The 72,089-nt window shown below is 40.7% G+C and overlaps 1 protein-coding gene across 2 annotated transcripts; it reads right to left on the bottom strand.

Moving 5' to 3' along the window:
* Positions 1–53,440: 53,440 nt before the first annotated feature.
* On the bottom strand, positions 53,441–69,215 carry MLEC (malectin). Of its 2 annotated transcripts, XR_013622785.1 has the most exons (6): positions 68,691–69,215; positions 68,093–68,271; positions 62,300–62,476; positions 59,934–59,991; positions 54,033–54,882; positions 53,441–53,985 (listed from the first exon to the last, which is right to left on the bottom strand). XR_013622785.1 is itself a non-coding variant. In XM_068111292.2 (5 exons), the coding sequence occupies exons 1-5, from the start codon at positions 68,857–68,859 to the stop codon at positions 54,635–54,637; spliced, it is 831 nt and encodes a 276-aa protein (XP_067967393.2). In that variant the 5' UTR covers positions 68,860–68,893; the 3' UTR covers positions 53,441–54,634. The 2 variants fall into 2 exon arrangements, 1 of the variants encoding a protein (XP_067967393.2); XM_068111292.2 differs by having other exon boundaries at positions 53,441–54,882; positions 68,691–68,893.
* Between the last annotated feature and the right edge of the window lie 2,874 nt (positions 69,216–72,089).

The raw sequence follows: 72,089 nt of genomic DNA, 5'->3' as shown, positions 1-72,089 counted from the left end.
TAACACAAGTGCGAAAAGTGGTTTTTCAACACTATCACAAGTGCAAAAAGCGTTTTTCCACACTAATACAAGTGCAAAAGTGGTTTCCTGCACCAACACAAGTGCGAAAAGTGGTTTCCTTCACTAACACATGTGCGAAAAGTGGTTTTTCAACACTAACACAAGTGCGAAAAGTGGTTTTTCAACACTAACACAAGTGCGAAAAGTGGTTTTTCAACACTAACACAAGTGGAAAAAGTGGTTTTTCAACACTAACACAAGTGCAAAAAGTGGTTTTCAATGCCAGCACAAGTGTGAAAAGTGGTTTTGCAACACTAACACAAGTGCAAAAAGTGGTTTTGCAACACAAACACAAGTGCGAAAAGTGGTTTTCAATGCCAGCACAAGTGTGGAAAGTGGTTTTGCAACACTAACACAAGTGCGAAAAGTGGTTTTGCAACATAAACACAAGTGTAAAAGTGGTTTTGCAAAACTAACACAAGTGCAAAAAATGGTTTTGCAACACTTACACAAGTGCAAAAAGTGGTTTTCAATGCCAGCACTAGTGAGAAAAGTGGTTTTGCAACACTAACACAAGTGCAAAAAGTGGTTTTGCAACACTAACACAAGTGCAAAAAGTGGTTTTGCAACACAAACACAAGTGTAAAAGTGGTTTTGCAACACAAACACAAGTGTAAAAGTGGTTTTGCAACACTAACACAGGTGCAAAAAGTGGTTTTGCAACACAAACACAAGTGTGAAAAATGGTTTTGCAACACAAATGCAAGTGTAAAAGTGGTATTGCAACACCAACACAAGTGAGACAAATGGTTTTGCAACAATAACACAAGTGTGAAAAGTGGTTTTGCAACACAAATGCAAGTGTAAGAGTGGTTTTGCAACACCAACACAAGTGAGACAAATGGTTTTGCAACAATAACACAAGTGCAAAAAGTGGTTTTCAATGCCAGCTCAAGTGTGGAAAATGGTTTTAAACACCAGCACAAGTGCGGAAAGTGGGTTTTCAACACTAACACAAGTGCGAAAAGTGGTTTTTCAACACTAACCCAAGTGCGAAAAGTGGTTTTTCAACACCAACACAAGTGCAAAAAGTGTTTTTTCCTCACTAATACAAGTGCAAAAGTGGTTTCCTGCACCAACAGATGTGCGAAAAGTGGTTTTTCAACACTAACACAAGTGCGAAAAGTGGTTTTTCAACACTATCACAAGTGCGAAAAGTGTTTTTTCCACATTAATACAAGTGCAAAAGTGGTTTCCTGCACCAACACAAGTGTGAAAAGTGGTTTTTCAACACTAACACAAGTGCGAAAAGTGGTTTTTCAACACTAACACAAGTGCGAAAAGTGGTTTTTCCACACTAATACAAGTGCAAAAGTGGTTTCCTGCACCAACACAAGTGCGAAAAGTGGTTTTTCAACACTAACACAAGTGCGAAAAGTGGTTTTTCAACACTAACACAAGTGCTAAAAGTGGTTTTTCAACACTAACACAAGTGCGAAAAGTGGTTTCCTGCACCAACACAGGTGCGAAAAGTGGTTTTTCAACACTAACACAATTGCGAAAAGTGGTTTTTCAACACTAACACAAGGGCGAAAAGTGGTTTTTCAACACTAACACAAGTGCAAAAAGTGTTTTTTCCACACTAATACAAGTGCAAAAGTGGTTTCCTGCACCAACACAAGTGTGAAAAGTGGTTTTGCAACACAAATGCAAGTGTAAAAGTGGTTTTGCAACACCAACACAAGTGAGACAAATGGTTTTGCAACAATAACACAAGTGTGAAAAGTGGTTTTGCAACACAAATGCAAGTGTAAGAGTGGTTTTGCAACACCAACACAAGTGAGACAAATGGTTTTGCAACAATGACACAAGTGCAAAAAGTGGTTTTCAATGCCAGCTCAAGTGTGGAAAGAGGTTTTTCAACACTAAAACAAGTGCGAAAAGTGGTTTTTCAACACTAACACAAGTGCGAAAAGTGGTTTTTTCCACACTAATACAAGTGCAAAAGTGGTTTCCTTCACTAACACATGTGCGAAAAGTGGATTTTCAACACTAACACAAGTGCGAAAAGTGGTTTCCTTCACCAACACCAGTGCAAAAAATGGGTTTTCAACACTAACACAAGTGCGAAAAGTGGTTTCCTTCACTAACACGTGCGAAAAGTGGGTTTTCAACACTAACACAAGTGCGAAAAGTGGTTTTTTCAACACTAACACAAGTGCGAAAAGTGGTTTTTCAACACGATCACAAGTGCAAAAAGTGATTTTTCCACACTAATACAAGTGCAAAAGTGGTTTCCTGCACCAACACAAGTGCGAAAAGTGGTTTTTCAACACTAACACAAGTGCGAAAAGTGGTTTTCAACACTAACACAAGTGCGAAAAGTGGTTTTTCCACACTAATACAAGTGCAAAAGTGGTTTCCTGCACCAACACAAGTGCGAAGTGCAAAAAGTGGTTTTGCAACACTAACACAAGTGCGAAAAGTGGTTTTGCAACACAAACACAAGTGCGAAAAGTGATTTTGCAACACTAACACAAGTGGAAAAAGTGGTTTTTCAACACTAACACAAGTGCAAAAAGTGGTTTTCAATGCCAGCACAAGTGTGGAAAGTGGTTTTGCAACACTAACACAAGTGCAAAAAGTGGTTTTCAATGCCAGCACAAGTGTGAAAAGTGGTTTTGCAACACCAACACAAGTGCAAAAAGTGGTTTTGCAACACAAACACAAGTGCGAAAAGTGGTTTTCAATGCCAGCACAAGTGTGGAAAGTGGTTTTGCAACACTAACACAAGTGCAAAAAGTGGTTTTCAATGCCAGCAGAAGTGTGGAAAGTGGTTTTGCAACACTAACACAAGTGCAAAAAGTGGTTTTCAATGCCAGCACAAGTGAGAAAAGTGGTTTTGCAACACTAACACAAGTGTGAAAAGTGGTTTCCTGCACTATCACAAGTGCGAAAAGTGTTTTTTCCACACTAATACAAGTACAAAAGTGGTTTCCTGCACCAACACAAGTGCGAAAAGTGGTTTTTCAACAGTAACACAAGTGCGAAAAGTGGTTTTTCAACACTAACACAAGTGCGAAAAGTGTTTTTCAACACTAACACAAGTGCGAAAAGTGGTTTTTCAACACTAACACAAGTGCAAAAAGTGGTTTTTCAACACTATCACAAGTGCAAAAAGTGTTTTTTCCACACTAATAGAAGTGCAAAAGTGGTTTCCTGCACCAACACAAGTGCGAAAAGTGGTTTTTCAACACTAACACAAGTGTGAAAAGTGGTTTTTCAACACTAACACAAGTGCGAAAAGTGTTTTTTCCACACTAATACAAGTGCAAAAGTGGTTTCCTGCACCAACACAAGTGCGAAAAGTGGTTTTTCAACACTAACACAAGTGCGAAATGTGTTTTTTCAACACTAACACAAGTGTGAAAAGTGGTTTTTCAACACGAACACAAGTGCGAAAAGTGTTTTTTCCACACTAATACAAGTGCAAAAGTGGTTTCCTGCACCAACACAAGTGCGAAAAGTGGTTTTCAACACTAACACAAGTGCGAAAAGTGGTTTTTCAACACTAACACAAGTGCGAAAAGTGGTTTTTCAACACTATCACAAGTGCGAAAAGTGGTTTCCTGCACCAACACAAGTGCAAAAAGTGGTTTCCTGCACCAACACAAGTGCGAAAAGTGGTTTTTCAACACTAACACAAGTGCGAAAAGTGGTTTTTCAACACTAACACAAGTGCAAAAAGTGTTTTTCCACACTAATACAAGTGCAAAAGTGGTTTCCTGCACCAACAGAAGTGCGAAAAATGGTTTTTCAACACTAACACAAGTGCGAAAAGTGGTTTTTCAACACTATCACAAGTGCGAAAAGTGTTTTTTCCACATTAATACAAGTGCAAAAGTGGTTTCCTGCACCAACAGAAGTGCGAAAAATGGTTTTTCAACACTAACACAAGTGCGAAAAGTGGTTTTTCCACACTAAAACAAGTGCAAAAGTGGTTTCCTGCACCAACACAAGTGCGAAAAGTGGTTTTTCAACACTAACACAAGTGTGAAAAGTGGTTTTTCAACACTATCACAAGTGCGAAAACTAGTTTTTCAACACCAACAAGTGCGAAAAGTGGTTTCCTTCACTAACACATGTGCGAAAAGTGGGTTTTCAACACTAACACAAGTGCGAAAAGTGGTTTTTTCAACACTAACACAAGTGCGAAAAATGGTTTTTCAACACTATCACAAGTGCAAAAAGTGTTTTTCCACACTAATACAAGTGCAAAAGTGGTTTCCTGCACCAACACAAGTGCGAAAAGTGGTTTCCTTCACTAACACATGTGCGAAAAGTGGGTTTTCAACACTATCACAAGTGCGAAAAGTGGTTTTTCCACACTAATACAAGTGCAAAAGTGGTTTCCTGCACCAACACAAGTGTGAAAAGTGGTTTTGCAACACCAACACAAGTGAGACAAATGGTTTTGCAACAATAACACAAGTGCAAAAAGTGGTTTTCAATGCCAGCTCAAGTGTGGAAAGTGGTTTTAAACACCAGCACAAGTGCGGAAAGTGGTTTTTCAACACTAACACAAGTGCGAAAAGTGCTTTTTCAACACTAACACAAGTGCGAAAAGTGGTTTTTTCCACACTAATGCAAGTGCAAAAGTGGTTTCCTTCACTAACACATGTGCGAAAAGTGGATTTTCAACACTAACACAAGTGCGAAAAGTGGTTTCCTTCACCAACACCAGTGCAAAAAATGGGTTTTCAACACTAACATAAGTGCGAAAAGTAGTTTCCTTCACTAACACATGTGCGAAAAGTGGGTTTTCAACACTAACACAAGTGCGAAAAGTGGTTTTTTCAACACTAACACAAGTGCGAAAAGTGGTTTTTCAACACTATCACAAGTGCAAAAAGTGTTTTTTCCACACTAATACAAGTGCAAAAGTGGTTTCCTGCACCAACACAAGTGCGAAAAGTGGTTTTTCAACACTAACACAAGTGCAAAAAGTGGTTTTCAACACTAACACAATTGCGAAAAGTGATTTTTCCACACTAATACAAGTGCAAAAGTGGTTTCCTGCACCAACACAAGTGCGAAGTGCGAAAAGTGGTTTTGCAACACTAACACAAGTGCAAAAAGTGGTTTTCAATGCCAGCACAAGTGTGAAAAGTGGTTTTGCAACACCAACACAATTGCAAAAAGTGGTTTTGCAACACAAACACAAGTGCAAAAAGTGGTTTTCAATGCCAGCACAAGTGTGGAAAGTGGTTTTGCATCACTAACACAATTGCAAAAAGTGGTTTTCAATGCCAGCAGAAGTGTGAAAAGTAGTTTTGCAACACTAACACAAGTGCAAAAAGTGGTTTTCAATGCCAGCACAAGTGAGAAAAGTGGTTCTGCAACACAAGCTCAAGTGGAAAAAGTGGTTTTGCAACACTAACACAAGTGCAAAAAGTGGTTTTCAATGCCAGCACAAGTGAGAAAAGTGGTTTTGCAACACTAACACAAGTGCAAAAAGTGGTTTTGCAACACGAACACAAGTGCAAAAAGTGGTTTTGCAACACAAACACAAGTGTAAAAGTGGTTTTGCAACACTAACACAAGTGCAAAAAGTGGTTTTCAATGCCAGCACAAGTGAGAAAAGTGGTTTTGCAACACTAACACAAGTGCGAAAAGTGGTTTTTCAACACTAACACAAGTGCGAAAAGTGGTTTTTCAACACTAACACAAGTGCGAAAAGTGTTTTTTCCACACTAATACAAGTGCAAAAGTGGTTTCCTGCACCAACACAAGTGCGAAAAGTGGTTTTTCAACACTAACACAAGTGCGAAAAGTGTTTTTTCCACACTAATACAAGTGCAAAAGTGGTTTCCTGCACCAACACAAGTGCAAACGTGGTTTCCTGCACCAACACAAGTGCGAAAAGTGGTTTATCAACACTAACACAAGTGCGAAAAGTGGTTTTTCCACACAAAAACAAGTGCAAAAGTGGTTTCCTGCACCAACACAAGTGCGAAAAGTGGTTTTTCAACACTAACACTAGTGCGAAAAGTGGTTTTTCAACACTATCACAAGTGCGAAAACTAGTTTTTCAACACTAACACAAGTGCGAAAAGTGGTTTCCTTCACTAACACATGTGCGAAAAGTGGGTTTTCAACACTAACACAAGTGCGAAAAGTGGTTTTTTCAACACTAACACAAGTGCGAAAAGTGGTTTTTCAACACTATCACAAGTGCAAAAAGTGTTTTTCCACTTTAATACAAGTGCAAAAGTGGTTTCCTGCACCAACACAAGTGCGAAAAGTGGTTTCCTTCACTAACACATGTGCGAAAAGTGGGTTTTCAACACTATCACAAGTGCGAAAAGTGGTTTTTCAACACTAACACAAGTGCGAAAAGTGGTTTTTCCACACTAATACAAGTGCAAAAGTGGTTTCCTGCACCAACACGAGTGCGAAAAGTGGTTTTTCAACACTAACACAAGTGGAAAAAGTGGTTTTTCAACACTAACACAAGTGCAAAAAGTGGTTTTCAATGCCAGCACAAGTGTGAAAAGTGGTTTTGCAACACCAACACAAGTGCAAAAAGTGGTTTTGCAACACAAACACAAGTGCAAAAAGTGGTTTTCAATGCCAGCACAAGTGTGGAAAGTGGTTTTGCAACACTAACACAAGTGCAAAAAGTGGTTTTCAATGCCAGCAGAAGTGTGGAAAGTGGTTTTGCAACACTAACACAAGTGCAAAAAGTGGTTTTCAATGCCAGCACAAGTGAGAAAAGTGGTTCTGCAACACAAGCTCAAGTGTGAAAAGTGGTTTTACAACACTAACACAAGTGGAAAAAGTAGTTTTGCAACACTAACACAAGTGCAAAAAGTGGTTTTCAATGCCAGCACAAGTGAGAAAAGTGGTTTTGCAACACTAACACAAGTGCAAAAAGTGGTTTTGCAACACGAACACAAGTGCAAAAAGTGGTTTTGCAACACAAACACAAGTGCAAAAAGTGGTTTTGCAACACAAACACAAGTGCGAAAAGTTGTTTTGCAACACTAACACGAGTGCAAAAAGTGGTTTTGCAACACTAACACAAGTGCAAAAAGTGGTTTTGCAACACAAACACAAGTGTAAAAGTGGTTTTGCAACACTAACACAAGTGCAAAAAGTGGTTTTCAATGCCAGCACAAGTGAGAAAAGTGGTTTTGCAACACTAACACAAGTGCGAAAAGTGGTTTTTCAACACTAACACAAGTGCGAAAAGTGTTTTTTCAACACTAACACAAGTGTGAAAAGTGGTTTCCTGCACTATCACAAGTGCGAAAAGTGTTTTTTCAACACTAACACAAGTGCGAAAAGTGGTTTTTCAACACTATCACAAGTGCAAAAAGTGTTTTTTCCACACTAATACAAGTGCAAAAGTGGTTTCCTGCACCAACACAAGTGCAAAAGTGGTTTCCTGCACCAATACAAGTGCGAAAAGTGGTTTTTCAACACTAACACAAGTGCAAAAAGTGGTTTTTCCACACTAAAACAAGTGCAAAAGTGGTTTCCTGCACCAACACAAGTGCGAAAAGTGGTTTTTCAACACTAACACAAGTGCGAAAAGTGGTTTTTCAACACTATCACAAGTGCGAAAACTAGTTTTTCAACACTAACACAAGTGCGAAAAGTGGTTTCCTTCACTAACACATGTGCGAAAAGTGGGTTTTCAACACTAACACAAGTGCGAAAAGTGGTTTTTCCACACTAATACAAGTGCAAAAGTGGTTTCCTGCACCAACACGAGTGCGAAAAGTGGGTTTTCAACACTAACACAAGTGCGAAAAGTGGTTTTTTCAACACTAACACAAGTGCGAAAAGTGTTTTTCAACACTATCACAAGTGCAAAAAGTGTTTTTCCACACTAATACAAGTGCAAAAGTGGTTTCATGCACCAACACAAGTGCGAAAAGTGGTTTCCTTCACTAACACATGTGCGAAAAGTGGTTTTTCAACACCAACACAAGTGCGAAAAGTGGTTTCCTTCACTAACACATGTGCGAAAAGTGGTTTTTCAACACTAACACAAGTGCGAAAAGTGGTTTTTCAACACTAACACAAGTGGAAAAAGTGGTTTTTCAACACTAACACAAGTGCAAAAAGTGGTTTTCAATGCCAGCACAAGTGTGAAAAGTGGTTTTGCAACACTAACACAAGTGCAAAAAGTGGTTTTGCAACACAAACACAAGTGCGAAAAGTGGTTTTCAATGCCAGCACAAGTGTGGAAAGTGGTTTTGCAACACTAACACAAGTGCGAAAAGTGGTTTTGCAACACAAACACAAGTGTAAAAGTGGTTTTGCAAAACTAACACAAGTGCAAAAAATGGTTTTGCAACACTTACACAAGTGCAAAAAGTGGTTTTCAATGCCAGCACTAGTGAGAAAAGTGGTTTTGCAACACAAACACAAGTGTAAAAGTGGTTTTGCAACACAAACACAAGTGTAAAAGTGGTTTTGCAACACTAACACAGGTGCAAAAAGTGGTTTTGCAACACAAACACAAGTGTGAAAAGTGGTTTTGCAACACAAATGCAAGTGTAAAAGTGGTTTTGCAACACCAACACAAGTGAGACAAATGGTTTTGCAACAATAACACAAGTGTGAAAAGTGGTTTTGCAACACAAATGCAAGTGTAAGAGTGGTTTTGCAACACCAACACAAGTGAGACAAATGGTTTTGCAACAATAACACAAGTGCAAAAAGTGGTTTTCAATGCCAGCACAAGTGCGGAAAGTGGGTTTTCAACACTAACACAAGTGCGAAAAGTGGTTTTTCAACACTAACCCAAGTGCGAAAAGTGGTTTTTCAACACCAACACAAGTGCAAAAAGTGTTTTTTCCACACTAATACAAGTGCAAAAGTGGTTTCCTGCACCAACAGATGTGCGAAAAGTGGTTTTTCAACACTAACACAAGTGCGAAAAGTGGTTTTTCAACACTATCACAAGTGCGAAAAGTGTTTTTTCCACATTAATACAAGTGCAAAAGTGGTTTCCTGCACCAACACAAGTGCGAAAAGTGGTTTTTCAACACTAACACAAGTGCGAAAAGTGGTTTTTCAACACTAACACAAGTGCGAAAAGTGGTTTTTCCACACTAATACAAGTGCAAAAGTGGTTTCCTGCACCAACACAAGTGCGAAAAGTGGTTTTTCAACACTAACACAAGTGCGAAAAGTGGTTTTTCCACACTAAAACAAGTGCAAAAGTGGTTTCCTGCACCAACACAAGTGCGAAAAGTGGTTTTTCAACACTAACACAAGTGTGAAAAGTGGTTTTTCAACACTATCACAAGTGCGAAAACTAGTTTTTCAACACCAACAAGTGCGAAAAGTGGTTTCCTTCACTAACACATGTGCGAAAAGTGGGTTTTCAACACTAACACAAGTGCGAAAAGTGGTTTTTTCAACACTAACACAAGTGCGAAAAATGGTTTTTCAACACTATCACAAGTGCAAAAAGTGTTTTTCCACACTAATACAAGTGCAAAAGTGGTTTCCTGCACCAACACAAGTGCGAAAAGTGGTTTCCTTCACTAACACATGTGCGAAAAGTGGGTTTTCAACACTATCACAAGTGCGAAAAGTGGTTTTTCAACACTAACAGAAGTGCAAAAAGTGGTTTTTCCACACTAATACAAGTGCAAAAGTGGTTTCCTGCACCAACACGAGTGCGAAAAGTGGGTTTTCAACACTAACACAAGTGCGAAAAGTGGTTTTTTCAACACTAACACAAGTGCGAAAAGTGGTTTTTCAACACTATCACAAGTGCAAAAAGTGTTTTTCCACACTAATACAAGTGCAAAAGTGGTTTCCTGCACCAACACAAGTGCGAAAAGTGGTTTCCTTCACTAACACATGTGCGAAAAGTGGTTTTTCAACACTAACACAAGTGCGAAAAGTGGTTTTTCAACACTAACACAAGTGCGAAAAGTGGTTTTTCAACACTAACACAAGTGGAAAAAGTGGTTTTTCAACACTAACACAAGTGCAAAAAGTGGTTTTCAATGCCAGCACAAGTGTGAAAAGTGGTTTTGCAACACTAACACAAGTGCAAAAAGTGGTTTTGCAACACAAACACAAGTGCGAAAAGTGGTTTTCAATGCCAGCACAAGTGTGGAAAGTGGTTTTGCAACACTAACACAAGTGCGAAAAGTGGTTTTGCAACATAAACACAAGTGCGAAAAGTGGTTTTGCAACATAAACACAAGTGCAAAAAGTGTTTTTTCCACACTAATACAAGTGCAAAAGTGGTTTCCTGCACCAACAGATGTGCGAAAAGTGGTTTTTCAACACTAACACAAGTGCGAAAAGTGGTTTTTCAACACTATCACAAGTGCGAAAAGTGTTTTTTCCACATTAATACAAGTGCAAAAGTGGTTTCCTGCACCAACACAAGTGCGAAAAGTGGTTTTTCAACACTAACACAAGTGCGAAAAGTGGTTTTTCAACACTAACACAAGTGCGAAAAGTGGTTTTTCCACACTAATACAAGTGCAAAAGTGGTTTCCTGCACCAACACAAGTGCGAAAAGTGGTTTTTCAACACTAACACAAGTGCGAAAAGTGGTTTTTCCACACTAAAACAAGTGCAAAAGTGGTTTCCTGCACCAACACAAGTGCGAAAAGTGGTTTTTCAACACTAACACAAGTGCGAAAAGTGGTTTTTCAACACTATCACAAGTGCGAAAACTAGTTTTTCAACACCAACACAAGTGCGAAAAGTGGTTTCCTTCACTAACACATGTGCGAAAAGTGGGTTTTCAACACTAACACAAGTGCGAAAAATGGTTTTTCAACACTATCACAAGTGCAAAAAGTGTTTTTCCACACTAATACAAGTGCAAAAGTGGTTTCCTGCACCAACACAAGTGCGAAAAGTGGTTTCCTTCACTAACACGTGCGAAAAGTGGGTTTTCAACACTATCACAAGTGCGAAAAGTGGTTTTTCAACACTAACAGAAGTGCAAAAAGTGGTTTTTCCACACTAATACAAGTGCAAAAGTGGTTTCCTGCACCAACACGAGTGCGAAAAGTGGGTTTTCAACACTAACACAAGTGCGAAAAGTGGTTTTTTCAACACTAACACAAGTGCGAAAAGTGGTTTTTCAACACTATCACAAGTGCAAAAAGCGTTTTTCCACACTAATACAAGTGCAAAAGTGGTTTCCTGCACCAACACAAGTGCGAAAAGTGGTTTCCTTCACTAACACATGTGCGAAAAGTGGTTTTTCAACACTAACACAAGTGCGAAAAGTGGTTTTTCAACACTAACACAAGTGCGAAAAGTGGTTTTTCAACACTAACACAAGTGGAAAAAGTGGTTTTTCAACACTAACACAAGTGCAAAAAGTGGTTTTCAATGCCAGCACAAGTGTGAAAAGTGGTTTTGCAACACTAACACAAGTGCAAAAAGTGGTTTTGCAACACAAACACAAGTGCGAAAAGTGGTTTTCAATGCCAGCACAAGTGTGGAAAGTGGTTTTGCAACACTAACACAAGTGCGAAAAGTGGTTTTGCAACATAAACACAAGTGTAAAAGTGGTTTTGCAAAACTAACACAAGTGCAAAAAATGGTTTTGCAACACTTACACAAGTGCAAAAAGTGGTTTTCAATGCCAGCACTAGTGAGAAAAGTGGTTTTGCAACACTAACACAAGTGCAAAAAGTGGTTTTGCAACACTAACACAAGTGCAAAAAGTGGTTTTGCAACACAAACACAAGTGTAAAAGTGGTTTTGCAACACAAACACAAGTGTAAAAGTGGTTTTGCAACACTAACACAGGTGCAAAAAGTGGTTTTGCAACACAAACACAAGTGTGAAAAATGGTTTTGCAACACAAATGCAAGTGTAAAAGTGGTATTGCAACACCAACACAAGTGAGACAAATGGTTTTGCAACAATAACACAAGTGTGAAAAGTGGTTTTGCAACACAAATGCAAGTGTAAGAGTGGTTTTGCAACACCAACACAAGTGAGACAAATGGTTTTGCAACAATAACACAAGTGCAAAAAGTGGTTTTCAATGCCAGCTCAAGTGTGGAAAATGGTTTTAAACACCAGCACAAGTGCGGAAAGTGGGTTTTCAACACTAACACAAGTGCGAAAAGTGGTTTTTCAACACTAACCCAAGTGCGAAAAGTGGTTTTTCAACACCAACACAAGTGCAAAAAGTGTTTTTTCCTCACTAATACAAGTGCAAAAGTGGTTTCCTGCACCAACAGATGTGCGAAAAGTGGTTTTTCAACACTAACACAAGTGCGAAAAGTGGTTTTTCAACACTATCACAAGTGCGAAAAGTGTTTTTTCCACATTAATACAAGTGCAAAAGTGGTTTCCTGCACCAACACAAGTGTGAAAAGTGGTTTTTCAACACTAACACAAGTGCGAAAAGTGGTTTTTCAACACTAACACAAGTGCGAAAAGTGGTTTTTCCACACTAATACAAGTGCAAAAGTGGTTTCCTGCACCAACACAAGTGCGAAAAGTGGTTTTTCAACACTAACACAAGTGCGAAAAGTGGTTTTTCAACACTAACACAAGTGCTAAAAGTGGTTTTTCAACACTAACACAAGTGCGAAAAGTGGTTTCCTGCACCAACACAGGTGCGAAAAGTGGTTTTTCAACACTAACACAATTGCGAAAAGTGGTTTTTCAACACTAACACAAGGGCGAAAAGTGGTTTTTCAACACTAACACAAGTGCAAAAAGTGTTTTTTCCACACTAATACAAGTGCAAAAGTGGTTTCCTGCACCAACACAAGTGTGAAAAGTGGTTTTGCAACACAAATGCAAGTGTAAAAGTGGTTTTGCAACACCAACACAAGTGAGACAAATGGTTTTGCAACAATAACACAAGTGTGAAAAGTGGTTTTGCAACACAAATGCAAGTGTAAGAGTGGTTTTGCAACACCAACACAAGTGAGACAAATGGTTTTGCAACAATGACACAAGTGCAAAAAGTGGTTTTCAATGCCAGCTCAAGTGTGGAAAGAGGTTTTTCAACACTAAAACAAGTGCGAAAAGTGGTTTTTCAACACTAACACAAGTGCGAAAAGTGGTTTTTTCCACACTAATACAAGTGCAAAAGTGGTTTCCTTCACTAACACATGTGCGAAAAGTGGATTTTCAACACTAACACAAGTGCGAAAAGTGGTTTCCTTCACCAACACCAGTGCAAAAAATGGGTTTTCAACACTAACACAAGTGCGAAAAGTGGTTTCCTTCACTAACACGTGCGAAAAGTGGGTTTTCAACACTAACACAAGTGCGAAAAGTGGTTTTTTCAACACTAACACAAGTGCGAAAAGTGGTTTTTCAACACGATCACAAGTGCAAAAAGTGATTTTTCCACACTAATACAAGTGCAAAAGTGGTTTCCTGCACCAACACAAGTGCGAAAAGTGGTTTTTCAACACTAACACAAGTGCGAAAAGTGGTTTTCAACACTAACACAAGTGCGAAAAGTGGTTTTTCCACACTAATACAAGTGCAAAAGTGGTTTCCTGCACCAACACAAGTGCGAAGTGCAAAAAGTGGTTTTGCAACACTAACACAAGTGCGAAAAGTGGTTTTGCAACACAAACACAAGTGCGAAAAGTGATTTTGCAACACTAACACAAGTGGAAAAAGTGGTTTTTCAACACTAACACAAGTGCAAAAAGTGGTTTTCAATGCCAGCACAAGTGTGGAAAGTGGTTTTGCAACACTAACACAAGTGCAAAAAGTGGTTTTCAATGCCAGCACAAGTGTGAAAAGTGGTTTTGCAACACCAACACAAGTGCAAAAAGTGGTTTTGCAACACAAACACAAGTGCGAAAAGTGGTTTTCAATGCCAGCACAAGTGTGGAAAGTGGTTTTGCAACACTAACACAAGTGCAAAAAGTGGTTTTCAATGCCAGCAGAAGTGTGGAAAGTGGTTTTGCAACACTAACACAAGTGCAAAAAGTGGTTTTCAATGCCAGCACAAGTGAGAAAAGTGGTTTTGCAACACTAACACAAGTGTGAAAAGTGGTTTCCTGCACTATCACAAGTGCGAAAAGTGTTTTTTCCACACTAATACAAGTACAAAAGTGGTTTCCTGCACCAACACAAGTGCGAAAAGTGGTTTTTCAACAGTAACACAAGTGCGAAAAGTGGTTTTTCAACACTAACACAAGTGCGAAAAGTGTTTTTCAACACTAACACAAGTGCGAAAAGTGGTTTTTCAACACTAACACAAGTGCAAAAAGTGGTTTTTCAACACTATCACAAGTGCAAAAAGTGTTTTTTCCACACTAATAGAAGTGCAAAAGTGGTTTCCTGCACCAACACAAGTGCGAAAAGTGGTTTTTCAACACTAACACAAGTGTGAAAAGTGGTTTTTCAACACTAACACAAGTGCGAAAAGTGTTTTTTCCACACTAATACAAGTGCAAAAGTGGTTTCCTGCACCAACACAAGTGCGAAAAGTGGTTTTTCAACACTAACACAAGTGCGAAATGTGTTTTTTCAACACTAACACAAGTGTGAAAAGTGGTTTTTCAACACGAACACAAGTGCGAAAAGTGTTTTTTCCACACTAATACAAGTGCAAAAGTGGTTTCCTGCACCAACACAAGTGCGAAAAGTGGTTTTCAACACTAACACAAGTGCGAAAAGTGGTTTTTCAACACTAACACAAGTGCGAAAAGTGGTTTTTCAACACTATCACAAGTGCGAAAAGTGGTTTCCTGCACCAACACAAGTGCAAAAAGTGGTTTCCTGCACCAACACAAGTGCGAAAAGTGGTTTTTCAACACTAACACAAGTGCGAAAAGTGGTTTTTCAACACTAACACAAGTGCAAAAAGTGTTTTTCCACACTAATACAAGTGCAAAAGTGGTTTCCTGCACCAACAGAAGTGCGAAAAATGGTTTTTCAACACTAACACAAGTGCGAAAAGTGGTTTTTCAACACTATCACAAGTGCGAAAAGTGTTTTTTCCACATTAATACAAGTGCAAAAGTGGTTTCCTGCACCAACAGAAGTGCGAAAAATGGTTTTTCAACACTAACACAAGTGCGAAAAGTGGTTTTTCCACACTAAAACAAGTGCAAAAGTGGTTTCCTGCACCAACACAAGTGCGAAAAGTGGTTTTTCAACACTAACACAAGTGTGAAAAGTGGTTTTTCAACACTATCACAAGTGCGAAAACTAGTTTTTCAACACCAACAAGTGCGAAAAGTGGTTTCCTTCACCAACACATGTGCGAAAAGTGGGTTTTCAACACTAACACAAGTGCGAAAAGTGGTTTTTTCAACACTAACACAAGTGCGAAAAATGGTTTTTCAACACTATCACAAGTGCAAAAAGTGTTTTTCCACACTAATACAAGTGCAAAAGTGGTTTCCTGCACCAACACAAGTGCGAAAAGTGGTTTCCTTCACTAACACATGTGCGAAAAGTGGGTTTTCAACACTATCACAAGTGCGAAAAGTGGTTTTTCAACACTAACAGAAGTGCAAAAAGTGGTTTTTCCACACTAATACAAGTGCAAAAGTGGTTTCCTGCACCAACACGAGTGCGAAAAGTGGGTTTTCAACACTAACACAAGTGCGAAAAGTGGTTTTTTCAACACTAACACAAGTGCGAAAAGTGGTTTTTCAACACTATCACAAGTGCAAAAAGTGTTTTTCCACACTAATACAAGTGCAAAATTGGTTTCCTGCACCAACACAAGTGCGAAAAGTGGTTTCCTTCACTAACACATGTGCGAAAAGTGGTTTTTCAACACTAACACAAGTGCGAAAAGTGGTTTTTCAACACTAACACAAGTGCGAAAAGTGGTTTTTCAACACTAACACAAGTGGAAAAAGTGGTTTTTCAACACTAACACAAGTGCAAAAAGTGGTTTTCAATGCCAGCACAAGTGTGAAAAGTGGTTTTGCAACACTAACACAAGTGCAAAAAGTGGTTTTGCAACACAAACACAAGTGCGAAAAGTGGTTTTCAATGCCAGCACAAGTGTGGAAAGTGGTTTTGCAACACTAACACAAGTGCAAAAAGTGGTTTTCAATGCCAGCACAAGTGTGAAAAGTGGTTTTGCAACACTAACACAAGTGCAAAAAGTGGTTTTGCAACACAAACACAAGTGCGAAAAGTGGTTTTCAATGCCAGCACAAGTGTGGAAAGTGGTTTTGCAACATAAACACAAGTGCGAAAAGTGGTTTTGCAACATAAACACAAGTGCAAAAAGTGTTTTTTCCACACTAATACAAGTGCAAAAGTGGTTTCCTGCACCAACAGATGTGCGAAAAGTGGTTTTTCAACACTAACACAAGTGCGAAAAGTGGTTTTTCAACACTATCACAAGTGCGAAAAGTGTTTTTTCCACATTAATACAAGTGCAAAAAGTGGTTTTCAATGCCAGCACAAGTGTGAAAAGTGGTTTTGCAACACCAACACATGTGCAAAAAGTGGTTTTGCAACACAAACACAAGTGCGAAAAGTGGTTTTCAATGCCAGCACAAGTGTGGAAAGTGGTTTTGCAACACTAACACAAGTGCAAAAAGTGGTTTTCAATGCCAGCACAAGTGAGAAAAGTGGTTCTGCAACACAAGCTCAAGTGTGAAAAGTGGTTTTACAACACTAACACAAGTGCGAAAAGTGGTTTTTCAACACTATCACAAGTGCAAAAAGTGTTTTTTCCACACTAATACAAGTGCAAAAGTGGTTTCCTGCACCAACACAAGTGCGAAAAGTGGTTTTTCAACACTAACACAAGTGCGAAAAGTGGTTTTTCAACACTATCATAAGTGCGAAAACTAGTTTTTCAACACCAACACAAGTGCGAAAAGTGGTTTCCTTCACTAACACATGTGCGAAAAGTGGGTTTTCAACACTAACACAAGTGCGAAAAATGGTTTTTCAACACTATCACAAGTGCAAAAAGTGTTTTTCCACACTAATACAAGTGCAAAAGTGGTTTCCTGCACCAACACAAGTGCGAAAAGTGGTTTCCTTCACTAACACGTGCGAAAAGTGGGTTTTCAACACTATCACAAGTGCGAAAAGTGGTTTTTCAACACTAACAGAAGTGCAAAAAGTGGTTTTTCCACACTAATACAAGTGCAAAAGTGGTTTCCTGCACCAACACGAGTGCGAAAAGTGGGTTTTCAACACTAACACAAGTGCGAGAAGTGGTTTTTTCAACACTAACACAAGTGCGAAAAGTGGTTTTTCAACACTATCACAAGTGCAAAAAGCGTTTTTCCACACTAATACAAGTGCAAAAGTGGTTTCCTGCACCAACACAAGTGCAAAAAGTGGTTTCCTTCACTAACACATGTGCGAAAAGTGGTTTTTCAACACTAACACAAGTGCGAAAAGTGGTTTTTCAACACTAACACAAGTGCGAAAAGTGGTTTTTCAACACTAACACAAGTGGAAAAAGTGGTTTTTCAACACTAACACAAGTGCAAAAAGTGGTTTTCAATGCCAGCACAAGTGTGAAAAGTGGTTTTGCAACACTAACACAAGTGCAAAAAGTGGTTTTGCAACACAAACACAAGTGCGAAAAGTGGTTTTCAATGCCAGCACAAGTGTGGAAAGTGGTTTTGCAACACTAACACAAGTGCGAAAAGTGGTTTTGCAACATAAACACAAGTGTAAAAGTGGTTTTGCAAAACTAACACAAGTGCAAAAAATGGTTTTGCAACACTTACACAAGTGCAAAAAGTGGTTTTCAATGCCAGCACTAGTGAGAAAAGTGGTTTTGCAACACTAACACAAGTGCAAAAAGTGGTTTTGCAACACTAACACAAGTGCAAAAAGTGGTTTTGCAACACAAACACAAGTGTAAAAGTGGTTTTGCAACACAAACACAAGTGTAAAAGTGGTTTTGCAACACTAACACAGGTGCAAAAAGTGGTTTTGCAACACAAACACAAGTGTGAAAAATGGTTTTGCAACACAAATGCAAGTGTAAAAGTGGTATTGCAACACCAACACAAGTGAGACAAATGGTTTTGCAACAATAACACAAGTGTGAAAAGTGGTTTTGCAACACAAATGCAAGTGTAAGAGTGGTTTTGCAACACCAACACAAGTGAGACAAATGGTTTTGCAACAATAACACAAGTGCAAAAAGTGGTTTTCAATGCCAGCTCAAGTGTGGAAAATGGTTTTAAACACCAGCACAAGTGCGGAAAGTGGGTTTTCAACACTAACACAAGTGCGAAAAGTGGTTTTTCAACACTAACCCAAGTGCGAAAAGTGGTTTTTCAACACCAACACAAGTGCAAAAAGTGTTTTTTCCTCACTAATACAAGTGCAAAAGTGGTTTCCTGCACCAACAGATGTGCGAAAAGTGGTTTTGCAACACTGACACAAGTGCAAAAAGTGGTTTTGCAACACTAACACAAGTGCTAAAAGTGGTTTTGCAACACAAACACAAGTGTAAAAGTGGTTTCCTGCACCAACACAAGTGTGAAAAGTGGTTTTTCAACACTAACACAAGTGCGAAAAGTGGTTTTTCAACACTAACACAAGTGCGAAAAGTGGTTTTTCCACACTAATACAAGTGCAAAAGTGGTTTCCTGCACCAACACAAGTGCGAAAAGTGGTTTTTCAACACTAACACAAGTGCGAAAAGTGGTTTTTCAACACTAACACAAGTGCTAAAAGTGGTTTTTCAACACTAACGCAAGTGCGAAAAGTGGTTTCCTGCACCAACACAGGTGCGAAAAGTGGTTTTTCAACACTAACACAATTGCGAAAAGTGGTTTTTCAACACTAACACAAGTGCGAAAAGTGGTTTTTCAACACTAACACAAGTGCAAAAAGTGTTTTTTCCACACTAATACAAGTGCAAAAGTGGTTTCCTGCACCAACACAAGTGTGAAAAGTGGTTTTGCAACACAAATGCAAGTGTAAAAGTGGTTTTGCAACACCAACACAAGTGAGACAAATGGTTTTGCAACAATAACACAAGTGTGAAAAGTGGTTTTGCAACACAAATGCAAGTGTAAGAGTGGTTTTGCAACACCAACACAAGTGAGACAAATGGTTTTGCAACAATAACACAAGTGCAAAAAGTGGTTTTCAATGCCAGCTCAAGTGTGGAAAGTGGTTTTAAACACCAGCACAAGTGCGGAAAGTGGTTTTTCAACACTAAAACAAGTGCGAAAAGTGGTTTTTCAACACTAACACAAGTGCGAAAAGTGGGTTTTTCCACACTAATACAAGTGCAAAAGTGGTTTCCTTCACTAACACATGTGCGAAAAGTGGATTTTCAACACTAACACGTGCGAAAAGTGGTTTCCTTCACCAACACCAGTGCAAAAAATGGGTTTTCAACACTAACACAAGTGCGAAAAGTGGTTTCCTTCACTAACACATGTGCGAAAAGTGGGTTTTCAACACTAACACAAGTGCGAAAAGTGGTTTTTTTCAACACTAACACAAGTGCGAAAAGTGGTTTTTCAACACTATCACAAGTGCAAAAGTGATTTCCTGCACCAACACAAGTGCGAAGTGCAAAAAGTGGTTTTGCAACACTAACACAAGTGCGAAAAGTGGTTTTGCAACACAAACACAAGTGCGAAAAGTGGTTTTGCAACACTAACACAAGTGCAAAAAGTGGTTTTCAATGCCAGCACAAGTGTGAAAAGTGGTTTTGCAACACCAACACATGTGCAAAAAGTGGTTTTGCAACACAAACACAAGTGCGAAAAGTGGTTTTCAATGCCAGCACAAGTGTGGAAAGTGGTTTTGCAACACTAACACAAGTGCAAAAAGTGGTTTTCAATGCCAGCAGAAGTGTGGAAAGTGGTTTTGCAACACTAACACAAGTGCAAAAAGTGGTTTTCAATGCCAGCACAAGTGAGAAAAGTGGTTCTGCAACACAAGCTCAAGTGTGAAAAGTGGTTTTACAACACTAACACAAGTGCGAAAAGTGGTTTTTCAACACTATCACAAGTGCAAAAAGTGTTTTTTCCACACTAATACAAGTGCAAAAGTGGTTTCCTGCACCAACACAAGTGCGAAAAGTGGTTTTTCAACACTAACACAAGTGTGAAAAGTGGTTTTTCAACACGAACACAAGTGCGAAAAGTGTTTTTTCCACACTAATACAAGTGCAAAAGTGGTTTCCTGCACCAACACAAGTGCGAAAAGTGGTTTTTCAACACTAACACAAGTGCGAAAAGTGGTTTTTCAACACTAACACAAGTGCGAAAAGTGGTTTTTCAACACTAACACAAGTGCGAAAAGTGGTTTCCTGCACCAACACAAGTGCAAAAAGTGGTTTCCTGCACCAACACAAGTGCAAAAAGTGGTTTCCTGCACCAACACAAGTGCGAAAAGTGGTTTTTCCACACTAATACAAGTGCAAAAGTGGTTTCCTGCACCAACAGATGTGCGAAAAGTGGTTTTTCAATGCTAACACAAGTGCGAAAAGTGGTTTTTCAACACTATCACAAGTGCGAAAAGTGTTTTTTTCCACATTAATACAAGTGCAAAAGTGGTTTCCTGCACCAACACAAGTGCGAAAAGTGGTTTTGCAACACCAACACAAGTGAGACAAATGGTTTTGCAACAATAACACAAGTGTGAAAAGTGGTTTTGCAACACAAATGCAAGTGTAAGAGTGGTTTTGCAACACCAACACAAGTGAGACAAATGGTTTTGCAACAATGACACAAGTGCAAAAAGTGGTTTTCAATGCCAGCTCAAGTGTGGAAAGAGGTTTTTCAACACTAAAACAAGTGCGAAAAGTGGTTTTTCAACACTAACACAAGTGCGAAAAGTGGTTTTTTCCACACTAATACAAGTGCAAAAGTGGTTTCCTTCACTAACACATGTGCGAAAAGTGGATTTTCAACACTAACACAAGTGCGAAAAGTGGTTTCCTTCACCAACACCAGTGCAAAAAATGGGTTTTCAACACTAACACAAGTGCGAAAAGTGGTTTCCTTCACTAACACGTGCGAAAAGTGGGTTTTCAACACTAACACAAGTGCGAAAAGTGGTTTTTTCAACACTAACACAAGTGCGAAAAGTGGTTTTTCAACACGATCACAAGTGCAAAAAGTGATTTTTCCACACTAATACAAGTGCAAAAGTGGTTTCCTGCACCAACACAAGTGCGAAAAGTGGTTTTTCAACACTAACACAAGTGCGAAAAGTGGTTTTCAACACTAACACAAGTGCGAAAAGTGGTTTTTCCACACTAATACAAGTGCAAAAGTGGTTTCCTGCACCAACACAAGTGCGAAGTGCAAAAAGTGGTTTTGCAACACTAACACAAGTGCGAAAAGTGGTTTTGCAACACAAACACAAGTGCGAAAAGTGATTTTGCAACACTAACACAAGTGGAAAAAGTGGTTTTTCAACACTAACACAAGTGCAAAAAGTGGTTTTCAATGCCAGCACAAGTGTGGAAAGTGGTTTTGCAACACTAACACAAGTGCAAAAAGTGGTTTTCAATGCCAGCACAAGTGTGAAAAGTGGTTTTGCAACACCAACACAAGTGCAAAAAGTGGTTTTGCAACACAAACACAAGTGCGAAAAGTGGTTTTCAATGCCAGCACAAGTGTGGAAAGTGGTTTTGCAACACTAACACAAGTGCAAAAAGTGGTTTTCAATGCCAGCAGAAGTGTGGAAAGTGGTTTTGCAACACTAACACAAGTGCAAAAAGTGGTTTTCAATGCCAGCACAAGTGAGAAAAGTGGTTTTGCAACACTAACACAAGTGTGAAAAGTGGTTTCCTGCACTATCACAAGTGCGAAAAGTGTTTTTTCCACACTAATACAAGTACAAAAGTGGTTTCCTGCACCAACACAAGTGCGAAAAGTGGTTTTTCAACAGTAACACAAGGGCGAAAAGTGGTTTTTCAACACTAACACAAGTGCGAAAAGTGTTTTTCAACACTAACACAAGTGCGAAAAGTGGTTTTTCAACACTAACACAAGTGCAAAAGTGGTTTTTCAACACTATCACAAGTGCAAAAAGTGTTTTTTCCACACTAATAGAAGTGCAAAAGTGGTTTCCTGCACCAACACAAGTGCGAAAAGTGGTTTTTCAACACTAACACAAGTGTGAAAAGTGGTTTTTCAACACTAACACAAGTGCGAAAAGTGTTTTTTTCCACACTAATACAAGTGCAAAAGTGGTTTCCTGCACCAACACAAGTGCGAAAAGTGGTTTTTCAACACTAACACAAGTGCGAAATGTGTTTTTTCAACACTAACACAAGTGTGAAAAGTGGTTTTTCAACACGAACACAAGTGCGAAAAGTGTTTTCTCCACACTAATACAAGTGCAAAAGTGGTTTCCTGCACCAACACAAGTGCGAAAAGTGGTTTTCAACACTAACACAAGTGCGAAAAGTGGTTTTTCAACACTAACACAAGTGCGAAAAGTGGTTTTTCAACACTATCACAAGTGCGAAAAGTGGTTTCCTGCACCAACACAAGTGCAAAAAGTGGTTTCCTGCACCAACACAAGTGCGAAAAGTGGTTTTTCAACACTAACACAAGTGCGAAAAGTGGTTTTTCAACACTAACACAAGTGCAAAAAGTGTTTTTCCACACTAATACAAGTGCAAAAGTGGTTTCCTGCACCAACAGAAGTGCGAAAAATGGTTTTTCAACACTAACACAAGTGCGAAAAGTGGGTTTTTCAACACTATCACAAGTGCGAAAAGTGTTTTTTCCACATTAATACAAGTGCAAAAGTGGTTTCCTGCACCAACACAAGTGCGAAAAGTGGTTTTTCAACACTAACACAAGTGCGAAAAGTGGTTTTTTCAACACTAACACAAGTGCGAAAAGTGGTTTTTCCACACTAATACAAGTGCAAAAGTGGTTTCCTGCACCAACACAAGTGCGAAAAGTGGTTTTTCAACACTAACACAAGTGCGAAAAGTGGTTTTTCAACACTAACACAAGTGCTAAAAGTGGTTTTTCAACACTAACACAAGTGCGAAAGGTGGTTTCCTGCACCAACACAGGTGCGAAAAGTGGTTTTTCAACACTAACACAATTGCGAAAAGTGGTTTTTTCAACACTAACACAAGTGCGAAAAGTGGTTTTTCAACACAAGTGCAAAAAGTGTTTTTTCCACACTAATACAAGTGCAAAAAGTGGTTTCCTGCACCAACACAAGTGTGAAAAGTGGTTTTGCAACACAAATGCAAGTGTAAGAGTGGTTTTGCAACACCAACACAAGTGAGACAAATGGTTTTGCAACAATAACACAAGTGCAAAAAGTGGTTTTCAATGCCAGCTCAAGTGTGGAAAGTGGTTTTAAACACCAGCACAAGTGCGGAAAGTGGTTTTTCAACACTAACACAAGTGCGAAAAGTGCTTTTTCAACACTAACACAAGTGCGAAAAGTGGTTTTTTCCACACTAATGCAAGTGCAAAAGTGGTTTCCTTCACTAACACATGTGCGAAAAGTGGATTTTCAACACTAACACAAGTGCGAAAAGTGGTTTCCTTCACCAACACCAGTGCAAAAAATGGGTTTTCAACACTAACACAAGTGCGAAAAGTGGTTTCCTTCACTAACACATGTGCGAAAAGTGGGTTTTCAACACTAACACAAGTGCGAAAAGTGGTTTTTTCAACACTAACACAATTGCGAAAAGTGGTTTTTCAACACTATCACAAGTGCAAAAAGTGTTTTTTCCACACTAATACAAGTGCAAAAGTGGTTTCCTGCACCAACACAAGTGCGAAAAGTGGTTTTTCAACACTAACACAAGTGCAAAAAGTGGTTTTCAACACTAACACAATTGCGAAAAGTGATTTTTCCACACTAATACAAGTGCAAAAGTGGTTTCCTGCACCAACACAAGTGCGAAGTGCGAAAAGTGGTTTTGCAACACTAACACAAGTGCAAAAAGTGGTTTTCAATGCCAGCACAAGTGTGAAAAGTGGTTTTGCAACACCAACACAAGTGCAAAAAGTGGTTTTGCAACACAAACACAAGTGCAAAAAGTGGTTTTCAATGCCAGCACAAGTGTGGAAAGTGGTTTTGCATCACTAACACAATTGCAAAAAGTGGTTTTCAATGCCAGCAGAAGTGTGAAAAGTAGTTTTGCAACACTAACACAAGTGCAAAAAGTGGTTTTCAATGCCAGCACAAGTGAGAAAAGTGGTTCTGCAACACAAGCTCAAGTGTGAAAAGTGGTTTTACAACACTAACACAAGTGGAAAAAGTGGTTTTGCAACACTAACACAAGTGCAAAAAGTGGTTTTCAATGCCAGCACAAGTGAGAAAAGTGGTTTTGCAACACTAACACAAGTGCAAAAAGTGGTTTTGCAACACGAACACAAGTGCAAAAAGTGGTTTTGCAACACAAACACAAGTGTAAAAGTGGTTTTGCAACACTAACACAAGTGCAAAAAGTGGTTTTCAATGCCAGCACAAGTGAGAAAAGTGGTTTTGCAACACTAACACAAGTGCGAAAAGTGGTTTTTCAACACTAACACAAGTGCGAAAAGTGGTTTTTCAACACTAACACAAGTGCGAAAAGTGTTTTTTCCACACTAATACAAGTGCAAAAGTGGTTTCCTGCACCAACACAAGTGCGAAAAGTGGTTTTTCAACACTAACACAAGTGCGAAAAGTGGTTTTTTCCACACTAATACAAGTGCAAAAGTGGTTTCCTGCACCAACACAAGTGCGTAAAGTGGTTTTTCAACACTAACACAAGTGCGAAAAGTGGTTTTTCCACACTATCACAAGTGCAAAAAGTGTTTTTTCCACACTAATACAAGTGCAAAAGTGGTTTGCTGCACCAACACAAGTGCAAACGTGGTTTCCTGCACCAACACAAGTGCGAAAAGTGGTTTATCAACACTAACACAAGTGCGAAAAGTGGTTTTTCAACACTAACACTAGTGCGAAAAGTGGTTTTTCAACACTATCACAAGTGCGAAAACTAGTTTTTCAACACTAACACAAGTGCGAAAAGTGGTTTCCTTCACTAACACATGTGCGAAAAGTGGGTTTTCAACACTAACACAAGTGCGAAAAGTGGTTTTTTCAACACTAACACAAGTGCGAAAAGTGGTTTTTCAACACTATCACAAGTGCAAAAAGTGTTTTTCCACTTTAATACAAGTGCAAAAGTGGTTTCCTGCACCAACACAAGTGCGAAAAGTGGTTTCCTTCACTAACACATGTGCGAAAAGTGGGTTTTCAACACTATCACAAGTGCGAAAAGTGGTTTTTCAACACTAACACAAGTGCGAAAAGTGGTTTTTCCACACTAATACAAGTGCAAAAGTGGTTTCCTGCACCAACACGAGTGTGAAAAGTGGTTTTGCAACACCAACACAAGTGCAAAAAGTGGTTTTGCAACACAAACACAAGTGCAAAAAGTGGTTTTCAATGCCAGCACAAGTGTAGAAAGTGGTTTTGCAACACTAACACAAGTGCAAAAAGTGGTTTTCAATGCCAGCACAAGTGAGAAAAGTGGTTCTGCAACACAAGCTCAAGTGTGAAAAGTGGTTTTACAACACTAACACAAGTGGAAAAAGTGGTTTTGCAACACTAACACAAGTGCAAAAAGTGGTTTTCAATGCCAGCACAAGTGAGAAAAGTGGTTTTGCAACACTAACACAAGTGCAAAAAGTGGTTTTGCAACACGAACACAAGTGCAAAAAGTGGTTTTGCAACACAAACACAAGTGCAAAAAGTGGTTTTGCAACACAAACACAAGTGCGAAAAGTTGTTTTGCAACACTAACACAAGTGCGAAAAGTGGTTTTTCCACACTAATACAAGTGCAAAAGTGGTTTCCTGCACCAACACAAGTGCGAAAAGTGGTTTTTCAACACTAACACAAGTGCGAAAAGTGGTTTTTCAACACTATCACAAGTGCAAAAAGTGTTTTTCCACACTAATACAAGTGCAAAAGTGGTTTCCTGCACCAACACAAGTGCGAAAAGTGGTTTCCTTCACTAACACATGTGCGAAAAGTGGGTTTTCAACACTAACACAAGTGCGAAAAGTGGTTTTTCCACACTAATACAAGTGCAAAAGTGATTTCCTGCACCAACACGAGTGCGAAAAGTGGTTTTTCAACACTAACACAAGTGGAAAAAGTGGTTTTTCAACACTAACACAAGTGCAAAAAGTGGTTTTCAATGCCAGCACAAGTGTGAAAAGTGGTTTTGCAACACTAACACAAGTGCAAAAAGTGGTTTTGCAACACAAACACAAGTGCGAAAAGTGGTTTTCAATGCCAGCACAAGTGTGGAAAGTGGTTTTGCAACACTAACACAAGTGCGAAAAGTGGTTTTGCAACACAAACACAAATGTAAAAGTGGTTTTGCAACACTAACACAAGTGCAAAAAGTGGTTTTGCAACACTTACACAAGTGCAAAAAGTGGTTTTCAATGCCAGCACTAGTGAGAAAAGTGGTTTTGCAACACTAACACAAGTGCAAAAAGTGGTTTTGCAACACTAACACAAGTGCTAAAAGTGGTTTTGCAACACAAACACAAGTGTAAAAGTGGTTTTGCAACACAAATGCAAGTGTAAAAGTGGTTTTGCAACACCAACACAAGTGAGACAAATGGTTTTGCAACAATAACACAAGTGTGAAAAGTGGTTTTGCAACACAAATGCAAGTGTAAGAGTGGTTTTGCAACACCAACACAAGTGAGACAAATGGTTTTGCAACAATAACACAAGTGCAAAAAGTGGTTTTCAATGCCAGCTCAAGTGTGGAAAGTGGTTTTAAACACCAGCACAAGTGCGGAAAGTGGTTTTTCAACACTAACACAAGTGCGAAAAGTGGTTTTTCAACACTAACACAAGTGCGAAAAGTGGTTTTTCCACACTAATACAAGTGCAAAAGTGGTTTCCTTCACTAACACATGTGCGAAAAGTGGATTTTCAACACTAACACAAGTGCGAAAAGTGGTTTCCTTCACCAACACCAGTGCGAAAAGTGGGTTTTCAACACTAACACAAGTGCGAAAAGTGGTTTCCTTCACTAACACATGTGCGAAAAGTGGGTTTTCAACACTAACACAAGTGCGAAAAGTGGTTTTTTCAACACTAACACAAGTGCGAAAAGTGGTTTTTCAACACTATCACAAGTGCAAAAAGTGTTTTTTCCACACTAATACAAGTGCAAAAGTGGTTTCCTGCACCAACACAAGTGTGAAAAGTGGTTTTGCAACACAAATGCAAGTGTAAGAGTGGTTTTGCAACACCAACACAAGTGAGACAAATGGTTTTGCAACAATAACACAAGTGCAAAAAGTGGTTTTCAATGCCAGCTCAAGTGTGGAAAGTGGTTTTAAACACCAGCACAAGTGCGGAAAGTGCTTTTTCAACACTAACACAAGTGCGAAAAGTGGTTTTTTCCACGCTAATACAAGTGCAAAAGTGGTTTCCTTCACTAACACATGTGCGAAAAGTGGATTTTCAACACTAACACAAGTGCGAAAAGTGGTTTCCTTCACCAACACCAGTGCAAAAAATGGGTTTTCAACACTTACACAAGTGTGAAAAGTGGTTTCCTTCACTAACACATGTGCGAAAAGTGGGTTTTCAACACTAACACAAGTGCGAAAAGTGGTCTTTTCAACACTAACACAAGTGCGAAAAGTGGTTTTTCAACACTAATACAAGTGCAAAAGTGGTTTCCTGCACCAACACAAGTGCGAAGTGCAAAAAGTGGTTTTGCAACACTAACAAAAGTGCGAAAAGTGGTTTTGCAACACAAACACAAGTGCGAAAAGTGGTTTTGCAACACTAACACAAGTGGAAAAAGTGGTTTTTCAACACTAACACAAGTGCAAAAAGTGGTTTTCAATGCCAGCACAAGTGTGAAAAGTGGTTTTGCAACACCAACACAAGTGCAAAAAGTGGTTTTGCAACACAAACACAAGTGCAAAAAGTGGTTTTCAATGCCAGCACAAGTGTGGAAAGTGGTTTTGCAACACTAACACAAGTGCAAAAAGTGGTTTTCAATGCCAGCAGAAGTGTGGAAAGTGGTTTTGCAACACTAACACAAGTGCAAAAGTGGTTTTCAATGCCAGCACAAGTGAGAAAAGTGGTTCTGCAACACAAGCTCAAGTGTGAAAAGTGGTTTTACAACACTAACACAAGTGGAAAAAGTGGTTTTGCAACACTAACACAAGTGCAAAAAGTGGTTTTCAATGCCAGCACAAGTGAGAAAAGTGGTTTTGCAACACTAACACAAGTGCAAAAAGTGGTTTTGCAACACGAACACAAGTGCAAAAAGTGGTTTTGCAACACAAACACAAGTGTAAAAGTGGTTTTGCAACACTAACACAAGTGCAAAAAGTGGTTTTCAATGCCAGCACAAGTGTGGAAAGTGGTTTTGCAACACTAACACAAGTGCGAAAAGTGGTTTTGCAACACAAACACAAGTGTAAAAGTGGTTTTGCAACACTAACACAAGTGCAAAAAGTGGTTTTGCAACACTTACACAAGTGCAAAAAGTGGTTTTCAATGCCAGCACTAGTGAGAAAAGTGGTTTTGGAACACTCACACAAGTGCAAAAAGTGGTTTTGCAACACTAACACAGGTGCAAAAAGTGGTTTTGCAACACAAACACAAGTGAGACAAATGGTTTTGCAACAATAAGACAAGTGCAAAAAGTGGTTTTCAATGCCAGCTCAAGTGTGGAAAGTGGTTTTGCAACACAAATGCAAGTGTAAGAGTGGTTTTGCAACACCAACACAAGTGAGACAAATGGTTTTGCAACAATAACACAAGTGCAAAAAGTGGTTTTCAATGCCAGCTCAAGTGTGGAAAGTGGTTTTAAACACCACCACAAGTGCTGAAAGTGGTTTTTCAACACTAACACAAGTGCGAAAAGTGGTTTTTCAACACTAACACAAGTGCGAAAAGTGGTTTTTCCGCACTAATACAAGTGCAAAAGTGGTTTCCTTCACTAACACATGTGCGAAAAGTGGATTTTCAACACTAACAACAAGTGCGAAAAGTGGTTTCCTTCACCAACACCAGTGCGAAAAGTGGGTTTTCAACACTAACACAAGTGCGAAAAGTGGTTTCCTTCACTAACACATGTGCGAAAAGTGGATTTTCAACACTAACACAAGTGCGAAAAGTGGTTTTTTCAACACTAACACAAGTGCGAAAAGTGGTTTTTCAACACTATCACAAGTGCAAAAAGTGTTTTTTCCACACTAATACAAGTGCAAAAGTGGTTTCCTGCACCAACACAAGTGCGAAAAGTGGTTTTTCAACACTAACACAATTGCGAAAAGTGGTTTTTCAACACTAACACAAGTGCGAAAAGTGGTTTTTCAACACTAACACAAGTGCAAAAAGTGTTTTTTCCACACTAATACAAGTGCAAAAGTGGTTTCCTGCACCAACACAAGTGTGAAAAGTGGTTTTGCAACACAAATGCAAGTGTAAGAGTGGTTTTGCAACACCAACACAAGTGAGACAAATGGTTTTGCAACAATAACACAAGTGCAAAAAGTGGTTTTCAATGCCAGCTCAAGTGTGGAAAGTGGTTTTAAACACCAGCACAAGTGCGGAAAGTGGTTTTTCAACACCAACACAAGTGCGAAAAGTGCTTTTTCAACACTAACACAAGTGCGAAAAGTGGTTTTTTCCACACTAATACAAGTGCAAAAGTGGTTTCCTTCACTAACACATGTGCGAAAAGTGGATTTTCAACACTAACACAAGTGCAAAAAGTGGTTTCCTTCACCAACACCAGTGCAAAAAATGGGTTTTCAACACTAACACAAGTGCGAAAAGTGGTTTCCTTCACTAACACATGTGCGAAAAGTGGGTTTTCAACACTAACACAAGTGCGAAAAGTGGTTTTTTCAACACTAACACAAGTGCGAAAAGTGGTTTTCAACACTAACAAGTGCGAAAAGTGGTTTTTCCACACTAATACAAGTGCAAAAGTGGTTTCCTGCACCAACACAAGTGCGAAGTGCAAAAAGTGGTTTTGCAACACTAACACAAGTGCGAAAAGTGGTTTTGCAACACAAACACAAGTGCGAAAAGTGGTTTTGCAACACTAACACAAGTGGAAAAAGTGGTTTTTCAACACTAACACAAGTGCAAAAAGTGGTTTTCAATGCCAGCACAAGTGTGAAAAGTGGTTTTGCAACACAAACACAAGTGCAAAAAGTGGTTTTCAATGCCAGCACAAGTGTGGAAAGTGGTTTTGCAACACTAACACAAGTGCAAAAAGTGGTTTTCAATGCCAGCAGAAGTGTGGAAAGTGGTTTTGCAACACTAACACAAGTGCAAAAAGTGGTTTTCAATGCCAGCACAAGTGAGAAAAGTGGTTCTGCAACACAAGCTCAAGTGTGAAAAGTGGTTTTACAACACTAACACAAGTGGAAAAAGTGGTTTTGCAACACTAACACAAGTGCAAAAAGTGGTTTTCAATGCCAGCAGAAGTGTGGAAAGTGGTTTTGCAACACTAACACAAGTGCAAAAAGTGGTTTTCAATGCCAGCACAAGTGTGAAAAGTGGTTTTACAACACTAACACAAGTGCAAAAAGTGGTTTTGCAACACGAACACAAGTGCAAAAAGTGGTTTTGCAACACAAACACAAGTGTAAAAGTGGTTTTGCAACACTAACACAAGTGCAAAAAGTGGTTTTCAATGCCAGCACAAGTGAGAAAAGTGGTTTTGCAACACTAACACAAGTGCGAAAAGTGGTTTTTCAACACTAACACAAGTGCGAAAAGTGGTTTTTCAACACTAACACGTGTGAAAAGTGGTTTCCTGCACCAACACAAGTGCGAAAAGTGGTTTTTCAACACTAACACAAGTGCGAAAAGTGGTTTTTCAACACTATCACAAGTGCGAAAAGTGTTTTTTCCACACTAATACAAGTCCAAAAGTGGTTTCCTGCACCAACACAAGTGCGAAAAGTGGTTTTTCAACACTAACACAAGTGCAAAAAGTGGTTTTCAATGCCAGCAGAAGTGTGGAAAGTGGTTTTGCAACACTAACACAAGTGCAAAAAGTGGTTTTCAATGCAAGCACAAGTGAGAAAAGTGGTTCTGCAACACAAGCACAAGTGAGAAAAGTGGTTTTGCAACACTAACACAAGTGCAAAAAGTGGTTTTGCAACACTAACACAAGTGCGAAAAGTGGTTTTGCAACACAAACACAAGTGTAAAAGTGGTTTTGCAACACTAACACAAGTGCAAAAAATGGTTTTCAATGCCAGCACAAGTGCGAAAAGTGGTTTTTCCACACTAATACAAGTGCAAAAGTGGTTTCCTGCACCAACACAAGTGCGAAAAGTGGGTTTTCAACACTAACACAAGTGCGAAAAGTGGTTTCCTTCACTAACACATGTGCGAAAAGTGGGTTTTCAACACTAACACAAGTGCGAAAAGTGGTTTTTTCAACACTAACACAATTGCGAAAAGTGGTTTTTCAACACTATCACAAGTGCAAAAAGTGTTTTTTCCACACTAATACAAGTGCAAAAGTGGTTTCCTGCACCAACACAAGTGCGAAAAGTGGTTTTTCAACACTAACACAAGTGCAAAAAGTGGTTTTCAACACTAACACAATTGCGAAAAGTGATTTTTCCACACTAATACAAGTGCAAAAGTGGTTTCCTGCACCAACACAAGTGCGAAGTGCGAAAAGTGGTTTTGCAACACTAACACAAGTGCAAAAAGTGGTTTTCAATGCCAGCACAAGTGTGAAAAGTGGTTTTGCAACACCAACACAAGTGCAAAAAGTGGTTTTGCAACACAAACACAAGTGCAAAAAGTGGTTTTCAATGCCAGCACAAGTGTGGAAAGTGGTTTTGCATCACTAACACAATTGCAAAAAGTGGTTTTCAATGCCAGCAGAAGTGTGAAAAGTAGTTTTGCAACACTAACACAAGTGCAAAAAGTGGTTTTCAATGCCAGCACAAGTGAGAAAAGTGGTTCTGCAACACAAGCTCAAGTGTGAAAAGTGGTTTTACAACACTAACACAAGTGGAAAAAGTGGTTTTGCAACACTAACACAAGTGCAAAAAGTGGTTTTCAATGCCAGCACAAGTGAGAAAAGTGGTTTTGCAACACTAACACAAGTGCAAAAAGTGGTTTTGCAACACGAACACAAGTGCAAAAAGTGGTTTTGCAACACAAACACAAGTGTAAAAGTGGTTTTGCAACACTAACACAAGTGCAAAAAGTGGTTTTCAATGCCAGCACAAGTGAGAAAAGTGGTTTTGCAACACTAACACAAGTGCGAAAAGTGGTTTTTCAACACTAACACAAGTGCGAAAAGTGGTTTTTCAACACTAACACAAGTGCGAAAATTGTTTTTTCCACACTAATACAAGTGCAAAAGTGGTTTCCTGCACCAACACAAGTGCGAAAAGTGGTTTTTCAACACTAACACAAGTGCGAAAAGTGGTTTTTTCCACACTAATACAAGTGCAAAAGTGGTTTCCTGCACCAACACAAGTGCGAAAAGTGGTTTTTCAACACTAACACAAGTGCGAAAAGTGGTTTTTCCACACTATCACAAGTGCAAAAAGTGTTTTTTCCACACTAATACAAGTGCAAAAGTGGTTTCCTGCACCAACACAAGTGCAAACGTGGTTTCCTGCACCAACACAAGTGCGAAAAGTGGTTTATCAACACTAACACAAGTGCGAAAAGTGGTTTTTCCACACAAAAACAAGTGCAAAAGTGGTTTCCTGCACCAACACAAGTGCGAAAAGTGGTTTTTCAACACTAACACTAGTGCGAAAAGTGGTTTTTCAACACTATCACAAGTGCGAAAACTAGTTTTTCAACACTAACACAAGTGCGAAAAGTGGTTTCCTTCACTAACACATGTGCGAAAAGTGGGTTTTCAACACTAACACAAGTGCGAAAAGTGGTTTTTTCAACACTAACACAAGTGCGAAAAGTGGTTTTTCAACACTATCACAAGTGCAAAAAGTGTTTTTCCACTTTAATACAAGTGCAAAAGTGGTTTCCTGCACCAACACAAGTGCGAAAAGTGGTTTCCTTCACTAACACATGTGCGAAAAGTGGGTTTTCAACACTATCACAAGTGCGAAAAGTGGTTTTTCCACACTAATACAAGTGCAAAAGTGGTTTCCTGCACCAACACGAGTGTGAAAAGTGGTTTTGCAACACCAACACAAGTGCAAAAAGTGGTTTTGCAACACAAACACAAGTGCAAAAAGTGGTTTTCAATGCCAGCACAAGTGTGGAAAGTGGTTTTGCAACACTAACACAAGTGCAAAAAGTGGTTTTCAATGCCAGCACAAGTGTGGAAAGTGGTTTTGCAACACCAACACAAGTGGAAAAAGTGGTTTTGCAACACTAACACAAGTGCAAAAAGTGGTTTTCAATGCCAGCACAAGTGAGAAAAGTGGTTTTGCAACACTAACACAAGTGCAAAAAGTGGTTTTGCAACACGAACACAAGTGCAAAAAGTGGTTTTGCAACACAAACACAAGTGCAAAAAGTGGTTTTGCAACACAAACACAAGTGCGAAAAGTTGTTTTGCAACACTAACACAAGTGCGAAAAGTGGTTTTTCCACACTAATACAAGTGCAAAAGTGGTTTCCTGCACCAACACAAGTGCGAAAAGTGGTTTTTCAACACTAACACAAGTGCGAAAAGTGGTTTTTCAACACTATCACAAGTGCAAAAAGTGTTTTTTCCACACTAATACAAGTGCAAAAGTGGTTTCCTGCACCAACACAAGTGCAAAAGTGGTTTCCTGCACCAACACAAGTGCGAAAAGTGGTTTTTCAACACTAACACAAGTGCGAAAAGTGGTTTTTCAACACTATCACAAGTGCGAAAACTAGTTTTTCAACACTAACACAAGTGCGAAAAGTGGTTTCCTTCACTAACACATGTGCGAAAAGTGGGTTTTCAACACTAACACAAGTGCGAAAAGTGGTTTTTTCAACACTAACACAAGTGCGAAAAGTGGTTTTTCAACACTATCACAAGTGCAAAAAGTGTTTTTCCACACTAATACAAGTGCAAAAGTGGTTTCCTGCACCAACACAAGTGCGAAAAGTGGTTTCCTTCACTAACACATGTGCGAAAAGTGGGTTTTCAACACTATCACAAGTGCGAAAAGTGGTTTTTCAACACTAACACAAGTGCGAAAAGTGGTTTTTCCACACTAATACAAGTGCAAAAGTGATTTCCTGCACCAACACGAGTGCGAAAAGTGGTTTTTCAACACTAACACAAGTGGAAAAAGTGGTTTTTCAACACTAACACAAGTGCAAAAAGTGGTTTTCAATGCCAGCACAAGTGTGAAAAGTGGTTTTGCAACACTAACACAAGTGCAAAAAGTGGTTTTGCAACACAAACACAAGTGCGAAAAGTGGTTTTCAATGCCAGCACAAGTGTGGAAAGTGGTTTTGCAACACTAACACAAGTGCGAAAAGTGGTTTTGCAACACAAACACAAGTGTAAAAGTGGTTTTGCAACACTAACACAAGTGCAAAAAGTGGTTTTGCAACACTTACACAAGTGCAAAAAGTGGTTTTCAATGCCAGCACTAGTGAGAAAAGTGGTTTTGCAACACTAACACAAGTGCAAAAAGTGGTTTTGCAACACTAACACAAGTGCTAAAAGTGGTTTTGCAACACAAACACAAGTGTAAAAGTGGTTTTGCAACACAAATGCAAGTGTAAAAGTGGTTTTGCAACACCAACACAAGTGAGACAAATGGTTTTGCAACAATAACACAAGTGTGAAAAGTGGTTTTGCAACACAAATGCAAGTGTAAGAGTGGTTTTGCAACACCAACACAAGTGAGACAAATGGTTTTGCAACAATAACACAAGTGCAAAAAGTGGTTTTCAATGCCAGCTCAAGTGTGGAAAGTGGTTTTAAACACCAGCACAAGTGCGGAAAGTGGTTTTTCAACACTAACACAAGTGCGAAAAGTGGTTTTTCAACACTAACACAAGTGCGAAAAGTGGTTTTTCCACACTAATACAAGTGCAAAAGTGGTTTCCTTCACTAACACATGTGCGAAAAGTGGATTTTCAACACTAACACAAGTGCGAAAAGTGGTTTCCTTCACCAACACCAGTGCGAAAAGTGGGTTTTCAACACTAACACAAGTGCGAAAAGTGGTTTCCTTCACTAACACATGTGCGAAAAGTGGGTTTTCAACACTAACACAAGTGCGAAAAGTGGTTTTTTCAACACTAACACAAGTGCGAAAAGTGGTTTTTCAACACTATCACAAGTGCAAAAAGTGTTTTTTCCACACTAATACAAGTGCAAAAGTGGTTTCCTGCACCAACACAAGTGCGAAAAGTGGTTTTCAACACTAACACAGGTGCGAAAAGTGGTTTTTCAGCACTAACACAATTGCGAAAAGTGGTTTTTCAACACTAACACAAGTGCGAAAAGTGGTTTTTCAACACTAACACAAGTGCAAAAAGTGTTTTTTCCACACTAATACAAGTGCAAAAGTGGTTTCCTGCACCAACACAAGTGTGAAAAGTGGTTTTGCAACACAAATGCAAGTGTAAGAGTGGTTTTGCAACACCAACACAAGTGAGACAAATGGTTTTGCAACAATAACACAAGTGCAAAAAGTGGTTTTCAATGCCAGCTCAAGTGTGGAAAGTGGTTTTAAACACCAGCACAAGTGCGGAAAGTGCTTTTTCAACACTAACACAAGTGCGAAAAGTGGTTTTTTCCACGCTAATACAAGTGCAAAAGTGGTTTCCTTCACTAACACATGTGCGAAAAGTGGATTTTCAACACTAACACAAGTGCGAAAAGTGGTTTCCTTCACCAACACCAGTGCAAAAAATGGGTTTTCAACACTTACACAAGTGTGAAAAGTGGTTTCCTTCACTAACACATGTGCGAAAAGTGGGTTTTCAACACTAACACAAGTGCGAAAAGTGGTCTTTTCAACACTAACACAAGTGCGAAAAGTGGTTTTTCAACACTAATACAAGTGCAAAAGTGGTTTCCTGCACCAACACAAGTGCGAAGTGCAAAAAGTGGTTTTGCAACACTAACAAAAGTGCGAAAAGTGGTTTTGCAACACAAACACAAGTGCGAAAAGTGGTTTTGCAACACTAACACAAGTGGAAAAAGTGGTTTTTCAACACTAACACAAGTGCAAAAAGTGGTTTTCAATGCCAGCACAAGTGTGAAAAGTTGTTTTGCAACACCAACACAAGTGCAAAAAGTGGTTTTGCAACACAAACACAAGTGCAAAAAGTGGTTTTCAATGCCAGCACAAGTGTGGAAAGTGGTTTTGCAACACTAACACAAGTGCAAAAAGTGGTTTTCAATGCCAGCAGAAGTGTGGAAAGTGGTTTTGCAACACTAACACAAGTGCAAAAGTGGTTTTCAATGCCAGCACAAGTGAGAAAAGTGGTTCTGCAACACAAGCTCAAGTGTGAAAAGTGGTTTTACAACACTAACACAAGTGGAAAAAGTGGTTTTGCAACACTAACACAAGTGCAAAAAGTGGTTTTCAATGCCAGCACAAGTGAGAAAAGTGGTTTTGCAACACTAACACAAGTGCAAAAAGTGGTTTTGCAACACGAACACAAGTGCAAAAAGTGGTTTTGCAACACAAACACAAGTGTAAAAGTGGTTTTGCAACACTAACACAAGTGCAAAAAGTGGTTTTCAATGCCAGCACAAGTGTGGAAAGTGGTTTTGCAACACTAACACAAGTGCGAAAAGTGGTTTTGCAACACAAACACAAGTGTAAAAGTGGTTTTGCAACACTAACACAAGTGCAAAAAGTGGTTTTGCAACACTTACACAAGTGCAAAAAGTGGTTTTCAATGCCAGCACTAGTGAGAAAAGTGGTTTTGGAACACTCACACAAGTGCAAAAAGTGGTTTTGCAACACTAACACAGGTGCAAAAAGTGGTTTTGCAACACAAACACAAGTGAGACAAATGGTTTTGCAACAATAAGACAAGTGCAAAAAGTGGTTTTCAATGCCAGCTCAAGTGTGGAAAGTGGTTTTGCAACACAAATGCAAGTGTAAAAGTGGTTTTGCAACACCAACACAAGTGAGACAAATGGTTTTGCAACAATAAGACAAGTGTGAAAAGTGGTTTTGCAACACAAATGCAAGTGTAAGAGTGGTTTTGCAACACCAACACAAGTGAGACAAATGGTTTTGCAACAATAACACAAGTGCAAAAAGTGGTTTTCAATGCCAGCTCAAGTGTGGAAAGTGGTTTTAAACACCAGCACAAGTGCTGAAAGTGGTTTTTCAACACTAACACAAGTGCGAAAAGTGGTTTTTCAACACTAACACAAGTGCGAAAAGTGGTTTTTCCGCACTAATACAAGTGCAAAAGTGGTTTCCTTCACTAACACATGTGCGAAAAGTGGATTTTCAACACTAACAACAAGTGCGAAAAGTGGTTTCCTTCACCAACACCAGTGCGAAAAGTGGGTTTTCAACACTAACACAAGTGCGAAAAGTGGTTTCCTTCACTAACACATGTGCGAAAAGTGGATTTTCAACACTAACACAAGTGCGAAAAGTGGTTTTTTCAACACTAACACAAGTGCGAAAAGTGGTTTTTCAACACTATCACAAGTGCAAAAAGTGTTTTTTCCACACTAATACAAGTGCAAAAGTGGTTTCCTGCACCAACACAAGTGCGAAAAGTGGTTTTCAACACTAACACAGGTGCGAAAAGTGGTTTTTCAACACTAACACAATTGCGAAAAGTGGTTTTTCAACACTAACACAAGTGCGAAAAGTGGTTTTTCAACACTAACACAAGTGCAAAAAGTGTTTTTTCCACACTAATACAAGTGCAAAAGTGGTTTCCTGCACCAACACAAGTGTGAAAAGTGGTTTTGCAACACAAATGCAAGTGTAAGAGTGGTTTTGCAACACCAACACAAGTGAGACAAATGGTTTTGCAACAATAACACAAGTGCAAAAAGTGGTTTTCAATGCCAGCTCAAGTGTGGAAAGTGGTTTTAAACACCAGCACAAGTGCGGAAAGTGGTTTTTCAACACTAACACAAGTGCGAAAAGTGCTTTTTCAACACTAACACAAGTGCGAAAAGTGGTTTTTTCCACACTAATACAAGTGCAAAAGTGGTTTCCTTCACTAACACATGTGCGAAAAGTGGATTTTCAACACTAACACAAGTGCAAAAAGTGGTTTCCTTCACCAACACCAGTGCAAAAAATGGGTTTTCAACACTAACACAAGTGCGAAAAGTGGTTTCCTTCACTAACACATGTGCGAAAAGTGGGTTTTCAACACTAACACAAGTGCGAAAAGTGGTTTTTTCAACACTAACACAAGTGCGAAAAGTGGTTTCCTGCACCAACACAAGTGCAAAAGTGGTTTCCTGCACCAACACAAGTGCGAAAAGTGGTTTTTCAACACTAACACAAGTGCGAAAAGTGGTTTTTCAACACTATCACAAGTGCGAAAACTAGTTTTTCAACACTAACACAAGTGCGAAAAGTGGTTTCCTTCACTAACACATGTGCGAAAAGTGGGTTTTCAACACTAACACAAGTGCGAAAAGTGGTTTTTTCAACACTAACACAAGTGCGAAAAGTGGTTTTTCAACACTATCACAAGTGCAAAAAGTGTTTTTCCACACTAATACAAGTGCAAAAGTGGTTTCCTGCACCAACACAAGTGCGAAAAGTGGTTTCCTTCACTAACACATGTGCGAAAAGTGGGTTTTCAACACTATCACAAGTGCGAAAAGTGGTTTTTCAACACTAACACAAGTGCGAAAAGTGGTTTTTCCACACTAATACAAGTGCAAAAGTGATTTCCTGCACCAACACGAGTGCGAAAAGTGGTTTTTCAACACTAACACAAGTGGAAAAAGTGGTTTTTCAACACTAACACAAGTGCAAAAAGTGGTTTTCAATGCCAGCACAAGTGTGAAAAGTGGTTTTGCAACACTAACACAAGTGCAAAAAGTGGTTTTGCAACACAAACACAAGTGCGAAAAGTGGTTTTCAATGCCAGCACAAGTGTGGAAAGTGGTTTTGCAACACTAACACAAGTGCGAAAAGTGGTTTTGCAACACAAACACAAGTGTAAAAGTGGTTTTGCAACACTAACACAAGTGCAAAAAGTGGTTTTGCAACACTTACACAAGTGCAAAAAGTGGTTTTCAATGCCAGCACTAGTGAGAAAAGTGGTTTTGCAACACTAACACAAGTGCAAAAAGTGGTTTTGCAACACTAACACAAGTGCTAAAAGTGGTTTTGCAACACAAACACAAGTGTAAAAGTGGTTTTGCAACACAAATGCAAGTGTAAAAGTGGTTTTGCAACACCAACACAAGTGAGACAAATGGTTTTGCAACAATAACACAAGTGTGAAAAGTGGTTTTGCAACACAAATGCAAGTGTAAGAGTGGTTTTGCAACACCAACACAAGTGAGACAAATGGTTTTGCAACAATAACACAAGTGCAAAAAGTGGTTTTCAATGCCAGCTCAAGTGTGGAAAGTGGTTTTAAACACCAGCACAAGTGCGGAAAGTGGTTTTTCAACACTAACACAAGTGCGAAAAGTGGTTTTTCAACACTAACACAAGTGCGAAAAGTGGTTTTTCCACACTAATACAAGTGCAAAAGTGGTTTCCTTCACTAACACATGTGCGAAAAGTGGATTTTCAACACTAACACAAGTGCGAAAAGTGGTTTCCTTCACCAACACCAGTGCGAAAAGTGGGTTTTCAACACTAACACAAGTGCGAAAAGTGGTTTCCTTCACTAACACATGTGCGAAAAGTGGGTTTTCAACACTAACACAAGTGCGAAAAGTGGTTTTTTCAACACTAACACAAGTGCGAAAAGTGGTTTTTCAACACTATCACAAGTGCAAAAAGTGTTTTTTCCACACTAATACAAGTGCAAAAGTGGTTTCCTGCACCAACACAAGTGCGAAAAGTGGTTTTCAACACTAACACAGGTGCGAAAAGTGGTTTTTCAGCACTAACACAATTGCGAAAAGTGGTTTTTCAACACTAACACAAGTGCGAAAAGTGGTTTTTCAACACTAACACAAGTGCAAAAAGTGTTTTTTCCACACTAATACAAGTGCAAAAGTGGTTTCCTGCACCAACACAAGTGTGAAAAGTGGTTTTGCAACACAAATGCAAGTGTAAGAGTGGTTTTGCAACACCAACACAAGTGAGACAAATGGTTTTGCAACAATAACACAAGTGCAAAAAGTGGTTTTCAATGCCAGCTCAAGTGTGGAAAGTGGTTTTAAACACCAGCACAAGTGCGGAAAGTGCTTTTTCAACACTAACACAAGTGCGAAAAGTGGTTTTTTCCACGCTAATACAAGTGCAAAAGTGGTTTCCTTCACTAACACATGTGCGAAAAGTGGATTTTCAACACTAACACAAGTGCGAAAAGTGGTTTCCTTCACCAACACCAGTGCAAAAAATGGGTTTTCAACACTTACACAAGTGTGAAAAGTGGTTTCCTTCACTAACACATGTGCGAAAAGTGGGTTTTCAACACTAACACAAGTGCGAAAAGTGGTCTTTTCAACACTAACACAAGTGCGAAAAGTGGTTTTTCAACACTAATACAAGTGCAAAAGTGGTTTCCTGCACCAACACAAGTGCGAAGTGCAAAAAGTGGTTTTGCAACACTAACAAAAGTGCGAAAAGTGGTTTTGCAACACAAACACAAGTGCGAAAAGTGGTTTTGCAACACTAACACAAGTGGAAAAAGTGGTTTTTCAACACTAACACAAGTGCAAAAAGTGGTTTTCAATGCCAGCACAAGTGTGAAAAGTTGTTTTGCAACACCAACACAAGTGCAAAAAGTGGTTTTGCAACACAAACACAAGTGCAAAAAGTGGTTTTCAATGCCAGCACAAGTGTGGAAAGTGGTTTTGCAACACTAACACAAGTGCAAAAGTGGTTTTCAATGCCAGCACAAGTGAGAAAAGTGGTTCTGCAACACAAGCTCAAGTGTGAAAAGTGGTTTTACAACACTAACACAAGTGTGAAAAGTGGTTTTACAACACTAACACAAGTGGAAAAAGTGGTTTTGCAACACTAACACAAGTGCAAAAAGTGGTTTTCAATGCCAGCACAAGTGAGAAAAGTGGTTTTGCAACACTAACACAAGTGCAAAAAGTGGTTTTGCAACACGAACACAAGTGCAAAAAGTGGTTTTGCAACACAAACACAAGTGTAAAAGTGGTTTTGCAACACTAACACAAGTGCAAAAAGTGGTTTTCAATGCCAGCACAAGTGTGGAAAGTGGTTTTGCAACACTAACACAAGTGCGAAAAGTGGTTTTGCAACACAAACACAAGTGTAAAAGTGGTTTTGCAACACTAACACAAGTGCAAAAAGTGGTTTTGCAACACTTACACAAGTGCAAAAAGTGGTTTTCAATGCCAGCACTAGTGAGAAAAGTGGTTTTGGAACACTCACACAAGTGCAAAAAGTGGTTTTGCAACACTAACACAGGTGCAAAAAGTGGTTTTGCAACACAAACACAAGTGAGACAAATGGTTTTGCAACAATAAGACAAGTGCAAAAAGTGGTTTTCAATGCCAGCTCAAGTGTGGAAAGTGGTTTTGCAACACAAATGCAAGTGTAAAAGTGGTTTTGCAACACCAACACAAGTGAGACAAATGGTTTTGCAACAATAAGACAAGTGTGAAAAGTGGTTTTGCAACACAAATGCAAGTGTAAGAGTGGTTTTGCAACACCAACACAAGTGAGACAAATGGTTTTGCAACAATAACACAAGTGCAAAAAGTGGTTTTCAATGCCAGCTCAAGTGTGGAAAGTGGTTTTAAACACCAGCACAAGTGCTGAAAGTGGTTTTTCAACACTAACACAAGTGCGAAAAGTGGTTTTTCAACACTAACACAAGTGCGAAAAGTGGTTTTTCCGCACTAATACAAGTGCAAAAGTGGTTTCCTTCACTAACACATGTGCGAAAAGTGGATTTTCAACACTAACAACAAGTGCGAAAAGTGGTTTCCTTCACCAACACCAGTGCGAAAAGTGGGTTTTCAACACTAACACAAGTGCGAAAAGTGGTTTCCTTCACTAACACATGTGCGAAAAGTGGATTTTCAACACTAACACAAGTGCGAAAAGTGGTTTTTTCAACACTAACACAAGTGCGAAAAGTGGTTTTTCAACACTATCACAAGTGCAAAAAGTGTTTTTTCCACACTAATACAAGTGCAAAAGTGGTTTCCTGCACCAACACAAGTGCGAAAAGTGGTTTTCAACACTAACACAGGTGCGAAAAGTGGTTTTTCAACACTAACACAATTGCGAAAAGTGGTTTTTCAACACTAACACAAGTGCGAAAAGTGGTTTTTCAACACTAACACAAGTGCAAAAAGTGTTTTTTCCACACTAATACAAGTGCAAAAGTGGTTTCCTGCACCAACACAAGTGTGAAAAGTGGTTTTGCAACACAAATGCAAGTGTAAGAGTGGTTTTGCAACACCAACACAAGTGAGACAAATGGTTTTGCAACAATAACACAAGTGCAAAAAGTGGTTTTCAATGCCAGCTCAAGTGTGGAAAGTGGTTTTAAACACCAGCACAAGTGCGGAAAGTGGTTTTTCAACACTAACACAAGTGCGAAAAGTGCTTTTTCAACACTAACACAAGTGCGAAAAGTGGTTTTTTCCACACTAATACAAGTGCAAAAGTGGTTTCCTTCACTAACACATGTGCGAAAAGTGGATTTTCAACACTAACACAAGTGCAAAAAGTGGTTTCCTTCACCAACACCAGTGCAAAAAATGGGTTTTCAACACTAACACAAGTGCGAAAAGTGGTTTCCTTCACTAACACATGTGCGAAAAGTGGGTTTTCAACACTAACACAAGTGCGAAAAGTGGTTTTTTCAACACTAACACAAGTGCGAAAAGTGGTTTTCAACACTAACAAGTGCGAAAAGTGGTTTTTCCACACTAATACAAGTGCAAAAGTGGTTTCCTGCACCAACACAAGTGCGAAGTGCAAAAAGTGGTTTTGCAACACTAACACAAGTGCGAAAAGTGGTTTTGCAACACAAACACAAGTGCGAAAAGTGGTTTTGCAACACTAACACAAGTGGAAAAAGTGGTTTTTCAACACTAACACAAGTGCAAAAAGTGGTTTTCAATGCCAGCACAAGTGTGAAAAGTGGTTTTGCAACACAAACACAAGTGCAAAAAGTGGTTTTCAATGCCAGCACAAGTGTGGAAAGTGGTTTTGCAACACTAACACAAGTGCAAAAAGTGGTTTTCAATGCCAGCAGAAGTGTGGAAAGTGGTTTTGCAACACTAACACAAGTGCAAAAAGTGGTTTTCAATGCCAGCACAAGTGAGAAAAGTGGTTCTGCAACACAAGCTCAAGTGTGAAAAGTGGTTTTACAACACTAACACAAGTGGAAAAAGTGGTTTTGCAACACTAACACAAGTGCAAAAAGTGGTTTTCAATGCCAGCAGAAGTGTGGAAAGTGGTTTTGCAACACTAACACAAGTGCAAAAAGTGGTTTTCAATGCCAGCACAAGTGTGAAAAGTGGTTTTACAACACTAACACAAGTGCAAAAAGTGGTTTTGCAACACGAACACAAGTGCAAAAAGTGGTTTTGCAACACAAACACAAGTGTAAAAGTGGTTTTGCAACACTAACACAAGTGCAAAAAGTGGTTTTCAATGCCAGCACAAGTGAGAAAAGTGGTTTTGCAACACTAACACAAGTGCGAAAAGTGGTTTTTCAACACTAACACAAGTGCGAAAAGTGGTTTTTCAACACTAACACGTGTGAAAAGTGGTTTCCTGCACCAACACAAGTGCGAAAAGTGGTTTTTCAACACTAACACAAGTGCGAAAAGTGGTTTTTCAACACTATCACAAGTGCGAAAAGTGTTTTTTCCACACTAATACAAGTCCAAAAGTGGTTTCCTGCACCAACACAAGTGCGAAAAGTGGTTTTTCAACACTAACACAAGTGCAAAAAGTGGTTTTCAATGCCAGCAGAAGTGTGGAAAGTGGTTTTGCAACACTAACACAAGTGCAAAAAGTGGTTTTCAATGCAAGCACAAGTGAGAAAAGTGGTTCTGCAACACAAGCACAAGTGAGAAAAGTGGTTTTGCAACACTAACACAAGTGCAAAAAGTGGTTTTGCAACACTAACACAAGTGCGAAAAGTGGTTTTGCAACACAAACACAAGTGTAAAAGTGGTTTTGCAACACTAACACAAGTGCAAAAAATGGTTTTCAATGCCAGCACAAGTGCGAAAAGTGGTTTTTCCACACTAATACAAGTGCAAAAGTGGTTTCCTGCACCAACACAAGTGCGAAAAGTGGTTTTTCAACACTAACACAAGTGCGAAAAGTTGTTTTTCAACACTAACACAAGTGCGAAAAGTGGTTTTCCACACTAATACAAGTGCAAAAGTGGTTTCCTGCACCAACACAAGTGCGAAAAGTGGTTTTTCAACACTAACACAAGTGCGAAAAGTGGTTTTTCAACACTATCACAAGTGCAAAAAGTGTTTTTTCCACACTAATACAAGTGCAAAAGTGATTTCCTGCACCAACACAAGTGCGAAAAGTGCTTTTTCAACACAAACACAAGTGCGAAAAGTGGTTTTGCAACACAAACACAAGTGTAAAAGTGGTTTTGCAACACTAACACAAGTGCAAAAAATGGTTTTCAATGCCAGCACAAGTGCGAAAAGTGGTTTTTCAACACTAACACAAGTGCGAAAAGTGGTTTTTCAACACTAACACAAGTGTGAAAAGTGGTTTCCTGCACCAACACAAGTGCGAAAAGTGCTTTTTCAACACAAACACAAGTGCGAAAAGTGGTTTTTCAACACTATCACAAGTGCGAAAAGTGTTTTTTCCACACTAATACAAGTGCAAAAGTGGTTTCCTGCACCAACACAAGTGCGAAAAGTGGTTTTTCAACACTAACACAAGTGCGAAAAGTTGTTTTTCAACACTAACACAAGTGCGAAAAGTGGTTTTTCCACACTAATACAAGTGCAAAAGTGGTTTCCTGCACCAACACAAGTGCGAAAAGTGGTTTTTCAACACTAACACAAGTGCGAAAAGTGGTTTTTCAACACTATCACAAGTGCAAAAAGTGTTTTTTCCACACTAATACAAGTGCAAAAGTGATTTCCTGCACCAACACAAGTGCAAAAGTGGTTTCCTGCACCAACACAAGTGCGAAAAGTGGTTTTTCAACACTATCACAAGTGCGAAAACTGGTTTTTCAACACTAACACAAGTGCAAAAGTGGTTTCCTGCACCAACACAAGTGCGAAAAGTGGTTTCCTTCACTAACATGTGCGAAAAGTGGGTTTTCAACACTATCACAAGTGCGAAAAGTGGTTTTTCAACACTAACACAAGTGCGAAAAGTGGTTTTTCCACACTAATACAAGTGCAAAAGTGGTTGCCTGCACCAACACGAGTGCGAAAAGTGGTTTTTCAACACTAACACAAGTGGAAAAAGTGGTTTTTCAACACTAACACAAGTGCAAAAAGTGATTTTCAATGCCATCACAAGTGTGAAAAGTGGTTTTGCAACACTAACACAAGTGCAAAAAGTGGTTTTGCAACACAAACACAAGTGCGAAAAGTGGTTTTCAATGCCAGCACAAGTGTGGAAAGTGGTTTTGCAACACAAACACAAGTGCGAAAAGTGGTTTTGCAACACAAACGCAAGTGTAAAAGTGGTTTTGCAACACTAACACAAGTGCAAAAAATGGTTTTGCAACACTTACACAAGTGCAAAAAGTGGTTTTCAATGCCAGCACTAGTGAGAAAAGTGGTTTTGCAACACTAACACAAGTGCTAAAAGTGGTTTTGCAACACTAACACAAGTGCTAAAAGTGGTTTTGCAACACAAACACAAGTGTAAAAGTGGTTTTGCAACACTAACACAAGTGCAAAAAGTGGTTTTGCAACACAAACACAAGTGTGAAAAGTGGTTTTGCAACACAAATGCAAGTGTAAAAGTGGTTTTGCAACACCAACACAAGTGAGACAAATGGTTTTGCAACAATAACACAAGTGTGAATAGTGGTTTTGCAACACAAATGCAAGTGTAAGAGTGGTTTTGCAACACCAACACAAGTGAGACAAATGGTTTTGCAACAATAACACAAGTGCAAAAGTGGTTTCCTGCACCAACACAAGTGTGAAAAGTGGTTTTCAATGCCAGCTCAAGTGTGGAAAGTGGTTTTAAACACCAGCACAAGTGCGGAAAGTGGTTTTTCAACACTAACACAAGTGCGAAAAGTGGTTTTTCAACACTAACACAAGTGCGAAAAGTGTTTTTTCCACACTAATACAAGTGCAAAAGTGGTTTTGCAACACCAACACAAGTGAGACAAATGGTCTCACTTGTCTCACAGTGCGAAAGTGTCTCACAGTGCTTAGGTGTTATCGCCGGAGTATTGAGGAACCTCGTAGTCAGGTATCGGCATTGAGGTTCCGGAGAATCCTTGCCTAGAGGCTCCGGCTCGAGTGAGAGCCGTACGCCATTTTTCCCCGCGCGCTGCGTTCATCGGAAAAGGTTTTTGTCATGTCGGCTGGTCTTACCCTCCGTGGTATACACATGTGCGAAAAGTGGATTTTCAACACTATCACAAGTGCGAAAAGTGGTTTCCTTCACCAACACCAGTGCGAAAAGTGGGTTTTCAACACTAACACAAGTGTGAAAAGTGGTTTCCTTCACTAACACATGTGCGAAAAGTGGGTGTTCAACACTAACACAAGTGCGAAAAGTGGTTTTTCAACACTAACACAAGTGCGAAAAGTGGTTTTGCAACACTAACACAAGTGCAAAAAGTGGTTTTGCAACACAAACACAAGTGCGAAAAGTGGTTTTCAATGCCAGCACAAGTGTGGATAGTGGTTTTGCAACACTAACACAAGTGCAAAAAGTGGTTTTCAATGCCAGCAGAAGTGTGGAAAGTGGTTTTGCAACACTAACACAAGTGCAAAAAGTGGTTTTCAATGCCAGCACAAGTGAGAAAAGTGGTTCTGCAACACAAGCTCAAGTGTGAAATGTGGTTTTACAACACTAACACAAGTGGAAAAAGTGGTTTTGCAACACTAACACAAGTGCAAAAGTGGTTTCCTGCACCAACACAAGTGTGAAAAGTGGTTTTGCAACACAAATGCAAGTGTAAATGTGGTTTTGCAACACCAACACAAGTGAGACAAATGGTTTTGCAACAATAACACAAGTGCAAAAAGTGGTTTTGCAACACAAACACAAGTGCGAAAAGTGGTTTCCTGCACCAACACAAGTGTGAAAAGTGGTTTTGCAACACAAATGCAAGTGTAAATGTGGTTTTGCAACACCAACACAAGTGAGACAAATGGTTTTGCAACAATAACACAAGTGTGAAAAGTGGTTTTGCAACACAAATGCAAGTGTAAGAGTGGTTTTGCAACACCAACACAAGTGAGACAAATGGTTTTGCAACAATAACACAAGTGCAAAAAGTGGTTTTGCAACACAAACACAAGTGCGAAAAGTGGTTTTCAATGCCAGCACAAGTGTGGAAAGTGGTTTTGCAACACTAACAGAAGTGCAAAAAGTGGTTTTCAATGCCAGCAGAAGTGTGGAAAGTGGTTTTGCAACACTAACACAAGTGCAAAAAGTGGTTTTCAATGCAAGCACAAGTGAGAAAAGTGGTTCTGCAACACAAGCACAAGTGAGAAAAGTGGTTTTGCAACACTAACACAAGTGCAAAAAGTGGTTTTGCAACACTAACACAAGTGCGAAAAGTGGTTTTGCAACACAAACACAAGTGCGAAAAGTGGTTTTGCAACACAAACACAAGTGTAAAAGTGGTTTTGCAACACTAACACAAGTGCAAAAAATGGTTTTCAATGCCAGCACAAGTGCGAAAAGTAGTTTTTCAACACTAACACAAGTGCGAAAAGTGGTTTTTCAACACTAACACAAGTGTGAAAAGTGGTTTCCTGCACCAACACAAGTGCGAAAAGTGCTTTTTCAACACAAACACAAGTGCGAAAAGTGGTTTTTCAACACTATCACAAGTGCGAAAAGTGGTTTTTCAACACTAACACAAGTGCGAAAAGTTGTTTTTCAACACTAACACAAGTGCGAAAAGTGGTTTTTCCACACTAATACAAGTGCAAAAGTGGTTTACTGCACCAACACAAGTGCGAAAAGTGGTTTTTCAACACTAACACAAGTGCGAAAAGTGGTTTTTCCACACTAATACAAGTGCAAAAGTGGTTTCCTGCACCAACACAAGTGCGAAAAGTGGTTTTTCAACACTAACACAAGTGTGAAAAGTGGTTTTTCAACACTATCACAAGTGCGAAAACTAGTTTTTCAACACTAACACAAGTGCAAAAGTGGTTTCCTGCACCAACACAAGTGCGAAAAGTGGTTTCCTTCACTAACATGTGCGAAAAGTGGGTTTTCAACACTATCACAAGTGCGAAAAGTGGTTTTTCAACACTAACACAAGTGCGAAAAGTGGTTTTTCCACACTAATACAAGTGCAAAAGTGGTTGCCTGCACCAACACGAGTGCGAAAAGTGGTTTTTCAACACTAACACAAGTGGAAAAAGTGGTTTTTCAACACTAACACAAGTGCAAAAAGTGATTTTCAATGCCATCACAAGTGTGAAAAGTGGTTTTGCAACACTAACACAAGTGCAAAAAGTGGTTTTGCAACACAAACACAAGTGCGAAAAGTGGTTTTCAATGCCAGCACAAGTGTGGAAAGTGGTTTTGCAACACAAACACAAGTGCGAAAAGTGGTTTTGCAACACAAACGCAAGTGTAAAAGTGGTTTTGCAACACTAACACAAGTGCAAAAAATGGTTTTGCAACACTTACACAAGTGCAAAAAGTGGTTTTCAATGCCAGCACTAGTGAGAAAAGTGGTTTTGCAACACTAACACAAGTGCTAAAAGTGGTTTTGCAACACTAACACAAGTGCTAAAAGTGGTTTTGCAACACAAACACAAGTGTAAAAGTGGTTTTGCAACACTAACACAAGTGCAAAAAGTGGTTTTGCAACACAAACACAAGTGTGAAAAGTGGTTTTGCAACACAAATGCAAGTGTAAAAGTGGTTTTGCAACACCAACACAAGTGAGAAATGGTTTTGCAACAATAACACAAGTGTGAATAGTGGTTTTGCAACACAAATGCAAGTGTAAGAGTGGTTTTGCAACACCAACACAAGTGAGACAAATGGTTTTGCAACAATAACACAAGTGCAAAAAGTGGTTTTCAATGCCAGCTCAAGTGTGGAAAGTGGTTTTAAACACCAGCACAAGTGCGGAAAGTGGTTTTTCAACACTAACACAAGTGCGAAAAGTGGTTTTTCAACACTAACACAAGTGCGAAAAGTGGTTTTTCCACACTAATACAAGTGCAAAAGTGGTTTTGCAACACCAACACAAGTGAGACAAATGGTCTCAACTTGTCTCACAGTGCGAAAGTGTCTCACAGTGCTTAGGTGTTATCGCCGGAGTATTGAGGAACCTCGTAGTCAGGTATCGGCATTGAGGTTCCGGAGAATCCTTGCCTAGAGGCTCCGGCTCGAGCGAGAGCCGTCCGCCATTTTTCCCCGCGCGCTGCGTTCATCGGAAAAGGTTTTTGTCGTGTCGGCTGGTCTTACCCTCCGTGGTATACACATGTGCGAAAAGTGGATTTTCAACACTAACACAAGTGCGAAAAGTGGTTTCCTTCACCAACACCAGTGCGAAAAGTGGGTTTTCAACACTAACACAAGTGTGAAAAGTGGTTTCCTTCACTAACACATGTGCGAAAAGTGGGTTTTCAACACTAACACAAGTGCGAAAAGTGGTTCCACCAAGCTCGGAACAAGTGTGTGTCTACTGTTACGGATTCGGCCCTTCCGTGGTGGCGGTTTTCATCCACGTGAAACATTTCTGGTTAGGTATTATTATTCTTATCGGGGTTGGAAGGAAACGGTGATTATTGTTGTTTAAAGGAAATGGTTATTGTGATTAAAAGGTCAAAAGCGCTCATGGTAAAAATGAAACAGGAAATCGGATCGTGCACCGGAAGACGTCAAGCGAAGAAGAAGAGGTCGTGAGGCAAAGGTCGGGGAAGACGCGTGTCGAAGCTCCGTTACGGGCGTGGTCGAGCGAACGTCGCGAGTGAACTTTGTGACCTTGAAAGGAAGTTCGTGCGATAGGTGTTATCGCCGGAGTATCGAGGAACCTCGTAGTCAGGTATCGGCATTGAGGTTCCGGAGAATCCTTGCCTAGAGGCTCCGGCTCGAGTGAGAGCCTTCCGCCATTTTTCCCCGCGCGCTGCGTTCATCGGAAAAGGTTTTTGTCGTGTCGGCTGGTCTTACCCTCCGGTGGTCTGCCGGGGAGGGCTGTGCACTAAAGCGGCGTTTGAAGATTACACGGCGGTTCGCTGATTGAGCGGCGAACGTGTACGTCGGCGCGCGTCTTTGGGGATTTTCCATTCTACCGCGAGTTTGCTGGGTGTTGGACCACGTGACTTCGGTGTCGCTTCGACCGCCTACGCCTCGATTGATCTTCATCGGACATTGTTCCAACGATCGCTGGAGCGAATCAACTTCGCCTTCGAGAGTTATAGAGACATTGAGGGGTTTCGGTTCCAGTCACTGGGAATGCAGTGAGTTATGTGACTGAGTGGTGGTACCATCCTAAGATATATTGATTGTCTGCATTTGCTATCATTATTGGTAATGTTCTTCCTGTGTGGTTTTTAATATATTATTGGTTTGTTTCGAACCATTGGTGTGGTTTCCTTATTGATTTCGACACGGAATAATATATTTTTTCTGCCGTGGCTCCTCCCGGGGTTCGGAGGTATACCGAGACCAGGAGGTCAGGGAGGAACACGTCACACTACCCTCAGGAGTGCCAGGAAGCACAATCTCTCCACACTCAAGATTGAACTCTCAAACCTGTCTCCTTCCTCCAAATCCTGGTAGCGTCTGGTCAAATCCGTTTCTGGTGTTTGTTCCCCCTCCATCCCCTCCCTTACCTCAAATGGCTACACATTTGAGACAGCACGTGACAAAGCCGAATGCCTCAACTCTGTGTTTGCCTCAAAATCTTGTGTCCCAAACCCATCTCTCTCTGTTCCCACCTTTCCCAGTCGAACCCAACTGCTCCTGGACTCTGTGTCCTTCTCTCCTGACAAGGTGGAGAAGTTTTTGTCAAACCTCGACTCTGATTCTGCAACTGGACTAGACGGCATCAGCCCACAGGTCCTAAAATCCTGCTCTGCCGCTCTATCTGACCCTCTCTCTGTTCTTTTCACCCTCTCTTTTGCTCAGTCATCTGCCAGCTTCTTGGAAATCAGCAAACATTACCGCTTTACACAAAAAGGTGCAAAAACAGATCCTTGCAACTACAGACCAATCAGCCTGCTCCCAATTATCAGCAAAGTCATGGAATCCATCATTGCTTCGGATATCAAATCCTTCCTCTTTTCCAATGGCTTGATCTCTGATCATCAATTTGGATTCAGACCAGGTCATTCTACTCTGGACATGTTGCTTCTGCTGTCTCCACAATGGATGAAGGTCCTCAATGTCAAACAGGAAATCAGAGCTGTCTCCCTTGACATATCACATGCCTTCGATACGGTCTGGCACCAAGCTCTGCCCACCAAACTCTCCTCCTATGGTATCCATGGAAATCTCCACTCATGGCTTGCGGACTTCCTCTCTGGTCGTAGGCAACGTGTGGCCCTGAAAGGATTTCTCTCATCTCTCTTTCCTGTTCTGGCTGGAGTTCCCCAAGGTAGTGTTCTGGGCCCTGTGCTATTTCTGGTCTTCATCAATGATCTCTCCGACTCTCTGGAAAATCCTCTCTATCTCTTTGCTGATAACTCCACTATCTGCCGCTCCATTCCTTATCCCTCAGATCGGCAGTCTGCAGCCTCCTCACTCGCTGCAGACCTGGACAAAATCACAGACTGTTCAACAAGCAAGTGGAACATGTCTTTCAATCCTGACAAATCCCACACTCTTACTATGTCTCTCCGAAAAGACCGTCTGGAAAACCCTCCCATCTACTTTCTCAACAATCCTCTCCAAGAAGTTCTGTCGCTCAAGCTTTTGGGTCTCACTATCTGCCATGGTCTTTCTTGGGAAAACCACATTTCCAAGCTGGCATTCAAAGCCAGTCGCCGACTGGGCATCCTCCGTCGTGCGAAGTCCTTCCTTGGCACACCTGAGCTCCTCACCACCTACGAGGCTTTCATCCGCAGCTCAATGGAATACTGTTCCCCCCTCTGGGCCAGTGCTACTGTCTCACACCTAGCTCGGCTTCACGCTGTTGAAACCAAAGCTTTCAGAATCATTGGAATCGCCTGTGATGAAGCTAACTCCGAGGGCCTTTCACTCACTCACCGTAGGCAGGTTGGTGGTCTTTCTGTCTTCTACCGACTCCTCTCCGGCCTTGCTCCCCCAGCTCTCTCTGTGCTCTGTCCCCCAAATATTCCTACAGGTCGCACAAGATCTGCCAGCAACCCTCTTATGGTTAAACTACCAAAATCTAGGCTCTCTGCTCACCTGCACTCCTTCATTCCTCTTTTCTCCCGCCTCTGGAACAAACTCCCTCACTCCCTTCAATCCCACTCCTCCCTCCAGGTCTTTAAAACAGCTGTTCACCACCATCTCTTATCTTCCCCCATCCAAAACCTTGATCTTTTCTACCCCCGCTAATTTTCACCCCAGATACACTTTTTTTTGGAAATTCCAACTTATTTCCTGGAAGTCCTTGCAGTGTTGATATGTTTGAAACCTCTACCACCTCCCCCCAAGCCCTCCCCCTCCCAAATTTCTCTCGATGTCCCTGCTCTCAAATGTTGTGTTTGTGTCCTTCCCCCTCTCTCCCCATCTTGTGTTCCGCTCCCTTTATTTTGTGTTTTATGTGTCGGTTGACTTTTTGTGTGATTAATGTTAGCTCTTTCATGAGCCTCGATCTTGTATACCACAAAAAAAAAAAAAAAATTCCCAAAGTAAAGGAGAATCACCTGCTTGAAATCTAATTATTTCTATCAACTTCTAAAAGGTGCCAACAATATTGTCCAGGCCATTTTCGGACTTCTGTGTGGAATGAGCTAAGATTTCGTCATTTTTTCAGCTTTTTTTGTTTTGTTCCACTGAAAACCAAAGAAATACATATGTGGATACCAAAAGATTTTAAAATTTCAACAATTTTCTGGAAGAAATGGTGCATTATTTGAAAAAGGTGCAAGGGTGCCAATATTTTTGGCCACGACAGTAAACTTTACACAAATGGCTGACATTTTGAATCCCCAACCAACCCTCCAGCTCTTTGCTGTACATTTCCCTTCCTCTCCATTTATCACTTCCCAATCTTCTGTGACCATCCCAACTTGCATATGTAATATATAGATACCACTGTAGCAGAGTAATAGCAGTAAAGCAGATGGGTATCTGTACTTAGCAAGACACCCAGACTTTATTCCTCACTCTGTGTCATTATCTTGGCCAATTTAATTCCACAACTCAGATGTTGTTGTTGTCGCTTAACATTTACATTCTTCAACTAACATTCCATCATGTTTTAAAAACTCACCATTCCCTTTCATCTGCAGATGTTCATAATGATCTAATATTGCAGTATTTTACATTCATGTGAAAGAAATTCAAATTGCATGCAATGGAGTTCACCAAAGTGCAAAACAACCGACAGCAAATGCATGCATTGTAATACATCACACAATGTTTGAAATGTGGTAAAGAATGGCAACACTGGATATGAAAACGACCCTTCAATATGGTATGTAAGCACTTTTACATCCAACTTGTACCCTTAAATGTACGAATATTTACATTTATAACACGAACTTCCTTTTCAATCTACCCACCGAACAGCCACCACCCCCACACCTCCAGCAACCACTCCCCAACCCCACTCAGCTACCACTCCTCACTCCCAAACAGCACCATGCCCCACCTCCAAACAGCCACCACTCCTCACCCCCAAACAGCACCATGCCCCACCTCCAAACAGCCACCACTCTTCACCCCCAAAAAGCCACCACTCCCCACCCCAAAAAAACCACTACACTCTGCCCAGCAACAGCCACCCCTCCCCGCCCCAACTCCCGCCACCCCCCTTTCTTTTAGTGATGTTATCTCAATTCATTTTATTCCCAATACTCCAGCTAGCTATACAGTATTTACAGCTCTTCTCTGTCACGACGTAGCCACGCCCATTATGGAGCTACGCCCACTGATTTGCTCAACCCAGAGTCTTGTGAAGTCAGAATTCACCAATCATAGCAGTGTTGGGGAGGTCTAGGATGGGACACAGGCCTACAGAAACACAGATTTAAAATATTTATATACTGTATGTACAAATAAATTAATCAATAAATAAAACAAATTTCTCAATTTGAGAGAAAGTGACGAATAGTTTTGAGACGTGTCAAACCAAACTATCAATGAAGGATCATCAATGAAGTAATAAAGGTTCAAAAAGAACGATACAAAACATTTACATTTCTTTAAAAATCCAAGAGGATGGAAGAAGAAAAAAAATCCACAAGTATCTCAATATTTTTATCACAACAAAAAACCAAGGAAAAAGAGAAATTAATTACCTAGAGACGACACAAACAAAACAAAGTTGGCAAAAATATTCCAAAAGCCACGAGAATTGGAACCATAATGCTACCCTGGTCTGACAAATAAGGGTCTGGTGTTCGAGGACCAGACAAGATCTTGCGCTTGGACTTGGACATATTGTTGTCTGAGTCTAATCGACCATCTGCTTCTCCAGAGCTTTCTCCTAGAGAAATGGGGTTAGGGGCTGGATTGAGGCCAGGAAGTGGGGGCAAAGGAGGGATGTCTGTGGAGGGAAAGAGAGAATGGGGAATAAGTGTGGAAAGAGGACAAAGACAGGAGACAAGAGTTAGATCTAGATGGAATTTCTCTCTTCCAAAATCATGAGCGAAACACATTGTATCAGTCTGTCCAACATACTCCATTTGCACTCTTCCTCTTTTGAAAAAGTTAATCAATCAAAAAACAATTTCATTTGTGTTATGCATTCCTTTTGGAATATATATATATATATATATATATACATACATATATAAAAATAAAAGGCAGTGTCCGTCCGTCCGTCTCCTCAATAACTCCAAAACCATGAAACCTAGCGGCCCCAGACTTTGTATGCATACTGTTACGGATTCGTCACTTCCGTTGTGGTTTTCATCCACTGTAAATATTTCTGTTTCCATGTACTATTATTGTTTTCAAAAGGTTTATTGTTTATGAACTGTTTTCAAAAGGTGAAAAAGTTAGAGTTAAAAGAAACAGGAAACCGGATCGGGAACCGGACGACGACGAAGAGGAAGAAGGAAAAAGAAGGTGGACCGAGTGGAGTCGGACAAGAAGCATAGTTGCTTTGCGGTCTGGAGCGAACGTTGGCGAGCAAGAGTCACGAGTGAACTTTGGGTTTCCCAGGAAAGGGATTCCTGCGACAAAGTGGTTATCGCTGTGACAGATTAACCTGCGTGTCAGGTTTTGCGATCGATTCCGGAGAGAATCATCGTCGGGCCGTTACGTCTCGAGTACGGGCCGTCGGCCATTTTGACTCGCGCGCTTTGGGCGTCGCGCAAGGTTTTCTTTGCTTCATGTCAGCCATTTTCACCGCATTCAGACGTATCTGGTGTGTGTGTGTGCAACGCGGATATTGAAGGTAAATCGGATGTTCGCCGACTGAGCCGTGGAATGTCCATACCTGAGGGTGTGATTTCCCAGTCGCCTGGAGGGCGCCTTTGGATTTCCCAGTCGCCTGGAGGGCGCCTTTGCACAGCTTTGGCAGCAGGACTGTAACTGCCAACCCAAACGGGATTCTGGTCTCGATTGGACATTGATCTGACGATCGCTGGAGCGAATCCACTTTGGTTTGAAGCCGGGAATTAGAGACATTGGGAATCTTCTTCTTTCCGCTCACTTGGAGCACAGTTAGTTACATATTACGAAACTGATGGTACCATCATAGGATATATATATTGATTGTACTTTTGATTACTATTATTGTTGTACTGTTATTCTTGTGTGATCTTAATACAATATTTGTTTGTGAGTAACAATTGGTGTGGCTTCCCCATTGATCTATGACATACAGAATAACACATTTTTCTGCCGTGACTCCTCTCGGGGTTCGGAGGTACACCGTGACCAGGGGGTCGGGGAGGAGCACGTAACAATACACCTGGACCTCCAACAGATTGCAAGGATGAAAACTGGGTGTGTGGGTGTGTTATAATACCCTTTTTGAAGATGATTAACGAGGTGCTCATAAGAAAAACACCCGATGTGGTGGCTTACCAATATGGCGGCCTGCCATCTTGGTCAGCCGACTGCACCTCGCTGGGTTCTTAAGCCGCCATTTTGTTTCAGCCTAACTCAAACGTGCCTTGGAAACATGATCGATTATCATTACATAATTGAAGCATATCAAATTCTGGATTCGGATATGAGGATTGGATGCTGTAAACCAGGGGTGGGGAACCTTTTTCCTGTCAAGGGCCATTTCGATTTTTAGAACATCCTTCGAGGGCCATGCTAAATTATTGAATACATATATCGGACTCACCTAATGCGATGGCTGGAACTGTTTCTCTTTGGCGAGGCGTTTGGTGTCAGGTGGTAGTGATGATGATGCTACTCGCAGCTGGTTTTGCAGGTTTGGGTCCATGGCTGGGGCAACCATGGCTGGGGCTCCATCCGTGGCCAGGCCACTTAACTTGTCAAACTGCAGTTCGAATTTGTTCATAGCCAAAACAACTTGCTCAAACAAATCCTCACCTTTGGTGGTGCCATGCATGGCTTGCAAAGACAGCAACTCCTCCCTCGTATCAAACTCAGCTGTAATCCACCGCACAAAAATGGCTAGTTGGGCGGTGTTTGTTATGTCTCATCGCAGGCCAGAGAGAAAAACTGGAAATCTCTTGCGGTGTCCTTCAGTGTTTTCTCAATATCTTGTGCCATGTCAGTAATCCGATCTGAGACAGTTCATCGAGACAAACTGACACTTTGGAACAATTTTACTTTGGCCGGTGCGAGCAGCTCCGCAGCGGCAACAAGGCACTCCTTCACAAATTCTCCTTCTGAATGCGGCATCAGCTTCTTAGCGATTAGCTCACTCACCACAAAACTAGCATGCGTAGTGTTGTCTCGGTCAGATTATGGTCTTATGAAGACTGCTTGTTGAGCACCAAAACTCCGCCAAAGAACGTTAACTTTATCCAAGCGCATTTGTCCTTTCAACTCGTCCAGTTTAGCATGTTTCGAGCTGTAATGACGCTCGAGGTTGGCCTTTTTCATCACCGAGAGCGCTTCCCGACAAACTAGGCATACTGGCTTGCCTTTTACTTCCACAAATAAATAATCGTTTGCCCATTTCTCTTGGAAAGCGCGACATTCCGCATCTACCTTTCTTTTCTTGTTAGTCGCCATGTTTGCATACACTGAATGAAATGATGACATGAGATCACGCGATCATTTGACTGTCCGGAAGGTCGCATATCGCAGTTACGACTGTTCGGAACTCACTTGACTGTCCGGAAGGTCGCATATCGCAGTTACGATTAATCGCAAATTAGTTTTAATTTGATGGCAATTATTCTGTTAGCGCCAACATATTTTGCCAACGTCAAATAAATGAATAAGTTCTCAAATGTGCCGTCCGAGGCAGCGTCTGCTCGCCACGTTCGGCATTCGTTGACTGTTACAACACGTGAAAGCTCGCTCCTCTCTGATTGGTTGAATCGTTTTTGGCCATAACTTGGTTACCCTTTGTCCGATTAATTTAAAACCTTGAAAAGGAGAGATTACTGGAATTATAGATAGATGAATTGCCTCGCGGGCCGGATCAAACGGTCTCGCGGGCCGTATACGGCCCGGAGGCCGGAGGTTCCCCACCCCATCTGTAAACTAAATAATCTCCAAATCTGGAGTGAAATCTGAAAAGGAGTGAAAACCCATATCTTGCGATTTTATAAGTGTATTTATGCATTTATTTAAGCGGGGTTGTGATTCTCATTCTGGGGTTTTTTTTTTTTTTTTAAATACAACTTAATAATCGTTTTTAACTTAATTCCTACTTCCATGGGAACTGCTCAGAGACACGTTTTTTGAATGAAACGTTTTTAGCAAAGAACACTTTTTTAGTCGTTGGGACTGCTGTTACTGTTCGGGTCAATTCTGAAGTTGGAATTTTGAAGATAGATTCGGATTAAGAGTTTGTGGAGCTTATCGCATCATGGTTTTTAACCTGTGCGGAAATTAAATAAAGGTGTGGACACCACCCGTGAAGTCCGGAGAGTTGTATGGGGGTGGAGTGGAGTGGGGGGGGGGGGGGGGGGAGAGGGGAGGGGTAGGGGGTGGGGGTAAGACCAGTTGCAATTGCTAAACCAGAAAGCATCTGAAAATGAAAAGCCCGTCCACGTCCATTTGTATTCAGGCATCTTATTCTTCTTCCTTATGCTCAAAATAACGAAAATAGTTTTTTAAATTCCAAAATGAAAATTGATGATTTTATGCAGCCTTGACCTCTGAGCTTTAGAGCTAAAAAAAAAAAAAATCTGCTTCTAGCTTTTGATTGGTGAACAAGTTAATTGACCTAATATGTAAATTATTACAATTTCAGGTCAATCACATGAAAATTTATGATTTTATGAGACACTGACCTTTGACCTTTTGACAAAATCATTCATTTGCCTTCTCCATATTCTCATCATGAAGCTTTGGTGTGTGTTCCCAGGTTATGTGTACCCCTCCGTCCTCCCCCTCCCTCCCTCCTCCACCCTACCCCTTCCCCTTCTCCCCTCCCCCCTCCCCTCCCCCTCCCTTTTCCCCCTCCCTTTCCCTTTTCTCCCTCCCACCCCCCTCACCAGAAAAAGCCAGACAGGATGTCTGACATCTTAGTTTTGCCCGTTGTTTTATCTTTTAATTTTCTTCAAGTTGTCCAGTTTTTAGTTTTTTAGTTATATTGTGAGCTGGATCAAGATTGTCCAACGGGATGGAAGATCCAAAAAATAAAAGCAATAAAGGATGTCTTCATTAGGGTTTGTATATTTAGTATTAATAGCAGAAAAGCCAGTCAAAATGACGAGTGACCTTTCTGTATTTTCACATTATTCAGCCTGGAAAACTCGGGCTAAAACTGAAATGAAATTACCTAAAACTGAAATTACGTACAAAAAAAATCAACCTTCATTTGTTAGACAAATTGCTGATCCCTTTATTTGGGTGGTGTATAGGCAATTGACAGCTGCCTCAATCGCTCCTGAAAAAAACAAAAAACCCTGCGTTTATGTGCAGGAAGCAAAAACATCCCTGCTGCTTATAGTTCAAAACACCTCACTGCACTGGAAAACGTGGGGCCAGGAATACTGCACTGTACTATACTGTAAAAGGTGGGGAATTGTAATACCTGCTTCCACCTGGAGGTGGTGCTACACAATACATATTTACATAGAGAATTTTCGTCCACGCCTCCTTCCCCCTCCCCCAAGACCACCAGCAATGATAAAGACACCCATATACACTAATTTGGGTCAGGCTGATCCTATGTTGCAAGTCTGGATGTATTCGTCCCAGAACTGTAGGAGGAGTAGCGTGACAAACACACACCAGTCTGTAAATTATAGTTAGGATAATAGATGATTGTCTAAATATTAGTGTTTTCCATTTCTGCACTGGATGGTCATTCTGCGCTCCATTAATAATCTTCAGACTCAATTATATATCAATTGGTATACCAATTGGTAACATATTACATATTACTCTTTTTGGGGAAGTAAAATTTCCACGATTGTTAAGGATATTTAGCATTTTGGCGAAAACGTTATTCAATAGTACATGTGGGATTTCCCTTTCTCTTACCATCAACAATTCCTCGTATCACAGCGATTGCGCAAACCTTGGGATTGTCATGGTGACCCTGATGAAAATAATAAAAAGTATAAGGAAGAGACATCAAAGAAGAGGAACGAGTCATAAAAAAACAAGAAATTAAAAGCAGAGTGGGAAAGACATGTCATTCAATCATATACAATCCGATATTATCAAATCAAGCATCTTACACCAGTGTGGCATTATTCCTCTATCGGCATTCACTCAGCAAAGAGCACAAATTTTACAAAACAATATCTAAATATTAAACTGTGTGTGTGTGTCTACAAGTGTGTGTCTACCCTCAGGAGTGCCGGGAAGCACTATCTCTCCACACTCAAGATTGAACTCTCAAACCTGTCTCCTTCCTCCAAATCCTGGTGGTGTCTGGTCAAATCCGTTTCTGGTGTTTGTTCCCCCTCCATCCCCTCCCTTACCTCAAATGGCTACACAGTTGACACCGCACGTGACAAAGCCGAATGCCTCAACTCTGTGTTTGCCTCAAAATCTTGTATCCCAAACCCATCTCTCTCGGTTCCCACCTTTCCCAGTCGAACACAACTGCTCCTGGACTCTGTGTCCTTCTCTCCTGACAAAGTGGAGAGGTTTTTGTCAAACCTCGACTCTGATTCTACAACTGGACCAGACGGCATCAGCCCACGGGTCCTAAAATCCTGCTCTGCCGCACTATCTCACCCTCTCTCTGTTCTTTTCGCCCTCTCTTTTGCTCAAGGTCATCTGCCAGCATCTTGGAAATCAGCAAACGTTACCGCTTTACACAAAAAAGGTGCAAAAACAGATCCTAGCAACTACAGACCAATCAGCCTGCTCCAAATTATCAGCAAAGTCAAGGAATCCATCATTGCTTCGGATATCAAATCCTTCCTCTTCTCCAATGGCTTGATCTCTGATCATCAATTTGGATTCAGACCAGGTCATTCTACTCTGGACATGTTGCTTCTGCTGTCAACAATGGATGGAGGTCCTCAATGCCAAACAGGAAATCAGAGCTGTCTCACTTGACATATCACGTGCCTTCGATATGGTCTGGCACCCAGCTCTGCTCACCAAACTCTCCTCCTATGGTATCCATGGAAATCTCCACTCATGGCTTGCGGACTTCCTCTCTGGTCATAGGCAACGTGTGGCCCTGAATGGATTTCTCTCATCTCCCCTTCCTGTTCTGGCTGGAGTTTGTTTGTGGGATTTGTGGTGAATTAACGGGGGTCGAAGAGATCAAGGTTTTGGAAGGGGGAAGATAAGAGATGGTGGTGAACAGTTGTTTTAAAGACCTGGAGGGAGGAGTGGGATTGAAGAGTGAGGGAGTTTGTTCCAGAGGTGGGAGAAAAGAGGAATGAAGGAGTGAAGGTGAGCAGAGAGTCTTGATTTTGGCAGTTTAACCATAAGAGGTTTGCAGGCAGATCTTGTGCGACCTGTAGGAATATTTGCGGGACAGAGCCCAGAGAGAGCTGGGGGGGCAAGGCCAGAGAGGAGTCGGTAGAAGACGGAAAGACCACCAACCTGCCTGCGGTGAGTAAGTGAGAGGCCTTCGGAGTTAGCTTCAGCGCGGGAGATTCCAATGATTCTGAAAGCTTTGGTTTCAACAGCGTGAAGCTGAGCTAGGTGTGAGGCAGGAGCACCAGCCCAGAGGGGAGAGCAGTATTCCATTGAGCTGCGGATGAAATCCTTGTATGTGGTGAGTACATAGTAAGAGTGTGAGATTTGTCAGGATTGAAAGACATGTTCCACTTGTTTGACCAGTCTGTGATTTTGTCCAGGTCTGCAGAGAGTGAGGAGGCTGCAGACTGCCGATCTGAGGGATGAAGAATGGAGCGGCAGAGAGTGGAGTCATCAGCAAAGAGATAGAGAGGATTTTCCAGAGTCAAAATATCTCTATTATATTCTGCTAAGGTGAGTCTGCGTGTGAGGTTCTCTGGCCGTGGGAGTGGCTCCACCCATTCTGGGAGGAGCTTCAAAAACATTTCCACTATTTTGTTTTCCTCGCATTTCTCTGAGGCTTCATAGGCCTCTGTCCATTTTAAGACTGATTCTTCGCGTCTATCATGTGCAAGTACATGGCCTGCAATCCCTAAATAACTTAAATGCAGATGGGACAGCCGACATTACATCCCTACCCGAGGTATTCTGAGATGCAGCACCTGCTGCTGGTACAACACTGGGACAGCGAGTTCATTTGGATTTGACTGCGCATGGAGGGGACTGCACACCATGTCCATGACCTCAAAGGTCACCACACTAACAAATGAGCCAACACATAATGGCGTCTACTGTATTGATATTCAGTACAGCACGTTCCAAATAACACAAATCTATACAAACACAAGTAATTCACTCACCTTCACAAACTCAATAGAGAGGGAACCATGAAAGCTGGAGGCTCCTACGGACAAACTTAACCGTCCATGAGACACCGACAGTGGGACAACCACATCCAGAGCTGTAGCTCGTCCAACTTCCTGGTATATATCCAGGTCCTTGAGCACTGTGTGTCCATTGACTCTGACGTCAAACACCTGAAAAAGAGATTCAAAAGATGAAAGTAGTTCTGCTTTGACGTGTTTGGCATTCCCATCTATTTAATACGTAGCTCATTATGCTGGGGTACAAGGTACAAATCTCATATACCATGTTAATTTGTGTATCTTCACCTGTAAATCTGTCCTTGTAATTCATGTAAAGGTACAGTCTCCTTATACCCCCATACTACATGCATTGTGGGTACAAGCTCTTTTCCATTAACCTTAGACACTTAAAAAATAAGAAAGAATTTTCTTTCCCCCCCTTTGCACTTGATAATTGTTTAAGTGATTTAAGTGACTTAAAATATCATTTAAGTGATAATTGTTTAATTTGCACTTGATAATTTCCCCTCACACGTAGCTCGTCTTCACGCTGTTGAAACCAAAGCTTTCAGAATCATTGGAATCTCCCGCGCTGAAGCTAACTCCAAGGGCCTCTCACTCACTCACCGCAGGCAGGTTGGTGGTCTTTCCGTCTTCTACCGACTCCTCTCTGGCCTTGCCCCCCCAGCTCTCTCTGGGCTCTGTCCAGCAAATATTCCTCCAGGTCGCACAAGATCTGCCTGCAACCCTCTTATGGTTAAACTGCCAAAATCAAGACTCTCTGCTCACCTTCACTCCTTCATTCCTCTTTTCTCCCACCTCTGGAACAAACTCCCTCACTCTCTTCAATCCCACTCCACCCTCCATGTCTTTAAAACAGCTGTTCACCACCATCTCTTATCTTCCCCCATCCAAAACCTTGATCTTTTCTACCCCCGCTAATTTCACCCCAATTCCACTTTTTTGAAATACCAACTTCTGTCCTGGAAGTCCTTGGTGCCCTTGTGTTTTATACTTCTCCCACCCACCCCCCACCCCTTCCCACGCCTCCCCCCCCCCAAGCCCTCTCCCTCCCACACATCTCCCTGCTCTCAAATGTTGTGTGCTCTCAAGTGTTTGTGTGCTTCCCCTTCTCTCCCCATCTTGTCTTCCGCTCCCTCTTTTTATATATTTTGTTTGTCTGGTGGATTTGTTTGTGAAGTAAATGTTAGCTCTTTCACGAGCCTCGATTCAGTATTAAAAAAAAAAAGAAAAAAAAAAGTGTACACGGACCACAAAGTTAATTGGAGTCAAAATTTTGCCGCCGCCATTTTGAAAGTTCGAATTTTCTACTCGTATCAAAAGCTGTGTGGACTGGGAATGATGACCAAGACTCTAGAGGTACGCACACTTGCCTATAAGCAGTCTCGGCTGGGTTTGGATGGAGACCCAGCTATAAACTGTCATCCTGGTGTTTCACAGACAGGGCGATTCATCAAAATGTGTGCCATCCATCGGATGGACGTTGATGTTAAGGATCCCACGGAGAAAAAACTGCTTTGGTAGCGACGGACTGACGGACTGACAATGCGCCATCGCATAAGCTCCCCTGAACTTCGTTCGAGGTGAGCTAAAAACTAGAACGGCACTTAGTAGAGCGTATACCTCCGCCAGGCTGAACAGTTTACGTTTTGTATGTCATCTCAATGATAGGCCAGATCTGCATCCGAACCCGAACCAAAATCGAAATTGTCTCGTTGTCACTGAATCTCATCCACCTTGTTTCATCGGAATCCGTCCACAACTTTTTGAGATATCGTGTGATATATCGTTTTTTGGCCCCATCTGTCAATGGTGAATAATCACGGAACAATAAAAAAAATTCTCATAATTAGTTCCAGATCTATATATTCACCAAAATTGAATGAATTAATCCTCGTCACACACCCGTCCTGTCCTCCAAGATTCGTCCGAAGTAGTCCACAACCTTTTGAGATATCCTGTTCACAAGCATAACCTCTGCTCATGCTCGGTGGTGGAGGTAACCAGAGAGTTCATGAACACCTTACCCCACGCAGTCTTGAGAAGAAAAAAAAAGAACATGGGGCGGTGTGCAAGCAGCAAATTTGATTGGTTGAGATGACGTAAAATTGTTATGGGTTCGGGGGAGTGTGCGGATCCCTCCTACTCGGCAGTAAATAAATCTGGCAGGGTCCCCGCACCAAGGCTCGCGTTATCTTATTGGCCCTCCTAGATGGAGAACCCTGCTATTGACCTCACACCTTGTATCTATTTATTATGTATGGCCGAGCGAAACCATAAGTGGGAGGTCGGCTAAACTAGCACAGCGAATTACTGGGGCACAACTTCCCATCTATCTATTATGTACGTAGTGTCTAACCAATTCATTGGGAAACAGACAACCGAGAAGGAACAGTTTATATAAAATAAAGGCTGCATTTACAATGCAGTGTCACGTCATACGCAAAATAAGTTAACCCCCTCGCACAGAAAGAACCTTTTACACATTTATTTTACACTATACAAAAGAAAGGCGCGGTCTCAATCACTCCGGTGAAATTAGAGAAAGAGAGAGAGAAAGAGTGAGAAGGTTTGGGGTGTCCCTTGCTCACCTGACACTAGTCAGTGGACTCAGGTTGGCCCCAAAGTGGGGGGAAGGCTTTTACACCACCTTATTTAACACGTTACATTAGTTATTTGTGACTGTTTGTGTCCAGGCAGGTAGACAGGGTAAAAAGTTATTTCACTCTCCGTCCATGTGCGATTGGGTCAAATTCAGAGCCAAAGTACTGCTGAACTACAGGTTTGTTTTCCGATTCATGTTCTGATTTGTCTTCAAAATACAACACTCAATTGAAATTAAGTAGTCGCGATGAAAATGAACAGAAAAGACAATTAACATCGATATTGCATTGATGACGAATACACGATAACCGTGACGATGAATACACGAGCGTGTTTTGATGTGTTTTACAGCTTTAAGCCTACCTACAATTGGGCCTACCTACCAATTTACACCTACTACGATTTGGAATGAATTGCCTATTTAGGATTTTATAATGTTTGAGGCTAGACTGCTAACTGTAAATATCTGAAGTAAAATGTGACAATGGAAAACCAGAATGAATGGGTGAATACAACGTCATGAAGTCAGCTGACGTGACTGGAAACGTGACGCCGTAGGTGCGATACGAGCATGGTGGACGATCATTTTGAGCGTCTTTTCGGCCGGATTTACCACTCCTCCACATCCACATTGAAGGCGTGGTTTGGAGGAAGAAGGCGTGGTTTGGAGGAAGAAGGCGTGGTTTGGAGTAAGTAGGTGTGGTTTAGGGGAAGGGGGCAGGGTTTAGGTCGGTCAGGGAGAATGGTTCAAAACGAGGTGCGAACAAGGCTGAGCAGACGCTTGCAACTCCTCGAGAATTCTGCAGCTGGAATGATTAGTCAAAATAACAACACTCGGCGTACATCATCCCCGTTCATCATGTTACAACTTGAACATTCTTGCAATTCTTCTCTGTAGTTCCACCAAAAGAACACCAATTCAGCTCAATTCAGAGTGGTTTTTATTGTGTGAGCAGCAAGCACATCGCCGCTTCCCGGGCCCGCCAACCTGGAAGTGACGTGTACATCTGTATCCGCTTGTTATATGTTGTCGACGGTGAGGTCTAGATGTTGCATCCATCACATCTTCCTACAAGACCGCATAGTTTTGGTGATCGCACGTTTTTGGCGTATGCTCCCAAGATATGGAATTCTCTTCTAGCGAGGATTCAATCTTTATCTTCTACCTGTTTCTCAACTGAAAAGAAAAGCTCACCTTTCAAAATTATCTTTTCTTTAGAATTTTGAACACATCTTTGCTTTACCTAGTCGTTTCCCTTAAGCGTTTTACGGCATAGCCCATAGGGCAATGCTGTCTGGAACAGCGTTTGTCTGTCCGTATGTCCCCACAAACGTACACCAATCAGAGCTGAGGATCTGGTCACATGACAGTGGGGCATGTTTAGTAACCATTATATTTGCATATTTTACTAAAAGGAAATATAATAACCTTCTGTGGAAGGTTTTGGGGTCACAGCAGGTGCCATATGGTAGGTTGGAGGTTTCAGAAATTCCTCCATACAATTGTTATTTTGAAATGCAATCGACATGGACCTTGCTCCCGAATCCGGAAGTTAACAGATGACGATGGTTTGCTGGATTAATATCTCAATACAATCATGATTTAACATTAGTAGTACACCCGCTCACTATGGGAGCGTCAGGAAGGGTCATTCCTCTTTGGGGTATAAAGATTACAGTCGATTAATGGTCGGGTCTCAAGAACATTGGATGTGTGTTCATTTACCAAGTTTCTTGTGGAGATATCACCAAGTGGTTTTAGCATTCGAGCAAGCACTCCATTCAAAACCGTTAAGGAACGGCTGGCTTGGCAAGTGCTAGCTATCTCCTTGGCAAATGAGCACAACCCGGGCTTCCTCCCTTTTAGTTTCATGTTAAACAGCAGGAGCGAGTTTCAAAAGTTCGCTACGAAAAAACACCACATTAGCTGCAGGAAGGGTCATGTTATGAACCCAACTTTTGTGGGGTATATAGAGTATAGTAGATCTTCACTCAGTTCTGCAAGTAAAACTTACCTCACGAATGTCAGGATTCCTCCAAATTTCTTTTAGCGTTATAAACAGCATTAACGACTGTTTAAAAAGCTAATCATACGTGTTTGTGGTTTCTAATATTTTTTACTTGTGGTAGAGGCCATTGGGCCGTTACTCCCACGAAAACGCCATGATAAGTTATTTATAAACGTTGACTCGATGTTTGTTCAAGGAGGGAAAACCCCTTGGGGAGGTGGGATATTATTGGTATTAATATTGTTTTGTAATAACATTAATATTATGCTATTATCGTTAGTTTTGTTATTTGACGCGGCCTTGGAAAAACGCCACGATAAAGCTAACTTAACATGGATATACACCTCAATGTGCAACCCCAATGACGGCAATGGCGGGGAAAACCCGCTCGGGGGAGAAAACCCCCTTGGGGAGGGGGGGAAATGAATGCGCTACAACCTTCATTGTGTAACCCTTGGTCATCCTGTCAAGTTTGGTTGAGATTGGATAAGTAACGACAGAATGTATCGCGGTCAAAAAAATCATCAGACAGACAGACAGACACACACCAAATTGCATATTTTACTGTGATGATACTTTGATATATTAACACTTTCGTATTAATTTGTGATTGGAATAATGAATTTATTTGTTCATCGTTTGCCATTTGCTGGTTTTCTTTCACCCAAATCATTCAGAACCGGCTGTCCCATGCCTGAAGTCCAAAAAATTAATACCTCCGAACAGGCATCTCCACCCAGGTCATCGATGCTCTTCAACTAAATTATCAAACAAGCCTGGCTATGCCGTTATTAGACTACCGGTCTTTACATTGTTAGGTGTGGTGGTCTCTGTTTATCGGTGTTGTAGTCGCCATGCTCTACATTTACACTGCCAAGCATAAACTTCCCGTAGCATGCAGGGCAGTGATTCGTTGCCTATACACCGCCCCAAAAAAGGGAGGCTTCCACGGACCTCAGTTCCGCGGGTCCCTCCTATATATACTAGTGTCTATTAAAGGGATGACGGACCACAAAATATGGTTTCTGAAGAAAAGAACTGAAGGTATCACGTGAGTGAAGAAACACTAGAAAAAGACAACTTGCAGTCTACACAACTGAAATGGAGCAAAGAATGTCTGAGTGCGCAAAACGTCCGCAGATGTTCGTCCAACCTTCTGCTGAGGTTGAGAGAAGTAAACTTCTGCAAACTTGAGCACGATGACGTAGTGGCCATCTCCAAGGATGTCCAATTCGTACATAAATGTGGTGTCTGCCCATCGCTCGGTCTGGTAGAGTATCTGGTCCTCATCAGGAACCCGTCCGATGGACATCTGAAGGCCATAGTCAGATGCTGGAAACAGAGAAAAATTAATTAAATTAAAAAAAAATCTGAGGTGAATATTAGAAAGTTATGAATGGGAAATGGGGAATTGAGATGACATGTGGAGGTGATTGATGCAAAAGGTGAGCTTTATTTGGATGGAGTGAGGTCGGACCGAATTAGAGACTTTGAATGATCTGCGAGAATATGATTTGAAAATGATCTCAGGACAGGTACGTGGTTCACCTGTCCACAATCCAAAACAGCAACAGTAACGGTCACGTGGGTTTGTACAAATTCACTTCAACACCTTTTTTAACCAGTAGCATATGGAAGGGATTAAATATTACAGGGTTAGTTAAATACGGGTTCACATTTTTAAAAAACGGTCGTCAAAGTTTTTAATTTTCAACAAGACGCCTTCCGATTCCCTGCCCGTCCGGCCACACCTGTGCCTGTGATCCCGTCCAACGGGTCTGAATCTGAACTGTACTGGATCCCGTACTGGTCCGTGTGCGTATCTCCCCCTGCATTTATGGCCCACACTGTCCTTTCGGCGAGAGAATCGGCCCAAGAACCCGGAAAGAGCAGCAAGAGCAGCAGAAAGCAAAACGCCATCTGACTGATTCTTCCTCTTCAGGCCTCTTCTTCTTCATCCTCAATCATCTTCACCCAGTCCAGTCACCCCGTCCGTATATATATCGCATGGAATATTTCACAAAACGTGCACTTTATCTTCCGTATGTCGTACCTGTGCTGTGACTGTTTCCTCACCTATTACCTCCACTCCACGTGAGGTTTGGGAAGTAGAGGCCAAACGATGAAGGAATTCGATCCACACAGCGTCGGTGAACAGGGTGGACCCACCGTCTTTCGTCGGTCCCCATTTTCACACTACATTTGCACAAACGTCTCTAACTCTTGCGTCTCGTCGTACGTCGTGATCCTTTGCTTGTTATTGCGATCCATGCGGTGTAGTTGGTAGCGGTTCTGTTGGCGACGCCTGCTGGACGTTTTACAATGAAATCGTAGTTTATTCTGTTTCGATCGATTCCAGCTTTCACGTATTTTTCATAATTAATTTATAATTTTCTCAAAAGGTCAAAGTCACATAAAATCGTCATTTTTTATCCGATTGACCTGAAATGTCAATTTACCATTTGAGTTTCGTCATCACACTTTCACAAACCTTTATTAGTGTAAACGAGCAGAGTACCCACTCCACGTGCGATCTTGTTCCAAGCGGGAAACACATTTTTCTGCCATCGGATATTTTCTGCTGACAACGACTTTGACTTGGATTTCTTGCTGATTTCCTTTGGTAATATTGCTCTTGCTGATTTCTATTCAACTTAGGTGTCCTTGGTTTTTGAAGCATTAGTCAGGTTCACTATGTTAACAAATATAATTTCGTTCAAAATTTTTGGAGATTTAAGCAAAACTATTCACAGCATGGAGAATCCGAAAATCAATGTTGGCATTTGCAGACACCTGCATGGCCGCCATTTTGGATTTTCAAAATGGCCGCCATAAAATACATATTTTGCACTATCTCGGCTTCTCGTCAACCTCGAAACTTAATTAAATATGCTAATCCTATGTTTTCTGGGTCAAGGAATCCAATAAAAGCCTCAAAATAGTGCTCAGGATTATAGCAAAGCAACAAACAAAAAGCAACAAAAGTAATTGAAAACCATTCTTTATATTTGTGATATAACTATTACATAATACATGATATTGCAAGTCCTTTGAAGTTTTCGCCTATAGGTATGGGTTTATAAAGCAAGAAACCAGTCTCATTAGTATCACATTGAACTAAATATGAATACGCATTGCGTAGAGTGAGAGCTTCGTCGACAATGGTCAGTCGATCGAGTACGCAGCCCTCGCAAACATCTGTAGGCCTAGGCCTAGCTAGGATAGATTGTTTGATCTTGGGTTCAGAATTAAAATTCAAATTAATTTTATTGAATGGATAGATTGGGATAGAATGCAGGACTTACCTACTGTAGGCTATATAGTCTAGACTTCGTCGACTGGACCAGGTACGTAGGTCCGACTGGCAGGTAAGCACTGAAATCGGTGCACCTGGCTTAAATGAAGTCGGTGGAGCTGGCAGAAAACTGAAGCCGGTGTAGCTGGTGGAAAAAAGAAGTCGGTGTAGCTGGCATAAATGATGAGCGGTTTCAAATTCAAAATCCGTTCTGTACAGTAATTTTTTGATTTTAATCACCAGGTGAAAATAATTTATCGGTCGCACCAGACCAAAGCAAGATCACGTGAGCAAGATGGCGGATCATGGAAGGGACATTTGAAATGACATGAAATTTTGTTCCCATGTTCCCAATGGGAAAAATTTGAATTTTTTTTTTTGTGAAATTTGAAATGAGTGAAATTTTGAATTGATTTACATATATACACAAAGAATTAAGTTAAGCACCCCCCCCCGTTTTTTTACAACCTCGCACATTACAAGTTTGTTGTCGTCAAAACAGTGTAATATACCCATGATATTGCTATATTTTCTGGAGAAGTGATATTATGGTCACATAAAAACATAACAATCATGCCGTTTTCAATATTTTATTCTGAATAATTTAAGGTGAAATTTTTTGGGAATTTTAGGCATATTTTCACCTCAATTTAAGTATGGAGCTATAGGTCCATCACGGACAGTGTGGATGACGTTTATGTTTTCTAACGTACAGTCATTGTTCTGAGAAGACCTCTAGCGATCTTTGCGTCAATAACGTGTGTAGGACCCACGTGATCGGATCACTGACTCAACCCTACGTCTCATAGACCCTGTAAGCCGTCGTATGCGTTGCTGTGGCAGGTTGTTCCATTCCCGATGTAATGCACGTTCCAATTCATCCAGATTGGCTATTGGAGGGACCATCTTCGCAATTTGTCGTCCCAACATGTCCCAAACGTGCTCGAGGGGGTTCAGGTCAGGACTGTACGCAGGCCAGGGGATGGTTGTCACAGCACCTTGCTCCAGCAAGGCTCGGACACGTCTCGCACGGTGAGGCCTGGCGTTGTCATCCATGAAGATGGGATTGACGCAAAGATCGCTAGAGGTCTTCTCAGAACAATGACTGTACGTTAGAAAACATAAACGTCATCCACACTGTCCGTGATGGACCTATAGCTCCATACTTAAATTGAGGTGAAAATATGCCTAAAATTCCCAAAAAATTTCACCTTAAATTATTCAGAATAAAATATTGAAAACGGCATGATTGTTATGTTTTTATGTGACCATAATATCACTTCTCCAGAAAATATAGCAATATCATGGGTATATTACACTGTTTTGACGACAACAAACTTGTAATGTGCGAGGTTGTAAAAAAACGGGGGGGGTGCTTAACTTAATTCTTTGTGTATACATGCAATTGGCATAGAGGTTCGCTCACAAAGCTCTAAGTCCGATACACAGGATCTACTAGGTCTATACCGTTCAGGAATATGCTTTTACAGATTTTCATCACTGTCCTGAGTGTCATTTTCGCAAAGGTGTCCACGCAAATGCCAACATTAATTTTTGGATTCCTCATGCGCTGAATATTCCAAAAATGTATAGTTTTGCTAATCTGCAAAAATTTTGAATGAAAAAACAGTGAACCTGACTACATCTAGAATTTCCAGAAACAAACAAAAAACCATGAACCATCACCCTCGCTAACACTACCCACAACCAACCCACCTCACTCAGTATCGGAATCTGAGCTCACAATGCACCATTTCTCTATGTACCATCGCCGGCAGGATCGCAGTGAGTTCGCAATGTGACGTCACTGGCAAACTTGAAAATGGACACTGGGGGTTTTTTCAGCACATTGTGA

The sequence above is a fragment of the Myxine glutinosa genome, chromosome 3 (assembly GCF_964187855.1).
Source record: "Myxine glutinosa chromosome 3, kmMyxGlut1.1, whole genome shotgun sequence".
In the NCBI taxonomy this organism is placed as follows: domain Eukaryota; kingdom Metazoa; phylum Chordata; class Myxini; order Myxiniformes; family Myxinidae; genus Myxine; species Myxine glutinosa.
The sequence above is the reverse complement of the archived record's forward strand: the minus strand, read 5'-3'. Positions and strand labels throughout refer to the sequence as shown.

What these genes read in the sequence shown, in the direction of transcription:
- MLEC (XM_068111292.2), bottom strand. Translation starts at nt 68,859, where the DNA reads ATGGCGTTTTGCTTTCTGCTGCTCTTGCTGCTCTTTCCGGGTTCTTGG. An exon ending in TCTCTCAACCTCAGCAGAAG is followed by an intron (nt 62,477 to 68,092) that starts GTTGGACGAACA and finishes TCTCTTTTTCAG; the next exon opens with GTGTTTGACGTCAGAGTCAA. An exon ending in TCTCTATTGAGTTTGTGAAG is followed by an intron (nt 59,992 to 62,299) that starts GTGAGTGAATTA and finishes TATTTTCATCAG; the next exon opens with GGTCACCATGACAATCCCAA.